At 33.9% G+C, this 72089-nt stretch overlaps 4 protein-coding genes, 2 long non-coding RNA genes and 1 other non-coding gene across 11 annotated transcripts; 3 read left to right on the top strand and 4 right to left on the bottom strand.

Annotated features, from left to right (window-relative positions):
- Positions 1–8725: 8725 nt before the first annotated feature.
- Positions 8726–9575, top strand: LOC132043146 (uncharacterized). Its single transcript, XR_009411682.1, has 2 exons — positions 8726–8860; positions 9157–9575. It is a non-coding gene; the product is annotated as an uncharacterized LOC132043146 (long non-coding RNA).
- Positions 9576–11594: 2019 nt separating this feature from the next.
- Positions 11595–18725, bottom strand: LOC132043141 (protein cornichon homolog 4). Its single transcript, XM_059433626.1, has 4 exons — positions 18408–18725; positions 17345–17526; positions 12207–12329; positions 11595–12126 (listed from the first exon to the last, which is right to left on the bottom strand). The coding sequence occupies exons 1-4, from the start codon at positions 18477–18479 to the stop codon at positions 12084–12086; spliced, it is 420 nt and encodes a 139-aa protein (XP_059289609.1). The 5' UTR covers positions 18480–18725; the 3' UTR covers positions 11595–12083.
- A 2196-nt stretch (positions 18726–20921) lies between these two features.
- LOC132043136 (uncharacterized protein At4g22758-like) lies at positions 20922–22430 on the bottom strand. 4 transcript variants are annotated; one of them, XM_059433622.1, is made up of 3 exons: positions 21883–22430; positions 21742–21782; positions 20922–21308 (listed from the first exon to the last, which is right to left on the bottom strand). In XM_059433622.1, the coding sequence occupies exons 1-3, from the start codon at positions 22253–22255 to the stop codon at positions 21303–21305; spliced, it is 420 nt and encodes a 139-aa protein (XP_059289605.1). In that variant the 5' UTR covers positions 22256–22430; the 3' UTR covers positions 20922–21302. The 4 variants fall into 4 exon arrangements, with proteins under 4 accessions (XP_059289605.1, XP_059289602.1, XP_059289606.1 ...); XM_059433619.1 differs by having other exon boundaries at positions 21687–21782; positions 21883–22429; XM_059433623.1 differs by having other exon boundaries at positions 21748–21782; positions 21883–22429.
- A 6901-nt stretch (positions 22431–29331) lies between these two features.
- On the top strand, positions 29332–34200 carry LOC132043145 (dihydrofolate reductase-like). Its single transcript, XM_059433630.1, has 6 exons — positions 29332–29617; positions 29751–29843; positions 30351–30449; positions 32120–32161; positions 32354–32585; positions 33829–34200. The coding sequence occupies exons 1-6, from the start codon at positions 29495–29497 to the stop codon at positions 33984–33986; spliced, it is 747 nt and encodes a 248-aa protein (XP_059289613.1). The 5' UTR covers positions 29332–29494; the 3' UTR covers positions 33987–34200.
- Positions 34201–52417: 18217 nt separating this feature from the next.
- Positions 52418–53133, bottom strand: LOC132043154 (uncharacterized). The gene is made up of 4 exons (XR_009411685.1): positions 53062–53133; positions 52846–52916; positions 52681–52773; positions 52418–52576 (listed from the first exon to the last, which is right to left on the bottom strand). It is a non-coding gene; the product is annotated as an uncharacterized LOC132043154 (long non-coding RNA).
- Positions 53134–53200: 67 nt separating this feature from the next.
- Positions 53201–58570, bottom strand: LOC132043152 (bidirectional sugar transporter SWEET1-like). Of its 2 annotated transcripts, XM_059433644.1 has the most exons (9): positions 58117–58570; positions 57955–57991; positions 57491–57586; positions 56438–56717; positions 55279–55398; positions 54008–55151; positions 53820–53908; positions 53636–53726; positions 53205–53451 (listed from the first exon to the last, which is right to left on the bottom strand). In XM_059433644.1, exons 1-6 carry the CDS (start codon positions 58160–58162, stop codon positions 54951–54953), a joined length of 780 nt encoding a protein of 259 aa, XP_059289627.1. In that variant the 5' UTR covers positions 58163–58570; the 3' UTR covers positions 53205–53451; positions 53636–53726; positions 53820–53908; positions 54008–54950. The 2 variants fall into 2 exon arrangements, with proteins under 2 accessions (XP_059289626.1, XP_059289627.1); XM_059433643.1 differs by having other exon boundaries at positions 53201–53451; positions 53820–55151.
- Positions 54517–54589, top strand: TRNAK-CUU (transfer RNA lysine (anticodon CUU)). Its single transcript has one exon. It is a non-coding gene; the product is annotated as a tRNA-Lys (tRNA).
- Positions 58571–72089: the final 13519 nt, after the last annotated feature.

The following is a 72089-nucleotide window of genomic DNA, read 5'->3' as shown; positions in this document are numbered from 1 at the left end:
ATAATAAATTCATAATTGGATTTTAATCCAAACTTGCTTTGAGGGCTATCCATATCTTCAAATGGAATGATATACACTAAATAAAATAAATATATATAAAATGTTAGTACTGTCAGAAAATACAAAATAAAAATTAAGTATATAACAAACTACGTCATATATTTAAAATCGATAAATTCTGACAAATCCTATTAGGATATAACAACTCACTCTGTCCATCTTGAGATAATTTTTGACCCATCTTGATAAGTCCCATTAGGATACAACACAAGAGTATTGGTCTAATTACACTACCTTTTATTTTTCTTAAATGTCTTATGTATTTAAATCACTACTAATTGTAGCAATATACGAAATCTGAAACCAAAAAAAATAGCAATAAACGTTTCTTGCTGAAAACAAAACTAACAGTACAACATACACGTGATCAGATTTTCTTGGGTGATATATACTCGATTTTTAAAGTGTCAGCCTAGACATGATAATCACAAAATAAAAAGAAGGTTTACACATAATAATTCAAAGGGTCCTTTTGGCCAAAAATAATTCCTCTGTCCTTAGAAAAGATCTCATCATTTTAATTAGTATAACTCTTCTCAATTCTCATACGGAATATATTTGATACTAGTGCATATGTTGGTTTTACGCTTAAAACGTGAGCATCTTTACCACTTTGAGAGTAAGGTTCAAAGTTTTACTACTTCACAAGTAAATTTTAAAATTCTACTATTTCAGGAGTAAATCTAAAAAATCTACTACTTCAGGAGTAATTTTAAAATTTTACCACTTGCGGAGTAAATTCAATGTTCTACAACTTCGGAAGTAAAGTTCGAAATTCTACTAATTTGCGAGTAAATTTCAGAGTCTTACTACTTCGGAGTAAATGTCAGAGTCTTACTGCTTCGAGAATAAAGTAAAGAACATTCAGAATATTTTCTCCCAATTATTCTACCTCTTCTGGAGGTAAGGCATGATATTTTCACAACCAAGAGCACGTTGGCATTTAAAATCTCTACAAAATATTATCACATTCACTTCAGGGAATGGATTCGTATTTGTAACATTTATCAAAAGTTATCATCCTTCTGCGAATGAGACATAATCATCTGACCATGCCTCAATTACATCAAATTATGATAGCTTAAAACATCTTTTTAGATGTTGCTACTTCAGGAGCAAATCGAGTCATGCATGTAATATAGAGAATATTTCTCTAACTATCTTTAATTGTAGTCGTGGCAAGTCTCTGAAAATATTATCACTTTTGGTGATTATAGGCATAAACAAATCTAATCATGACAAGACTTAGAATATATTTCCACTACAGGTACCATATATTTCTTGCAAACTCCGAATCAGACAGACCTAAGATTATTATCTAGTTTATAATCCTTTCATTAAGTTGATTATTATGGCAGTGAGTACCAAGATAACTGTTGTATACTTAGACATATAAATAGCACGTAATTAACCAAATAATGAAAAGAAATATTGAATCAAAAGTAAGCAGAAGACTCAAATTACTTACCTGTATTGGCCACCTTATCTTTTGCCATGTAATATAACTTACTAGAGCTACAGATCCATGAAAAATTGAAAACATACGAGTAACTTATTTTTCGTCTTGATTTCTAACAAGGTACGGGTGGCACCATAAATCTCTCAATATAATATTTATCACAAGTTATTTATCTCATTCACTTCACATAATGGACCTTAATTTTTCATAGCCATAAATTCAAGCTTTGATAAATTCGACATAGTAAAAAAAAATATTATCGTAGTAAATAGTTGAATTAGAAATAATAGAAACTATTATCTCGGGGTACTGATATCCTATATCTCAAAACAAAGAGCTATAGTAGTGTTACTAAATTATGTCTGACCATAAATTATAGGATAATCATTTCATGATAATCTAATTCAATTTCCAGAGAGGAAACAAGCTTAAGTAATATATTACTAACATACTTTTATTCTACACAGAAGATGTCCAAATAATTATAGAACGTGATGATAAATTCTTTGAAGCCAACAACGACCAGTAATGAAGCAAGGGTAGAGTTGGCCGATTTTTACAACATATAATCAAGTCAGCATAAATGTTCGGGTAAATAAAATCCAGTAGGACCGGATGATGTACGACTATGCTGGATCAAACACAAAGAACTAATGCAAATAAATCATTGATATGCTTTGCAAAACAATAATAGCTCGTACGTGGAATTAAATGAGATGATAATATCCGGTTGATATCTCAATTGGTTAGAGATTCGTGCTGATAACGTGTTATAAAATAATAAATTAAAGCAAGAATATTTGTAGAACAAGAGAGAAGAGAGTTCTTATTTCTTATGAGGGATGAAGTGCAATGAAGAGAACCTCTCTATTTATAGGAGAGAATTGATTTGGTGCCAAAGTCATAAACCCTAAAATTCTTCCTAAAGATAGACATCACAATATTATAATAATATTTATAGCAATATACAATATTTTTGGGATGAATAATGCTGAGTCCGGAACCAAAATGACCCCAAAAAAGACCATTTGAACCAAGATACCACAACAACAAAAAAAGGTGACAAAACTACCTTTAACGCAGTAATTTACTGCGTTAAAGAATTTAACTGTAACGGCGCGGTTAATTCCTTTAGCGCAGTAAATTACTGCGTTAAAGGGTTCCCCCCCCCCCCCTTTTTTCTTTTGATTAACTCCTCTTTCTTTACACTTTTTAACATACTTTAGCCATAGATTGATCATGCTTCGGGACTCCGAAACTTCAATATTTTATATAGAACCCTACTTCGGATTGCCGTTTTAGTGGTTGAAAAGTGCTTGAACTTCATTTTTGCTTGAAGACTTAGTGTCATTAGCTTTAAGTTCTTAACAATATGAAAATACTTAACAAACTGAAAGTAGTAAAAATACAATCATCAAAGAAAGAAAAAACTTAAAATACGTTCATCAATTCATGCCCTTGAGTTGATGCAAAACTAAACATGCTAATATTCTTCAAATTAACAACATCATCATAAATTAAACATAAAACTAAAATCACAATATTCTCAATCATCATCATAATAGAAGTCCTCAATATCGTCCTCAGAACAATATTTTGGGTTTCTTAAGACATATCTTTTTTCTGTAGATGTTAATTCCCTACCGGTTGATGATGCTTGTTCTTCAGCTAACTTTAGCATGTAAAATCTACAAAGTCTTTCTAGCATTCTATTGTTTTCTTTTCTAATCCTTTGCACGGCAGCCTCGCAAGTTTCTGGACCTACTCAAGGCATGGTTATTGAGTACCTTGTTGGGATTTGAGCGTTGAGATTTTCCAAGTCACAAACAAGACATTGTGATTCGGCGTACCAATATGCCCATTCGCGACGTAAACCACAATAATATTCACGTGGATCTGTATATTTCAGCTCACGAAAATCGTCATTACGCTCTATTAAAAGGTGGGGCTTGAAATCGTCTAGCACGAATTCACTGTTATCGGTTGAGGAATCACCGGAATAGTTGCTTTGATTTAAGTTGTCATCACCACTGCTATTCAAATCCTATGGAAAAAATACCAACCAATATATATTTCTGCTATTTGACATTGAATTTTAAGTAGATACTAAGTAGCAAAAGGTATTGAATTTTAAGTAGATAATAAGTAGCAAAAGGCTCTTTATAAAGGTATCAAACTCAATAGTTTGTGGGATCATGTCTATGACCCACCAACATTATTTAATGTAGTACAACTATTAATAATATCATGGGGAATCATCTTCATCGGACATCTCACAGTATGAATTCCACTTGGATCTGAATCTGACGTAACTATTTTGACCATATTCTACCCTGAAGCAACGTATTTTCATCTGATTGTTCTCTTCACGAAAACGGTTAAGAGTAAAATTCAACTCTTGTGGAGTTCCACGAGGCATTGACATAGCACGTCTTTTTGGGCGTTTAAGCCCTAGTGACCTCAAGTTTTGTTCCAGTGCTGCAGCCTCCCTAACACGCCAATTCCACTCGTCTGTCATCATATTGTTGTAACGTTGGTTGTATCTCTCGTTCGGGTTGTTCGAGTATTCAAAATCTTCACCCAATTCTCATGTCCAACCTATTGCGCTGAATATGTCTCCTGGAGAGAACGATATAATTCGACTAATATCTCCAAATTGGTTAAAAAATGACGTAGTAACTCAATTTTGTGTGGTTGGTAGTTATTCGTCAAATTACGTTATATAACACTTGCTAAGCATGAAACACAAATTTAGGATTCGAATTATGACGTTTTTCTGTATGACACTGAGGGTGACAACACAGCAGAGTCATGTAGCACAGTAGTAATTTACTGCATTATACATATATAACGCAGTAAATTACTGCGTTATTCTTACATAACGCAGTAATTTACTGCGTTATTCTTACATAACGCAGTAATTTACTGCGTTATTATGACATAAATTGAAATAACGCAGTTAATTCATGCGTTATGCAACATTCCGTACTTAATTTGACTTGATGTAACACTGCAAGACACACTAATTGCACGCATGCGTTGATTGAATATTCAAACCTTATTAACACAGATTTTGTATGAAAGAAAAAACACAATTTCTAAGTTTCATCTAATTTTTTACACAAATTCTAAGTTTCATCAAACTTTTACATTTTGTACTCCTAAATTAGTCAAAAAATGGAAGATGTTCCAAAAATTAGAGTTTCTTTATTCTGGGACAGAGAAATTATATTCGAGGAAAATAGTTTGCGTTATGATTCTCCTCCAAAATACCATGTTAAGTTTTCACTTAACTTAAAATTCTCAAAACTACTCCAAGCCTTGTATAATAGACTACAAGTTAGTAGAAGTGATTTTGATTTAAATATAATTGGAAGATATCCAATATCATTTACGCCGCAGGGTGTAACTAGTTATGGACAGTGGTACATTCAAGAGGATTCTTTGACGGATTATTTGAAGGCGCCTTATGATTATAGGGAATGCATTACTTTAAACGTCCTTGAAATATACGTAGAGAAGTTTCCCATTAATCGACTTGAAGTCATGACTACAGCTCTTAGGGAAGCCCGAAATAGACCTCACTGGGAAGCTCCGTCTAGAATTCAGGCTAAAGTCACTAAAGCGGAACCTACTTATGAACACAATTACCCTGACATGAGAACTTATGAGGCATTTTGAGGCCTCTGGAAAGTTTAAGTCAGCAATTTGATGGGCAGTGATAAATATTCATTATTATTATGTGTAGTAGCATATGTTTATTTGAATGCTACTAATGAAGTTGACTATATTTTTTAGGGGTTATACACCTGATAAGGATTATATCGGACAGTCCTCTCAATCGGGATGGATGAATCAGGTTGGAACATCCTCAGCCTATCCAACTACTCAAAACGATGGTCCTTCCTCAAGTTTCAGTGCAGTTGATTACTATTAGTACGTCTATTTTTTTAACATCAATAGTATTATTTGATGTGTAATAGCTAAAATACTCTACTTTCTTATATAGGGAGAATGTGATGGTTGCACCAAATTATAGGCAAATACCTGCTATGGATGGTCCGGATTATCCGAATTATATAGAGACATCATCGAGTGATAGTGAGGTAATACCTAATGCGGAGGAAGGTGAAGATGAAGAAAGTGAGGATGAGGTTGAGGTTGGAACTAATCCTCAATATCAAGTAGAACTGTTGCAAGACATGATGAACAGTCCGACACACCAGGAAGAACTAAATTCACAGCACCCATTTGAACAGCAAGAGTCGACCCCGGTTCAGCCGCAAAGCCAATTTCAACAGCAAGAGTCCACCCCGGTTCAGTGGCATTCTGATGAGATCCCCTATCTTGATCATCTTCAAGATCTCCCGGATACCTTTGTCTTTACTAGGGATGATGATCATATTCGGCGAAGTTTGTGGAAAGAGCCAGTGGATCTTGTAAAACAGATGGTTCATATTGAAAAAGGCATGATTTTCAACTCAAAAAAAATCATTGCAAAGGCCTGTCAAGATTTATTACAGCCAGGGGATGAGGTAGTTCAAAGTTGACGATTCCACTCGAAAATTTTGGCGATTGGTCTGCAAGCGAAAATATCAAGGTTGCCAATGGATGCTCCGTGGTAAGGAGACTGCTCAAAAGATGTGGATTATTTCAAAGTTCTACACAAAGCACACTTGTGATATGGGTGACCTCCCAGATGATCATTGCAATCTAGGTACCAATATGATTGCTCGTGTGTTAGTTGGCGATATTGAAAAAATCCCAAGGTATCCCCTTCGCCTAAGTTTATTTTAATTTTGATGTTAAAATGATGTTCCTCGTTGCTATATGCTGATATTTCAACTTATTCGATACCCTATTAAAGATTGTATTACAGCCGTCCTGAAAGTATATAGCAAAACCGTTAGTAGGCGGAAGGCATATCTTGGGAGTAAGCGTGCACATGAGATAGTCTACGACAATTGGGAGGGCTCTTTCAAGAAGTTGCCGAGATATATGGCGGCTCTACAACACTTCAATCCTGGAACTGTTGTTGAATGGAAGCTCAAATTGAAGTTTGGTGTGCCCGGTAATATTTTTGAGTTTGTGTTTTAGGCATTCAAACCATGCATTGATGGTTTTGCTCATTGTCGGCCAGCAATATCAATAGATGGAACACATGTGTGTGTGTGTGTATACGACATAAAGTCGTTAACTCTAGCTTGGAATGGATGCAAATGGAGCTATATTCCCTCTAGCTTTTGCAATTGCAGCTAATGAGAGCATTAGTACGTGGGGTCTGTTTTTGAACTACTTGAAGCAGCAGGTTATTAAGGATCGCACGGGCATATGTGTTATATCAAACAGAAATGCTACCATATTGCACAATATGTTTAATTTGCATGGGTGGCAGCCGCCTTTTGCCTACCACCGTTATGGTTAAAGGCACTTGAAGGCAAACTTCTAAAAGGCATATCGAAGCCCATCACTTTGCAACTGGATGTGGGCGGCTGCAACAGAGCATCAGGAGAAGAAGTTTCACTTCTAGATGGAGATTATTAGGCAGGCGGATGAGGAAGCCTTCCACTGGTTGAATATAATTGATAAAGACAAATGGACATTACACCAGGATGAAGGTAGGCGATGGGGGATGCTGACAACAAACAGCTCTGAGTCATTCAATGGCTTGTTGAAATCTGCACGGGGACTACCCGTCACCGCAATGGTAAGAATGACTTTTAAGCATGTTATAGACCGGTTCGTCAATAGATGTATCAAAAGAGGCCAAAGCAATTGCGGCAGACGGACTAAGATGGATGCCAAAACCGTCAAAAGTGTTCGAGTATCATAAATTTAAGGCTTAACAACATGACCGGATGGAGTACAACTATGCAGAGCGCATATTTGAACTCACAACAAATGTGCACCAAGGTAGAGGAGGTAACGTCCACACAATTTTTGAGATTCCAAGAACATGCACATGTGGCAAGTGGCAATCATATCACATGCCATGTTCTCATGCCTTCAATTGTTTTATCACAATGGGAAAGAACGCCTCCACGTACATGGTTGAGGAATATACAGTTGAAAATTATGCAAAAACGTGCTGGAAGGTTCTGCACACTTGGTAGTGATAGTTATTGGCCACCGGATCCACTTTCCATGGTTGCAAATAAAGCATTTATCCGTAAATTAAAAAAGAAAGCATACTTTTGTATTCCTAATGAAATGGATGTTCCACCAGGGAGGTACACTCGAAAATGCTCATTTAGCAATTATGTTGGTCATGATAAGCACAAGTGTCCCTTACATCATGGTGGTCAAACTACATCTCGCGGTGGAAGTACCTCTCGTGGCGGAGGAAACTTTCGTGGTGGTGGCACATCTTGCGGTGGTGGAAGGTCAACTTAAGGGCATGAATTGATAAATGTTTTTTAAGTCTTTTTCTTTCTTTGATGATTGTATTTTAACAAGTTTGGGTTTGTTATTAATGAACAAGTTTAAGTATTTTCATATTGTTATGAATGATGCAATTTAATTATTTTGAGATTGGTATGAATGCTGCAATTTTGACTAAAAAATAGCACGCTGAAATCTAAACCCTAAAACATAAAGAACTTAAAGCTAATGACACCAAGTCTTCAAACAAAAATGGAGTTCGAGCACTTTTCAACCACTAAAACGGCAATCCGAAGTTTTGCTTATCCAAGATGTATTGAGCCTACCTTATTAATCGCACAAAAATAAGTAGGGTTCTATATAAAATATTGAAGTTTTGAAGTCCCGAAAACTACGCTAAAAAGTGTAAAGAAAGAGGAGTTAAAAAAAAAAAAGGGGGGGGACCCCTTTAACGTAGTAATTTACTGCGTTAAAGGACTTAACCGCGCCGTTACGGTTAAGTCCTTTAACACAGTAAATTACCATGTTAAAGGTACTTTTATCACCTTTTTTTTGTTGGGATATTTTGGTTCAAATGGTCTTTTTTGGGGTCATTTTGGTTCCGGATTCAATAATGCTAGAAACTACATTTTAACTTGCACTTTTTATACTATTCTGGTTACTTAATAATTCTCAGCCACGATTATTGAAGATTACGCTTTGAAATTATGCATTTGTTTACAATATATAGACGTTGCTTTGATTCATGCACGAGAGACACGATTTCATGGTAGACAATTCATATTTTAAAGTAAAAGAGCTCACAAAATTGGCATTAGACCTTGACGAAGTGCTATAAATATGCCCCTAATTAATTAAAAATAAACACACTTCCCCACTTAAGGCTTCAAGACAAAGTATTGTCAATGGCTGGAAATAAGTTTGCTTTCTTTTTGGTTGTTCTCCTCATGGCGATTATTAGTTAGTAGCTGCATTCTCCTCTTCCTATAGCTCGCTCTCTATAAAATATAGTCTCTCTGTCTCAATTTATGTGACACAAAAGAATAACATCTTTCTATATTAAAGAATTTCCATTTTAACATTAATGAGAAGATTTATAGCTGTACAAGTGTTTATATCTTATTCTAAACTACAAGTTTCAAAAGTCTTTATTTCATTACTTTGTGTCAAGCCACGTAAAATGGAACGGAAGCAGTGTTGTATATACATCATTTTATGTTAATGTTTAACTCAATTTTGATTGATTTAATATGCAGTTAATCCCTCGCCGAAGATGAAAGTACAAGCATTACGAAACTTAGCCTTGGATATGGATATGGTTGAAAGAAATCTAATGTTAGATGATGGTTGGTTAACTTGTAAGAGACCTTGCAGTACGCAAAGTGATTGTTCTGACGGTTGGATGTGCAATTCATGTGGGACTCCTATCTTAGGGAAGAAATATAAACAATGTCTCCTTCCTCCCTCTCAAAGTTAAGTTGATGGTTCCAACTGCATTCACTACTAAAGACACACGTTTCTCCGAGGGAAAAATCTGACAGATATTAGAGATTTTCCTACATCTACGTCTATGTTGCTTTTCATTTACCTACTTTGAGTCTCTTGTAAGCAACAGAATAAGTGTCTTCCTACTATATTAATCTTGATCAATGTACTATGTTATGCAGTTTGTGTATCTCCTTTTCTTTCTTTTGCTTCTGTTACGTTCTTCTTTCTTTTGCTTCATCTTTAAAAGTCTCGTTCGTTTTTTATTAAGATTAAGACGTCTGAATCTAAATGCACATTTGAATAATTAAGATGATGTCTCTATATATAAACACTGAGTGATAAACATTATTTGTCTTTCAACATCTGAATGTCCATAATTTATTTATTTGTAAACATAAAAAATATACAGTTCAAATAAATAAAAACTAAATATTATAAAGTTATAAATTTTCTAAAATAAAATCATGATTAAAAAAAACATTTATGTTGGCTAGTGATGGTGGAGATGGTTTGTAGTTGTGATGGTGGTAATGATTGGTGTTGGTGGCTAATAACAGTGGTGGTGTTAGTTGTGATAGTGAAGGCGGTTGATGTTGTAATGACCGGTGTGATGATGACAGTTGATAGTGATGGTGGTGGTGGTTGTGACGGTAAAATTGGTTGATATTATTAGTAGGAGGTGTTAATGTTGGTGGCTGAAGAATGTGTGGTGTTTGACTATGTGTTAGTGGTACTTGGCGACAGTGCTAATTGTGATGGTGGAGGTGGTTGGTTTAGGGATTGGTGATAGTGGTGGTAGTGGCTAATAATAGTAGTGGAGGTAGCGGTGGCGGCAGTGGATATAGTTATAACGAGGGAGGTTGTAGGTGTGGTAGCGACTGACATTCATTGTTGGCTGCAAACAGCAGTGGTAGTTGTTATGGCAGAGGTGATTGGTGGGGGTGACTGGTGGTTAGCGACGACGACGAGTATTGACATATGATGATGGTGGTTGTGATGACAAAGGTAATGACTAGTGATTGTGGATAAAGCGGTGATAAGAATTATCCACACCAAAATACATCTTAATGATATTGCGACTTTGTTTAAGATCTTAATGATTAAGACCTATTCAGACCATATAAGTGCTTAAATCTTAATGTAGACGAATGCACTTAATGACTTAATATTTAAATCATTCAGATTCAGACAACCATTAAGTGCAAACAAATGAGTCCTAAATGTAAGGAAGAGGCATCCGCAATTCTTTAAACGGAAAAGGGCCAAATATACCCCTGCACTATAAGAAAAGGTTTAAATATAACCCTCGTTATACTTTCGGTCCAAATATACCCTTGCCGTTATACTATCGGTTCAAATATACCCCTGTACTATGAGAAAAGGTTCAAATATACCCTTCCTCAGTGAAGATTATCCAAGGTGGACATCCAATCCTACGTGTCACTGACATTTGATGAAGTGGATACCACGTGGCATGTCACCTCAGCGCCGCTAACCCATTTTACCCATCTCCCCTATTTCCTTCCCCTCCACCACTAAATTAACTATCATCAATGCATTAAAACAGAACTTTTGTCCTCAATTTAATGGTGGAATTGGACAAGAAGGACAAATCTCTACACTCACATACATTGGAGATTCGGCCTTAATCAATTAAACAACCATCTTTCTAAAATGTCATGCTCTGGATTAGTTAGGTACTAAATTAATTTAACACTCTTTTGAAAAACCACTTGGAGTACACATATGTGACTTTCAGATGTTACTGGAGAAAATTTGGATCTTCTCAAAAAGAATCTTTTTTGTTGATTAATAATTGCTCTGTTAGTTTCATTTTATGCATCGAGTTTAGCTAAGCACTAACACTTAAGAAAGTAAAGTCACCATTAATGGTGATGGAGGAGAAGGAAATTTTAGTGGCGGAGGGGAAGGAAATGGAGGAGATGGGTAAAATGGGTTAGCGGTGCTGAGGTGGCATGTCACGTGGTATCCATCTCATCAAATGTCAGTGCCACGTAGGATTGGATGTCCACCTTGAATAATCTTAACGGAGGAAGGGTATATTTGAACCTTTTCTTATAATACAAGGACATATTTGAACCAATAAAAGATAACTACAAGAAAGATATTTGGACCGAAAATATAACGAGGGGTATATTTAAACTTTTTCTCATAGTACAGGGGTATATTTGGCCCTTTTCCGTTCTTTAAGGTATTTCCATACTTGATTGGACACGCAATTCAATGTAGGGGGGAGATTTGTACATTTCCTGAAGTCCATTGTCCGTAAAATATGTTTAACATCGCAAGAAAAAGTATAACAGGGATAAAGAAAAAGATCTTGCATCCTAACAACAGCACCTTCAATTAGCAATGTCACGTAAATGGCGAGCAAAAATAAAAGGACAACATAAGCTTACAGAAGACCATGTTCAACGCAGCATAGTGGGATTTCAGTTTGGTGAAGATACTATGTCACTCAAAATCACACCGTGCAATACATATATAGAACCTGAAAACCTGCAATTGCTCGAAAACTGAATAGGGAGGGGGACGGGAGTGCTTCCAATCACATAAGATCGGAATCTGCTATCTCTAAACCCTACACTTTCAAGAATAATGAATTAAGACAAGCCAACATAAATGAGCAAATGCAGCAGCTCCGAGTATGAGTAAGTTGGCTCAAATGAAGAACCTATAGAGACTCTTCATCGTCTTCCAAGGCACTGTAAATCAACCTGTAGAAAGAACATACACTCGGTCAAGAAGTGCCTTGTTTATAAGAACTTCTGTAACAAAGTGCTGTTTAATTACTTACCAAAATAATGATATGAAGAGGAGAAGGACGATATAGCCTAGTTTGAAAAGCCTCTGTTTCTTTTCCCAATTAAGCAGATTAAAAATCTCTGTAACATCAACAAGGTGCTGCCTTCTCGTGTACCTAGAGCATGAAGCAAACATTAGAAATTGTGTTTGATGAAACACATCAGCAATATTAGAGAGGTTTCATATCTAATTAAACCTCAATCACTGAATCAAGCACTAACAAGTTCCCTAGAAAAAATTCAAAGAATACAATGATATGAGACATTATGATTTTTGAATGCATTTGAAGAGAAGGTAATGAAGAGGCTGTTTCAGTTTCAGCTAGGATGGAATGAGATCCTTAAATCACGTATTGGTTATACCTACATCATTTAGCAATATGTACCAGCTCTCCAGTGGACTTCCATTGTTTTACTAAACACTGATTCAAGCCAGATAAGAATACCTTTTCTTGTTCACCCTAACAAAACTTTAAGTCTGTCCTCTAGTTTCATATAACAGAATGCCCCAGGGACTTCCTTCCATCATTAAATTGTAAGCAATAATACAAGATACTGGCAATATGTTCAGCAATCTTACCATTTCTTTGGTCAATTTGTAAAAGGCTCAACAGAAACCCTCTTTTTTTTTTTTCCCCCCTCCAAAGGGATAAATAAGCAAAAGAATTATTAACAAAACCAGCCAAGCACAGAAAACTTACTAGTTTCATCTCCGGATTAATCTATTAGATGGTATCAGTAAAATCCCTCCATTTTCAAACAACTACAGCTTACACCTCAATGCCGAACAAATTTGGGTCGGCTATATGACTTGCCGACTTCTCTATATCCATTTCCCTGCTTGGGCCCATTTCATTCCAATACTCGATAGTCTTGTGACAAAATAGGGCTTTCTAGAACTAGAGGTTGTCTAAGTCATGCACTTATCCCTGCATTGATAAACAAAATTTTAACCAAACTAAAAAGACTTCTAACAAACGCCAGACCTAATGTAAGTATGCCAATAATGGCTAAACCATAATCTCAGCTAATTGATACCACCTATTTTGATAAGGTAAGTTGATATCACCTATATAAATCCTTCGTTAACATCATATCTTGTTCCTAGATAAGCATACGAATTTCAAGAGATTGTAGGTCTTCAAGACATCCTCATTCTATGTGATTTTAGAACTATGCATCCTATTTACCACCTTCAATCATCATAACGCCGCACCTACGGAATCGTGGATTTGGGGGTCTATGTAGAATATAGCCAAACCATTTCAAGCGACCTTTTATTTTTACCTCTGTGTGTGCTACTTGTCCCTCAGTCGAATGTTCTAATCTTGTCAATCTAGCATAGCAACACATCCATCTGAATATTCATATTTTATTAACACTCATCTTATAGATATGTTGGACATTACAATTACTAGTTTTTTAAAAAAAAAAAAAAAGATATGTTGGACATTATAGGAAACTTTCACTCCCATAATATATTCCATCTTACTTTTACTTATCCTAAAACTCTAGTTCTCTAGAGTGTTTTTCCGCATTCAAAATTTTGTTATTTCCTTGTTAGCTTCGCAAATTAACATAATATCATATGTTAATAACATGGAACCCGTCCTATCTACTATAGGTTAGCTCATCGGCAACTAGGGCAAACAAATACCAGCTCAAAACAGATCTAGTGTAAACTCACCACTTTCCATGGGGGGCATATTTCGGTTATCAATGGAAAACTGATCTAACCTCAAATTCCCTTTTTTTGGTTCTTCGGTCAGTTTTGATATATTCAGTTCAGTTGCAGTTTTATAAAAAAGTATTTTGGTTAACCGAAAAAATGGATTAATAGATAAATTTTTCCCCGTTGTGCGAATAGGACTACTAATAGACCCATTACCCATTCTTCTTAGGCCTTAGTCCATTCCTTCAGTCAAACAATCCAAGAGCTCCAGCCTAAAGTTTTTGATGGTTTCTGCCTTTCTGGCTTCTCAGCTCTTCATCGCCGTTTCCTGAAGTCTCCTGATAAGGAAGTTGTGGCTGGTATACAGGCTACAAGTTTCCAACTCACCCCCACCTCCCCCACCCAAGCCCTTTCTGTCGTAGCCTTTCTTCATTCTAATGCAGAAATTTCCCAGACATTTTTCTTTTCATCAACTGATAATACAAACTTCATTCGATCTATACTAGCGCTTCCATTTCTCAATTGGAACCCCACCCTCCAATGCAAGAACAACAACAAACACTGCCACCACCCTCCAGCCCCTTTCACCACCACCACGGGCACCTGCTCCAAGTGCAGCAGCCCCACATCCTTCCCTTCAAGCCCACCTTCCAGTTCCACCACCCCATCTTTTTCCAGAAGAATCTCAAATTGAAAAGGCTCAATATAATCCTCAAAATCGAACCGATTAAATGGAAATAAATCGAAAAATATTTGGTTTGGTTTTGGTTTAAAATTTTCCAAACCAGAATTGAACCAAAATTTTAAAACCTCGCCAACCAAACGCCCACCCCTACCACTTTATATGAAAGACCAAAAACTGATCCTTGCCACAAATAGTAAAGAATTGCAATTTTTCACCAAGTAGGCAAGAAATTGGAAGGGAAAATAGGAAGACTGAAATAGATATGATTTTTTCAGGGACAATAAATGGATGTAGAAAAGATCCCTTAACATATTACCTGCTTAAATACCAGATTAACAAGTAAAGATGAGATTAGGCAAAAAAAGCGAAAGAAAGGGACACTGATAGAAGTGCAATGGGCACGGAGGAAAAGATGCTGTAAATAGAACCCAGGTATACGTAGATTCCAAGAAAAGAGAAAAACGAAGTTGTCTTGAATACTAAAATTGAAGCATTCACCAATAGTCAGTTTTTGCTTATTCCTTACCTAATATTTCACATATGACCCATGAAGGGGTCTGCAAAATTCAGTGGAAAATCCAGATATGAACAATGCCTCTCAAGTGTCTGGAGGGTTTTATATGCAATCTTGAGTGGTATTGGTAGAGCAAGCATTCTTTTTTTCCCACCTTATATTGGTTTTTTCAAAATCATCCAAGACGGCTAGGATGTCAATTATCTAAGAAACAAGCAAGCAGTGGTAACCCACCACTTCATTCAAACTGGAAGGGAAGCTAGAGTTGTAGGAAGTAATATCACTTTTGCCAAGGAAGAAACATGAGTCTTTCTATGCAGGAGGTAGAAAGTAAGAAAATAAAAAGATGAAGAGAGTATGAAAAGCAGACAGGCAGAGACCAAGATGAAAAATGGACGGTCAACAGGAAAACCTTTGGGAAAGAGAGGATAAGTTCCTTCTACGTAGAACATAGTTGGAGGAATTGGGGTCTAAACTGTGAAGGTCTGATGACCAGTGAAGCATCTTGTCTTCTCCTTCAATCTTAACAAAGAAAATTTGCTTCTTCTCCACATCTAAGATCACTTCCCTATCTTCAGAGCCAAGGTCTCCAATTGATCCAAGCAGCTTCTAAACCCTAAAATAATCCATGATATTTGCTCATTTGAGCCAAGATGGACTGGTTTTTAAGCACTATTAAGTCTCAAATCAGATCACAAGCTTAATCTAAATTAGCCACAGCTACATATATTTAGTTCTAATTTACAAGTAGCTGCATATATATATATATATATATATATATATATATATATATATTTTTTTTTTTTTTTTTTTTTTTTTTTGAGAATGGTAACAGACAAATAGCTGTATATTTACCAGGTAATGTACAAAATTTCTGATCGCTCATTCCTTAAATCTAATATCGTAGCTCAAGCCACCTATCAGCAGGCCAATTGTGAGCATTTGCTCATCGTGAATTCACAATACTACCAAGAATATTTGCTTAAACTACTCACTATGGAACCTAAATTGTCATGTTGGAGCCTGAGATTGCTCAAAACTTCCCATTCTGCCTCAATGAACATACAGATAGTATGTCAGCCAAAAGTTCAAGCAACTGGCGCATTCAGGGACCTTAGTACATGAGGCAAACTTAAGCTTTGGGAGTAAATTTCAATGGTTCATTAAGATTGAATGTGGTAGGTAGGTTTAAGAATTGAGCAATGTGCAACTAGACCAAAAAGAACCAACTAACAAGCATGCTAATATGAGCCTGCTCAAATCACGCACGTGACAAAACTTGAAAACTAACAAAATTGTTGAACACCTTAGATTTGCTGATACCCTTGAGACTAGAAAATAACTCCACATACAGAAAATAGACACACTACACCTAGACAGGAAAAAAAACGTTGTTGAATTGTACGTACCACCTCATCTACAAAGGATAAATAACTACATGTATTAGTGGGGGTAGCAGGCACCCCATAGAATTAGTCGAGGTGCGCGCAAGTTGGCTTGGACACCACGGTTATTTAACAAAAAGGCATAAATAACTAAACAGGGAATAACTTTAATTATTTATTTAAGTTAGCAACACGCACGTGAAAGATTTCTATTGATAGGTGGTGGTGAGACTGGAGTTCAAGAACTCTACCAGCTTTGGTACCATATTAAATTTAATATGTGTGATACAACATCTAAAAAGCTTAAGCAGCTAGAGAGACGACAGTTTTGTTTATATATTTGGGTTTGCCACAATTATAAATAATAAAAGACAAGTAAATTGCTACGCATGAAAAACATAAGAATAGAAAAACAGGAGTCTCTTCTGGACAAAATTTAATACTGCTCACGAAGTCTATAAACCAAGCCCGAAACCAAGCCCAAAACCAAGTTTCACAATCATAAAGAAACATATCACCAGATTTCTATTTAAAAGTTTATTGACAAATAAAAATCCCAAGAAAACCATCAATTTTAAGGAAAGAAGATGTACGGGTGCTTAGTCTATGGAAAGGGAATCGGAAGTAAATGCTGCAGAGAATCACAGCAGATGTGCATAATGGAGGAACAAAAACCAAATTTTATCTCTACACATATTTGAGATCTCATCAACATGCTATAGAATAGAACTAAGCTATAGAATAGAACTAACATATGCTGCCTCAGCAGTGTTTATATGAATGCAGTAATCCACAGATTAGCTAATCTGAATTTGATCAAATCTTAATTTCATTAGCAGTTCAGCCATGAAGCAAAAAGATGAGCGGAAACTTACAATCTGTAATTGTAGTACATATATGGAACACATAGAAGTGACATAAACCAATGCCCTGTTATCAGATAGAGCAAGCACAGAACTCCTTGTGTGATGAACTCAGGTACAACAACTCCATTTATACGAGATGCAGAGTCGTATGGGTTGATATAATCAAACTCTAGATCTGATAAGCACATCAGCTGTAACACATTTCAAATGTCAGACTTCATCTTAGAAAAAAAAAAGGCACAAGTTCACTGCAGTTATCTGCATGCTATACTCAATAGAAGGTACAGTTTCGCATGCCATACTCAATAGAAGCGACCTAACAAGTATGTGGTGTTGCTGAGTAGTTATAGATCACGGTTCTTATCCAAATTATTATATAAATATTTGTATGCATATATGTGTGAGCTCTGTACTGCTTTCCTTATTAGTTGTCATGTTTTCTTTACTCCTGTATTTCCTCTTTCATAACTACTTTGCTTTGCTGCACTCGAGCCTAGGGTCTTCCAGAAACAGCCTCCCTACCTCCACGAGGTAGGGGTAAGGTCTGCGTACACTCTACCCTCCCCGGACCACACTTGTGGGATTAATCTGGGTATGTTGTTGTATATATGTATGTGTATGTGTGTGTGTGTAGGATATCTTTATTTTTTAAAAAAGAGGATGTAAAGTTTTTCCCTAAAACCCCAAGTAATATTTCCAAATAGGCAACACATATTTGTACATGGGATAAGCCCCTATATGCTTGTAATTTAACAAGGAAACAGTTAAAGTCAGTATAATCCCTATGATGAAAGCTTACAACTAATTTGAAGTCAATGTTCAACGAATCACTTATCTCAGAAGCTTACATCCTTTAGGTGCTTAATACAGCTAAAACCAACATCAAAATTCAAAAATCTAAAAGAATTTTAATCAACAATTGCCTAGAAAATATCATCTAGAGTAGATTGAGAAATCACCTCAACTAACAGAAACAAGAATCTCACATTTGCATAATCAAATACTAAGTACTTAGTAGTTCTCTAAAAAGGGTTTGGGGTCGGGGGGGGAGTGAAAAGAGTAGGGTGTAGACCTGAAAAACAAGCATGACGACGAGGGAAATGAGAATGAAGAAGAAGAGAAGCCATGCCCATACATCTGCCATTTTCTCTCTCTTCTTACTAATCTATTTTTGGGATGCGCACCCTCCTGCTTTCTTTTATAGTATTTGATTTGATGAAATTGTAATAGACAGCAAGCAACGAATCGAAGCAAAAGGCAGAGACTCTACGCTATTCCAATTTTCAACCAAAAGGAAACGATCGGAGCAGTTGGGTGTCGTCTTGCTCCGAACTTTAGCCGGTGTGAACGAGGCTTTGCTGTAGATAGAAAACAAAAACCCTTTTTGGGTAAAGAAAAATCAGAAAAAAGGAAAAAAAAATTAATTTTTTTTTATTACATAAGGGTAAGTGAAGGGGAAATGGGGATGAGATTACAAGACGTGGGATTGAACGCTTCACCAATAATTGAAAGTTGATAGGTATTTAACCAACCAAGCCTACTAGATCCCTACAGAAAAAAAGAAGGGAAAAGGGTTAAATATACCCCTCTACTTTAGTTTATTAGTTAAATATATCCTCCGTTAGTCAAAGTAGATAAATATACCCTTTTCGTTAGTCAAAGTAGATAAATATACCCCTTTCGTTAAGAAAGTACACAAATATACCCCTCAGTTGACAGAATTCCCAATTCCACCATTAATTATCCGATTTAACTTAAAAATCATGCCCGACCTGCCCCGACCTACAAATTAAATACTTTCCGCCCAAATATACCCAGAACCACTACAACCGACCCAACACAACCACCACCACCACCACCAGAACCAGTAAATTCTTTATAACTATCCTTAACCATCTCCTCGGACATCACTGCACAAAACAAAAAAGATCATTCGATCTCAGTAAATACATTAAATCCTTAATACAGTATTGAATATCATATGCAAAATACCAGAGAAAGCATGATTGTCATCAGTCAAGCATGATTATTATAATATTTCACACTTTATAAAATACTTATGTATCCAACAGAGAGCTTTGGCTTGGAGTAAACTGAGATAAATTTTTTCAAGTATCACTGTATCACATGTCCAGATAGCTAGCAACATTAAAATCAATAAAAATGAAAGCTTTAGGCTCAAAAGGCTAGAAAATCCCTGCCACAAGCCTCCTTTCTAAACAACGGTCCTCCAATCTAAAATTAAAAACTAAAAATCAACAATCTCTTGAAGGATGGTGGATATATTTGGTGGGAAAGAATTTAATTTGCCGGTCAGGACGAGTCGGGCATGGATTTTTTTTAAGTTAAATCGGCTAATTAATGGTGGAATTGGGGATTCTATCAACTGAGGGGTATATTTGTGTACTTTCTTAACGTAAGGGGTATATTTATCTACTTTGACTAACGGAAGGGGTATATTTATCTACTTTAACTAACGGAGGGTATATTTAACTATTAAATTAAAGTAGAGCGGTATATTAGACCCTTTTCCCAAAAAAGAATTCATTACATACTTTTGATTTATTTATTTTTTAATAGAAAAGGGCAAAAAATATTTGTAGATTATTGAAAATAGAATAATTATGTGTTCTTTTTGGCATAACAAATAAAGCAATTATGCTCTCATTTTGTTTTTTTGGTAAAATTAATGCTGTAACTTTATTAATGGCTTTATGGATACTAACTTACTACATAAGATAATGCATTGTATCACCTGATTAAGTATATTGTTAGGAGATGTAATGATAACGTCACCTAATGAAGAGATGTAATAGGAACTAATTGGTTTTATTTAACGAAAGAAATGGAGTAGTTTGACAGAGGGCCCTTTTGATAAAAAGTTTATGTCCCCGTGGTACTAATATTTGACGTTGTTCCCTCTAATTGACTCCAACAAATGAAGTAACAAACTTGAATAACCACTTTAGTCTATTTTCAGCATTTTTACTGCTAATAATTTCAATTCATTCTCGGTTTTGAGCAATAAAATTGATTTAAAAAACCTTTTGGAAATATGCAAAACGAATCATCAAAAGAATTTTTAGAACGACAGAACTTATTCCCACTGTTGGTTATAATTAACAATTCAATTTGCATCCAATGAAATTGAGTGATTTGATTATCAAAAGCCTATTTAATAAGTGTTTTCCTTTGCTTCTCATCTGGTATTAGGTACTCCATATTGAAACTCAATAAAATTCATATTCTCGCTGAAAAATTTCACATTAGGGGAATAACGTTTGTATTTAAGGTTCAAACTCGAAACATTTGGTTAAGGATGAGAGAGTATTTACCACACCGCTATAATACTAATTATTTGTTAAGTGTTAAATTGCTTGATCAAGCTCTCACTCCTTATATTAACTATCACTCTACTAAAAAGAATAGACCTTTGAAGCAAAATCTCAATAAAACATCTCCAAGATGATATTTCGTTGTGGAGCAAAGTTGGGCTTAAATTAAAATGTAACATGTTTAAATCTTTGTCATACATGAGTGCATCTTCAACAGATTTAACTAATGGAGAGACCAAATTAAAGCACCATCGAGAATCCATAGCCATTTCGTGCAACTTTATAGAACTTGTAAGTTGTAATCACACAAAATTAAAAGTACAAGAATCAATTACACTTAAAAGAGATAAAGAGATAAAGAGAACAATATATATAGTGTCAAATGCACATGATGTGGAAAATATTATTGGTTGCGATCATGGTTTGTTCAAATAATGCTTAAAGCCAGTGAGGGTGACATTTTGGCCAAAAACTACTTAGGTTTATGACAATTTGTATGAAGAGATCCATGAACTTTGCCAAAATGACTGGAAGCTTTGCAGTGGCCTTTGCTTTGTCCATGAAAGATGAATTTGGTTTTGGACATAGAAAGAAACTTCGAGACTCCAAATTCAGCAACTTCTCTTCTGGCTTCAAGCCTGTGTATTCCCACCGTGAAAAATAGTTACAAATAGAATAGGCATATTAATTCCATATACAAGATACTCCCATTTGAACGTTAAAAAAATTACAACTACGTACAACTTATAGCACTTTTTGAAAATAAAATTTTCAGTTAAAATTAAAATTAATTTAGTTTCAACACATAATCAAATGAGTACTCTTGCAAAACAGAATGCGTCGAACGAGTTAGGCCAAAAAGGAGTATTCAGAACTCTATGCTATTCAATGGAAAATGAAGACACAACCATACACTTCTTCTTTTTCCAAGAAAGTATGTAAGAATTTAGATTCGTGTTCACATGCATATGGGATCGAATTGAATCAAATCACATAATTAAACAACAACAACATACCCAGTGAATCCCACAACTTGGGGTCTGGGGAGGGTAGAGTGTACGCAGACCTTACCCCTACCTTAGGTAGGGAGGCTGTTTCCGGACGACCCTCGGCTGAAGAAAAAGCATAGAAAAGGTCACATACGGGCAAACAAATCAAAGAAATGACATAATTAAACACTCCACAAAATTGGGAGCAAAACAGAGAACTTACTGTCCAAACTAAACTGGGAATAATGAAGCTCGTAACACCGAGCATCACTACTAGGTAACAATGGCCGCCGTTTCTCCTTCAAGTAAATCTCAATCACAGCCTTTATCAAGTCCCCGACAGTGTTCTCCGACGACATCACGACATGTAACGGCCCCAAACTGTTCTGTATATTCACATTCATCAACAACTTCTTCAGCTTCTGTTGCTTCTCTTGACTAAATATCGTCACATTTCCAGCCTGAACATCTATGCTGGCTCCGCACTTTTGCACTGAATGCTCTAATTTTCTTTGTATCGTTTCAATTTTATCTGATGTTTTTGAAAGGACCTTCGAATTTGTATGTGCTTCGGCTAGTCTTGGTGGAAATCTCATTTCTAAAAGAATCTCAATTCAAGATTCTAGCCCCAGGTTTAAGAAAATCTCAATTTTTGTATGATGATTGATATATATTGAGAATTGAGATACATATGTATGTTTAGCTAGATATATTACGTAACAATATGGAGAGAGTTTCTTGATAATGATAGTATATTTGGGTGACATGCTGAATGAAATCATTTCAGTTGGTAGTTTGTACTCTCAGGATATCGCGGGAAGCTTCTTGGAAATTGCAGGTTTCATTATCTTTCTCTGTCCCCCAAATGTTTTGCTAAATAACCACATACTCCTTAACGTTGTGAATTTTTCTTCTTCTTTTTTTTTTTTTTTTGTTTGGTCTTAGTTTTTGGCTTAAACAATTTCTCAAGATAAATTTGATTCGCCCAAAAAATTTCAATCCAATTTTATTGATAAAACAGGTATTGTAGGTTTAGGGATTAATTGGGTGTCGTTATGTGCAATAATCATTGAGGAGCTACAATTTTCTCTCCTTAAATTGTATGACATAGACTAGTGAGTGAAAAAACCACCAAAAATATAGTTAATTTATTGATTGTGACATTAGGAAATCCTAATATGTAATCTAATACATAGGGTAAGAAGTTTGGATTGAATTATGTAGGAAATGGTTGAAAGAGATGTAATTGCAAATTTGTTACTACTACTATTTTTTGTGCTGGTAATTAAGAATTGGAGACTGAAGTGTTTGTCTAGATCGTAATTGAAGAGTGGGCAAAAACACACTACTGGTGGAAGCTTTGCCACTCGAATCTTCCTTGAGTTGACGACATTGGGACACTATTGAAAGGAATCAATACCTTTTCCTTCTCTAATTTTTGAAATTTTAGTTTTGTAGTCAGACATGTACATAGTCCTGGAAATTGAAGGTTTTGTAGTAGCCACATATGATGAAATCAAAATCATTGGAGATAGTCGTGAAACGCATTCAAGCCATTCTTGAAACTTTCTATGGTGAAAGGATCGCTAGAAGTTTACGTCATACTAGCAAACTATGCCCGTGCAATGCACGGGGCCCAACATGATTAATTTGGTTACTCAATTACATTTTGCAAAGGATACCGCGATTCTCCTTAGTGAGTCTCCATATTTTTTTTCTTTTCATCTTATTTTTCCCCTTAATTTCTCAATTGTTGTTAAAATTTATCTTATTTTAGTTATGTCCGCCTCTTATTATATTTAGTAGATAATTCAAATATCCTACATGTCAAGTTTATATCACAAGATTCTAAGAATATTTTATTATATTATACACATTTTTAATTTAAAACCACAAGATAGACTATCTTTATTTTTTAAACTCCGTGTCTAGTCAAACATAGACACTTAAATTGAGACAGAGGGATTATATGCCAAATGAATGAAATGAAAGGACAATTCAGACACTGCGGACGCGTGGAAAATTAAAAAGTAAATACATAACATAAGAGGTAGTATTAATGTTAAACTTCTGAAATGTACACATGTTAGTCTTGGCTTAGAGTACAATTTCAGTTGCTTTTTGTACAACTTATTGTTGCTGTGTTCGTCCACTTGGGCGTTTGTTGTTAAAAAAAATTATCTTATTTTGGTTATGTCCGCCTCTTTTTATATTTAGTAAATTGACAATTCAAATATCCTACATGTCAAGTTTATAATCACAAGATTCAAAGGATATTATATTATATTATTCACATTTTTAATTTAGAACCACAAGTTTTGAAAGTTTATCTTTATTTCTTAAATTCCATGTCTAGTCAAACGTAGAAACTTAAATTGAGACAGAAGGAGTACATGTCAAATGAAGGAAATGAAAGGACAATTAAAACTCTGCGGACATGTGGGGACTTAAAAGGTAAACACACAAGAGGTAGAATTAATGTTCAACTTCTGAAATGTACACATGTTAGTCCCTACTTAGAGTACAATTTCAATTGCTTTTTGTACAACTTATTGTTGTTGTGTTCGTCCACCATGGTCGTTTATATATAAGAAAGAAGAAAAAAAATATAGAATAGAAAAATAGACATATATTTTTAGTAATGTGGCCAAGTAATATGGGACGAAGGGAGTACTTCATTTTTATTAATTCTTAAAGAACATGAAAAGTCAAGTATAGTAATGTAGCTAAGTAATATGGGACGAAGGTAGTACTTCATTTATTAATTCTTAAAGAACGTGAAAAGTCAAGTAATGTGGCAAAGTAATATAGGATGGAGGGAGTACTTCGTTTATTAATTCTTAAATAATGTGAAAGTCAAAAGTAAACAAATAAAAGTGCACGGAGGAAATAAATATGTATCAGAGAATTAAAATTGAAGTCTATATATGTATACATGAGAAGAGAATAAATATTTAGCAAGAACGTGAAAAGTCAAAAGTGAACAACTAAAAGTGCACGAGGAAATAAATATGTATCGCAGAATTAAAATTGAAGTGCATGCGTGTATACATGAGAAGAGAATAAATATTCAGTACTATGACATATATCCACGTGGGATTTATTAATTCTTAAAGAACGTGAAAAGTCAAAAGTGAACAAGTAAAAGTGTACGGAGGAAATAAATTTGTGTAGGAGAATTAAAATTGACTGTATACGTCTATATATGAGAAGAGAATAAATATTCAGCAAGAACGTGAAAAGTCAAAAGTGAACAAATAAAAGTGCATGGAAGAAATAAATGTGCTGGAGAATTAAAATTGAAGTGCATACGTGTATACATGAGAAGAGAATAAATATTCAGTATTATGACATATGTCTCCGTGGGATAAAGAAGTAGTTGATTAAAGTGTAAAATTTATATAACTTTTGGTACAAGTATTCATTGTTGTGTTAAAGTGTACAATTTGTAAAGCTTCTGGTACAACTATTCAATGTGGGGTTAGTCCACTTAAGACACTTATATATAATAGAAATTTGTTCAAGTGCCAGTAAAGAATCACCTTTAATTAATTTAGCATCGATGTGTAACCCTAAGTGGTCGTTTGGTGCATGACCAAAATTATCCCGGGATTATAATCCCGGGACTAATTTATTCCATATCTTGGGACTATTTTATACCATCTAGGAGATGGTATAGAATAGTCCCAGGATAAGTGGTATAAGAAGGTATATCCCAGCTTATATCATGAGATGCATTTTATACTTTGTTTGGTACAAGGTATAAATTTATTCCAGGATAAATTTATACCTTCTACCAAACATGGTACAAAAAATTAGTGCTGGGATATCCCAGCTTATACCATGCACCAAACGACCCCTAAAAGAATTGTAAGAACCCTAGAATATTCTAGCTTATACCTGTCATAGGATGTCAGAATAATAATTCATAAGCGTGTATTATATGGTTATGCTAGAAATTCTTAAGTAAAAACTTAAGAATACGATGTTCCACCACTCCTAATAAAACTAGATGGCCTATGCCCGTGCTGCGCACGGGCCCAACACTTCGGATTATAGTGTATCTATGTATATGTAGTTGTGTTTAGATAATGATAATATATATATATATATATATATATATATGTTCAAAATACGATTAATTTAACATTGTAGTTTGTGCTTAATTGTATCTAAAACTTTATTTTATTCGTGTTTGCTACGAAAATTTATTAATACCTTTTAAAAGAGAAGACTTGTTTAAAAAGAAACTATTTTCCTCTCTTTCGTATAAAACAATAGCAATATTTTGAATATTAGTTGATACTTTCAATTTTAATTCGATTAATTTAACGGTGTAAAATACTTATTATTTTTTATCAAATTTTGATTTAGATAATTCTAATTCAAATTATTAAATTAATTTTACATGTTTAAAATGAAACAAAGTAGAAATTAATTTTTTCCTTATTCTAAAGAGTCCATTATTGTTGATTTAATTGTTTGATTTTCTAAGCATTTGTTTTTTAACATTGTTTGTTTTATTAATATGGGATTACATTTTTTTTTTAATATTGCTTGATTCTCGTTAATATGGGGTCCACTTTTTTTTTTTCCCGTGAGTTTGGATGTGGTCAGTTCCACTTTTTTTTCTTTCTTTTTTTTTTAAAGGGACAACGGACGATGAAACATGGGTATAAACCCATGCCTTATATAGTTTCTTCTTTTTTTATTTTTATCTTTTTTATTGCTTGGTGTCGTTTAGTATGGGGCCCACCCTTTTGGACATTATTAGTTTGTATTATATTTATGTATATAATATATATATATATATATATATATATATATACACACACACACACACTATGTTCAAAACACGATTGATATAACATTGTAATTTGTCTCCGTATCTAAAACTTTATTATATTAGTGTTTGCTAAGAATACAAAGTCTGCACTTTTTTTTTGACATTGTTTATTTTTTTAATATGGGATTCACTTTTTTTATTATATATATTGCTTGATTTTGTCAATATGGGATACTATGTTCAAAACACGATTAATATAACATTGTAGTTTGTGCTCCGTATTTAAAACTTTATTATATTATTGTTTGCTACAAATACGCATGGTGTTTAATATGGGGCCCACAATTATTTTCACATTTATTAGAGTAAGGAAAAAATGAAAAAGTAATTAAATTCTATCTTATTTTAATATATAAGTATTTTAAGTATGTTACTGTACAATAATTTCATTTGCTCCCACTAATGGATTGATACGCACACGGTAATGAATCCATTATTAATGACTTAATGAGATATTTTGGAAATTACATGAATATTGTTTGATTTTTTAATATGGGGTGCATTTTTTTTTTACATTATTAATTTGCTTTATTTTTAATATATATATATATATATATATATACTATGTTCAAAACACGATTAATATAACATTGTAGTTTGTCTTCGTATCTAAAACTTTATTATATTAGTGTTTACTATGAATACAAAGTCTTTTTTGACATTATTTTTTTTGAATATGGGGTTCAATATTTTTTTTTTTGATAATGCTTGATTTTGTTAATATGGGGTCTACTTTTTTTACCGTGAGTTTGGAGATGGTGGGTTCCACTTTTTTTTTTTTTTTATATATTGCTTGATGCTGTTTAGTATGGGGTCAATATATATGAGGCCCACAATTTTTTTTATGGGCCTGTTTAATATGAGGCCCAATTTTTTTTTTTATATACTATGTTCAAAACATGATTGATATAACATTGTAATTTGTGCTCCGTATCTAAAACTTTATTATATTAGTGTTTGTTAAGAATACAAAGTCTGCACTATTTTTTTTGACATTATTTATTTTTTTAATATGGGATTCATTTTTTTATATATTGCTTGATTTTATCAATATGGGATACTATGTTTAAAACACGATTAATATAACATTGTAGTTTGTCTCGTATTTAAAACTTTATTATATTAGTGTTTGCTATGAATACGCATCGTGTTTAATATGGGGCCCATATTTTTTTTTAACATTGTTTGTTTTTTAAATATGGGATTCACTTTTTTTTTTCAATATTGCTAGATTTTGTTAATATAAGGTCCACTTTTTTTCCCCGTGAGTTTGAATGTGGTGGTTCCACTTTTTTTTTTTAATACTGGATGTTGTTTAATATGGGGCCCATAATTTTTTTTTACAATTTTTTTTAATACTGGATGTTGTTGAATATGGGGCCCACAATTTTTTTTTTTTTTTTTACAATTTTTACTATGTTCAAAACATGATTGATATAACATTGTAATTTGTGCTCCGTATATAAAATTTTATTATATTAGTGTTTGCTAAGAATACAAAGTCTGCACTTTTTTTTTGTTGACATTGTTTATTTTTTTAATATGGGATTCATTTTTTTATATATTGCTTGATTTTGTCAATATGGGATACTATGTTCACAAACACGATTAATATAACATTGTAGTTTGTCTCCGTATTTAAAACTTTATTATATTAGTGTTTACTATGAATACGCATCGTGTTTAATATGGGGCCCGCATTTTTTTAACATTGTTTGTTTTTTAAATATTCTTGATTTTGTTAATATGGGTCCACTTTTTTTTTAACATGAGTTTGGATGTGGTGGGTTCCACTTTTTTTTTTTAATACTGGATGTTGTTTAATATGGGGCCCACAATTTTTTTTAATACTGAATGTTGTTGAATATGGGGCCCATAATTTTTTTTTTTCAATTTTTTTTTTTTAGGGCCTGTTTAATATGGGGGCCAAATTTTATTTTTTTTATGTTGGTGTTGGGGGGGGGGGGGGGGTCCACAGACGGACGACGAAAGAAGCACCAACCGGTGCTTCTAATATAGTAGAAATGATTTTTTCCATCAAAAAAGCTACTGAATATATTTGCATGATTTAGATATTATATCTAATTAATTACTTACTTGAGAGACAAGGTAAATAATTAATATGCGACACATTAATTGTGTGTAATAAAAACTGATGATATTTTTAACATTCTCCCATTGAGTCCATATATTATAATCAGATAATTCTTTATGAGTGGCAATTATAGTTATATTATCATAAACTTTACTCGTTTTTAATTACTTACTAGAGAGACAAGGTAAATAATTAATATGCGACACATTAAGTGTGTCTAATAAAAACTGATGATATTTTTAACATTCTCCCACTGGGTCCATATATTATAATCAGATAATTCTTTATGAGTGACAATCATAGTTATATTATCATAAATTTTACTCACTCAACTGAACAATTATACAAGCATCACTTACTAGAATATTTTTTTAAAAATAAATAAATAGAAGATATCCGTCACGTGTAATCAACATGAAGGAAAACAATTTCTCCAAGGGATGCTGAAGAGGCCCGGCCCAGCCTTTGATAATTGCAAAGGCCCAATGGCTGTTGAGAGTCACGTGTTCACCTGCCAGCCAATCTTATTACCTAACTCCCACAACAGTAGACACCTAATTTACATTTATTATATATTTTATTCATAGAGGCGAATTCAGAATTTAAACAGTATGAATTTAATTTTTAAGATTTTTAGTACTAAATTTTTTTATTTTTTATTAAATATGGATTTATATCTACTATTTATTATAATTATTATAGTATTTTTCCACATAAATTTATACTCCATGTCGAAAGATGAACCCGATACCTTAAAGATGCATTCGCACCTACTTTTATCTTCAAGAGAGTAGTTAGATTCTTGAGTATTATGTATAAAAACATGTACTTTTTCTACTTCACCACATAATTTTGCCCTTCTTTGTGAGCCAATTGTGTCTTTGTTGATCCGAGATGGGAGAGATAGGAGAACAAAAGATGAAGATTCTTTGTTTGCATGGATTCAGAACTAGTGGGAATTTCTTAAGGAAACAAATAAGCAAATGGGATCCTTCTATTTTTGCTCATTTTGAAATGGTATGATGTTTCATCTTTAATTCATGTTTTCTTTGTACATTATGTAACAAAAAGTGGTGGCTGTAAAGTGTACCTAATAAGTATAAATAATATGAATTTGAACTTTTGAGCTTAATAGTATGAATATTGGCAGGATTTCCCAGATGGAATATTTCCAGCAGGGGGGAAATCAGACATTGAGGGCATATTTCCACCACCATATTTTGAGTGGTTCCAGTACAATGAGGTAAATAATAACGCTGATTTTCAGTTCCTAACTAATCTTCTATGATCCGTTACAATTTCAATGGAAGAAAGTAATCTTATAAAATTTCTCTATTTTATGTTCCTATTGCTCTATGTTATTTTTTACTAATCTCCCGTAAAAAGGGTCATATAATTCAAAAAGAAACTGATCTCGATCTCTTCTTATTTTCCATATCTTTCATAAAATTTTAAATGTACTATAATGAAATATCTGAATTATTAAATACTTTTTCATTTTACTTGTACTTCTTGGTAACCAGAAGTAATCATGAAATTAAAGGATCAATTCTCTGTAACTAGAATTACCATGGCATGTAACTTTCAAAATTTGTCGATTTTTACAATTTTTAAAAAAAGAAATGAAGTTACTTAAGCTATTTTTTTCATTCAATGAAAATGTTACCAGAACTTAGATTTTGGAATATTTTTGTTAATTATTGTATCAGTCAGTTGTTACTAACAATGATTTACTATTTTTCCCTCTCAGGATTTTACAGAATATCAGAACTTAGAACAATGCATTTCACACTTGTGTGAGTACATAACCAGCAAAGGGCCTTTCGATGGTCTTCTCGGATTCTCGCAGGTAGGGGTGTACATGGATCGGGTTGGTTCGAATTTTTTAAACACCAAACCAAACTAATTGCGTCGGGTTTTTAAATTTATACACCAAACCAAACCAATAACATTCGGGTTTTTCAACCTCGGGTTTTCTCGAGTTTTTTTTTGGAATAGTTTTGATACAAAACATATAATTTTTACTTCAAATATTTCTTTAGTCCTACTGAGATACAACTATACAAGTAAGGCGTTTCATAAGAAAATAACACAAAATGTGAGAAAAGTGATAACATTGTATTAAAATATTCAACAAAAGATAATAAAATGGGTTAAAACGAATATTGCTAATTAATAAGCCATAAAAAAATGACCATAATCTAAAAATACTAAGTCATGCTAAAATAAGTACAGCTAATAAGTATTAATTACATGACGAGAAAAAAAAATTTAAGTTATGTATTTTCACTCTCTAAACCAATTATGCAAAACTAAATAATAGATATACAACATTATTGTCATTCCTAGTAGTAAATTGAATTTATTTTGTTAGTATTAGTGTTCAGTTGATTTTGGTTTGAACTTTATATGAGTTACTAATATTCATAGGATATAAAACTTATTGACATTCAAAATTCTAAGTTCAAGCTTGAATAATATGATAATAGATAAAAAATTACGAAAAAATTTAAGAAATATTTATAAATTACATTACAAATAAATATTTTTATGTATAAAATATTTTAAAAATTTAATACATGTAATGTCGGGTTGGTTTAGTTCGGTTTGACTCTTTTTAGCTAAAGTCAAACCAAACCAATTATGGTCGGGTTTTTTTTTCAACACCAAACCAAATCAAACCCAACCACTAGTTGGATTTTTTTCTCGGTTTATCGATTTGGTGCGGTTTATCGGTTTACTTTGTACGCCCCTACTCGCAGGCATGTTCAGCTTCTCATTGCTTGAAATAATTAAGGATAGTTGGCTCATATCCTGGTCAAGGTTTACATTTATAATGAAAATAAAAAATAAAAATAACCAGTGCCGAACCTTGCTAGTCCCTATAATTGAAAAACAATTACTGTCATGAAGTTACACCTGCAAAATTTGAAACTCCATGCAAGGCCGGCCAGAGGGCCAAGCCATTAAAGCGGGGGCTTTAGGCCCCAACATTTTGAGGGCCCCATTTTTTTTCATCCGGTGTTCGTTGAATTTTTCGATTAATTCGATTTCGAGACCCGCAAGGCAATTTAAAGAGGGAAGCACTCCCTAGCAAGATTGTTTTGTTTTAAGGCTCGAACCCAAGATTTCTAGTTAAAGGAGGATAAAGCCTAATTTTTTCCTACAATAGATTTATAGGTTAATTTTTCTTTTAAAAAACATTGAGCAGAAAAACTAAGGCCTCCCATTAAAGTTGGCGCTTTAGGCCACTGATTTTATTGAGCCGCCCCTGATTCCATGACAGTGCACGTGATTGTTTTTCAATTACAAAGTTGAAAAGTGATTATAACCCGCGCTACTACTATATATCCTAAAGCAGCCTCAATATCATGAGGATTTTCCCGAAATCCTCTACTCATTTTTATTATGATCTTATGTTTTCTCTCGTTAATCATATATATTCGTTTGTAATGTTAAATTTATTTATTTTTTAATCAAATTAACACGTGATTTTCTTTTCTCAATCCCTTGGTGTAGGGAGCGACTTTATCAGCCCTTCTGCTAGGGTACATGGAGCAGGTAATTAGCAATCAATTCATTACACATCTATCGTTTGCTAAACTTTTCTAAAGGAGTTATTTGAATATTATATTCATAATTTTCAATATAACTTGGTAAAATTAAAATCTCATGAAATTAGGGTTCAAAATGCATATGTAATATTCTTTTTCCCTTTTCATCAGTAGATTTTTTTTTTTTTTTTTGATACAGGGGAAGATTCTGAAAGAGCACCCTCCAATGAAACTATTTGTATCAATATCAGGTGCCAAGTTTAGGGACCCAAGTATTTCTAACGTTGCATACAAAGATATCATTAAGGCTAAATCAGTCCATTTCATTGGAGAGAAAGATTGGCTCAAACTTCCTTCTCAAGAGCTTACAACAACTTTTGAGAAACCTCTCATTATAAGGCATCCCCAAGGTCACACCGTGCCAAGACTAGGTAAGTGAAATGACAAATACAAATTTCCCTTGTCTTTTCCTTCACTACTCCCCTAATTTATGTGACACTTTTTTAGTTGGTCTAAAAAATGACATATTTCTATATTTTATCACAATATGACTTTAAACATTCTCAGTTAACCCTTAATGAAATGATTTATAGTCATACATATATTTATGGCTTGTTTAGACCACATGTTTCCAAAAAATTCATTTCATTCTTAAACTTCGTCCCAGTCAAATACCATCACATAAATTGGGACAGAGGGAGTAAAACTTTTTAAAGTTAATATGAAAGTTGGTGCTTCTTGAAGATCTGACAATTTCGTTACTTATCAGGAAAATGAAAATTACTCTTTTGAAAAGAAACCGTACAGATTCACATTTTTCCACAAGTTGGGAGACAAAAATTAGAGGGAATAGTTTATTTGAAACTAAGAGTTAAAGGTATTCAAGTGTTTTGCCTACACTAATTGACAGGGACCAGTTACATGTTATGTTTTGAATTTGAGCGGGTCAAAACAGCTAAGTTAATAAATGGGCGGGTTATTGACCAGCCCGAAAGTTACTTGAATGTAAATGTGTTGGGCTGAAATAGAATAAAAAGCGGGTCATAACCCAACCTGTACAATTCTTAATAAGTTTTAATTTCTTTGTTTAATTTTTTTTTTATAATTTTTAATACATAATAAAACTATTTTTTCTTTATTATGACTCAACTCGGGTCATATATTAGCTTAACTTTTTGATGGCTGAAATGGGTCAGTCTGAAATAGGCTGAGCTAATAAATGAACGAGTCAACGATTAGCTCAAATTTGAGTGAATTGGACATGTCATATTTTCACGAGTTAATTTTGTTACCCCTAATTACATTATGCATAAAAGAGAAATGGCTTTCAGATTTCACCAAAGCAAATAAAGGAAGTATGTATGAGGGACTAGCATTTATAATTGTATGAGGGACTAAAGTTTGTAAACTTCTTTTTATCTTTTCAAGAAATGAGCTTCAATGTTTGCTACACTATTTTGGCCACAATGGCTCAAATGGGGTAAATTCATATAACTAGTTAGGTCAAATTTAATAATTTATGCTTACTTAATGTCATTTCTATCTTTTCTTCTCAAAGTTTATCTTAATTTAAAATTATACAATAGAGGTTATGGTGGTTTTTACATAAATGTGGCTAAATTAAATCAAATTGATGTGGCAATTTAGCAACTCTCATAATTTTATACAAAACAGATGAAGCAGCTGTGGAAACATTAAAAACATGGACAAGGGGAATTGCCCTCTCTTACTCACAGAGCAGTCTTGGTGAAGGACCAATTGAAGCCTGCGAGCGTGTTAACATTGAGAATCTCGAAGAAGGCAAAAAGCTTAAGAAGCCCAAAAATCTTTAGGAGGGTTGTCGTGCCATGTTGAAATCCAAAAGGTTCAAGAATAAGAGTTTATAAATTGTCAAGATAACTTTCTCTAGTACTTCGATTATCATAAGAGTTGGTGGTAGTTCGTTATTGTTTCATTTTCAGACTGTTTTATCATGCTTTATTTAGTATCTTGCATTGCTTCATTACTTTTATTATTTCTTTTATCGAACTGATTTGGTTTGCCTTCTTTTCTTTCTTTCTTTCTTGAGCCGAGGATCTATCGGAAACAGCTTCTCTACCTTGGTAGGGATAAGGTCTGCGTACACTCCACCCTCCCAGATCCCACTTTGTGAGATTATATTGGGTATGTTGTTGTTGCTGTATTTCGTAACCAACTTCTCATTACAAATTGCTAAGTACTCCTCTCAAAGTTATATTGAGGTTTAAATCATGAATTTGTGATTACTTTAATCTACCCCATTTTAATCTACATTTTGTATCAATTGCTTTTGTTGGTAACCACCACTAGAAACAGAGGTTTTTCCCACCGACATTCAGTGAGAAATTTGTGCTATAAACGTGATTTTTCCATCTTATTCCCACTGAACCAGCTCACTAAAAAAATACATGGTTGGAAATAGTTTCTCATTGAAATGCTGAGAAACTTTTTAATTTTTCCGTGTGAAAATACTACTATTTAGATTTTTTCCACCAACATTCAGCAGGAAATAGTCACTAGTCACTGAATATTTTTCAGTGGAAAAACAGAGATTTTTTAGTAGTGAACTAAGATTGGGGACAATAGAATTTCTCTGGGTCGTCGAAATGAACAGACAACTGATGATCTTTAACCGAAAGGAGCAAGGTGGTATTACAAGAACAGATTGCTAATTCAAGGATTGAATTCCTTTTTCTTTTCTGATTTTTGAAACTTTAATTTTGTTGACAAGACGCGTGGTACTAAAAAGGGAAAAGACATGTTTTAATCCCTGAACTTGGCACGAAAACTCACTTTAGCAACTAAACTTAACTTCTATTTTTTTACCCCCCTTAACAACTTACGTTTCAATTATTTTCCACCCCAAATGCTGACGTGGCAAAAAAAATAAAAAAATAAAAAATTAAGAGAGTGAAAAATAAAAAAAAAGTGGACTTGGCACTGTAGCTAAAATTTCCATGGTCACTCGGTTGGTTTCTTTTCATCATTGATGTGTTAATGTGATTGAAGAAGAAAGGGAGAGAGGTGGATTTCTCATGGCTTGGTTGGTTTATGTTTCTTCTTCTTAACTTCACAGCCCCCCTCCCCTCCCCCGCCACGGCCCTTCTTCTTCCCCCCCCCCCGCCCACACCGTTTTCTTCTTCTTTTTCTTCACATGACCCCCGCCCCACCCCACCCGCCACGCCTCGCCCCACCCCACCGCCACACCCCCCCCTCTCTCCAGGCCCCCCATCCTTCTTCTTTCTTCTTCACAAATCCCTTTTTCTCTCTATATTCTCATCATTTTTTTCTTTTCATTTTCACCATTTTTTTGTTTCTTGATTTAGATTTTGTTTTCTTTCAAAAATAAAGTTATGGAAGAAATGGGTTTGTTAATAATAATACTAATAATGGCCAACAATAACAACCAAAACAACTAATTTGAACGAATTTAAGTGTAAGTGGGACTAATGGTGGTGGAAGAAATGGGTTTTGCTAGAAATGGTGGTGGTTGTGGATGTGGGTATTTTGATTCTCTTTCAAAAATAAAGTTATGGAAGAAATGGGTTTGCTAATAATGGTGGAAGAAATGGGTTTGCTAATAATGGTGGTGGAAGAAATGGGTTTGCTAGAAATGGTCTTGGTTGTGGATGTGGGTTAAAGATGGTGGTGGTGATTTTTTTTTTTCTTTTAAGGAATTTGATGAAATTTGGTGGGGAGATGATGGTGGTGGTGGTGGGTGTGGGTTAAAGATGATGGTGATGATTTTTTTTTTAAAGGCGATTCGTCAATTTTTTGCGGCGGCGGCGGAGGGCGGCGGCAGGGGTGGCGATAAGATGGTGGTTGATAAAAATAGGGTGAGGATGAGGAGAAAGAAGAAGAAAGAAAAAAAAAAATAATAACGAGAAAAATAAAAAATGATATGTTGGTAATTTTGACATGGCAATGACATGGCAACGACGTGGCAACGATGGCAATGATGTGGCATTGAAGTGGCAATGACATGGCGCGAGTGTAATACACCTCCCATTGTGAGTGGTATTATTTTTTTAGGGTGGAAAACAATTAAAACGTAAGTTGTTAAGGGGGGTAAAAAAATAGAAGTTAAGTTTAGTTGCTAAAGTGAGTTTTAAATGATAAGTTCGAAAAAACATTCTTTCTCTACTAAAAATTGAAGGTTCAATAGTAGCCACATAAGATGAGATCATTGCAGAGCATGGCGAAACGTGGTATCTAATCCACTCGTGAAACTAACTATGGTGAAAGTAGGGGTGAGCATGGTACGGTATATATTGAAATCGAATTTTTTAATACTGTGATTTTGATATTACGGAATTTGGTACGGTATTTGGTATGCAATTTAATATTATTTGGTATTCAGTACGGTATTCGGTATTTATAAAAAAGAATATCGAGATACCGTATACCGTACCGAAGTTTATACTACATATACAATCCATATATATTATACTTAATACTATTATATATATAGACTAGTTTTTGTACAATTAAATACATCTCATTCAAATTAGATTTTGGATGTCACTAAATGAAATTTTTGGTGTAAAATTGTACGGGACTAAGGATTATGCTTAATTTTGGTTAATGTTGTTTAGACTTTGTAACTTCGACTACTCTATCGTGATTCAAATGTCATTTTTTGTAATTGAATAACTAAGAAAATTGCATGTACTTTCTTTTGAATATGTCTACATGTGTAATTTGTTAATTTAATATAATTGAGACATTCCTTGAAAAGTCAAAGTCATAGTATATATGTAAGTTGAAGTCAAACAAACTATGATTACCGAATTACCGTACTGAAAAATACCAAAACCGAACTTAGAAATACCGAACCATACCGAATTATTTTGGTATGATAATGGTATAGTATTTTTAGAAATCGAAAACCGAAGTTATCGAACCGAAATTTCAAATACTGTACCATACCGTACCATGCCCACCCCTAGGTGAAAGGAACGTCATTAGGACTTAGGAGTTTATAGACTTTAGAACTGTACATCCAAAATTTTGCCATTTTTTTTAATTAATATGTGGGAATATTGTGTACATTTGAAAGCATGTCTTAATAACTATGACTTCATTTTCTACTTACTACTCAGGTAAAAAAATGCTGAAAATCTTATGGAAAATACTTAAATAATCTCATAGTTTGAGGCATGTCAATCAAGACACTGTCTTTAAGGATATTTCATCCGGTATAGGTGTATTATCCCGGATTCAACAAGATCTTCTAATATAAAACTAGGAGCTAAAATCTAACAAAGATTAAAGAAAAAATCCAACACACTCTAATATTGGAGGAAGGGTATGTGTAAAGTAAAGTACAGCTAATAATCTATTTGATAGCCTTTTTGATAACTGATAACGGTACAACGAATAAGTATTCAAGGGTCTAACCATTATGAGAATTAACACCCATTTGAATGAATAAAGAGCTTCTCACGGTTACAATAGTTAATGGGTAATAAAGAAAATTAATGGCCTTATCATGAAGGAAAAGGCCTGTTACTATATTGTAAGTCAACTTTATTCAAACAATTAATTTGGACACTTGTTTTTGAGATATAAGAATTTTTTTTTCAACAAAAAATGGGGTGGAGGGGTCAGGGATGTTGCAGAGGACACAAACAACATAGAAACCAGTTTCGATCAAAAAACTTTTACTACACGCTTTCTGATGGACTATGATAAAAGTTCACTATAAGAGAAAATGACCAAAATGGTCCGAAATGCATAGAGGTTGGATTATTTTGGTCCTTGATATATATTCCTGAACAGAAATGGTCCTTAATGTATAGAAAAAGTAGACCGTTTTCATTCTATACTCTAAAACTAATGGTAAAGCACAAAAAAAAAAAAAACTAATAAAATTTAACGAGGCCATTCTTCTGTGTCTTTTAGTACACATTTGAACCTTTGCTGACTTTTTTCCAACCCAATCTCTAATATTTGATGTCTTCTTCAAGTATCGAATTTGTTGATCCAAACAAAATAAATATCGCTGAGTTAGGAAGGTATTTGTCAAGTGAATCCATGCAAAAATGATTGAGGATGGTGGAAATTTCCACAGGATGGATGTGGAGAGGATTCAGATATGGAGAAGACAAGACATTGAAGAGAAAGATTAAGAGAGGTGAGAGTTAGAGAGAGAATTATCTCATATGTGTATGGATGAAAAATGAACTGTACAGAGTATATATAAAAATATCTTCTAAATACTCTAACTAACTGATTTTGTATAGCTGTAATTAACTAACATTTTACATCCCACTCCTCTAACTTTAAGTTATTTCCTTACTAGTCCCACGATCTTCACTCTCCACTCAAGCTGATGGATGAAAACAGGTTCTTCATTCCCAGCTTGCATACCAAATATTAATGTTGTGGTTTGCATGGAGCTTTAGTGAGCAGGTCTGCTAGTTGTTCTTTGGTTCCAAGGTGTTGAGTCTGGATCAATCCTTCTTGAATTTTCTCCCTTACAAAATGATAATCCATGTCAATATGTTTAGTCCTCTCATGAAAGATGGGATGAGCTGCAATTTGTATAGCAGCTTTGCTATCACAAAATAGAGCTATTGGTAACACCAAATTTCTGCCCAGTTTCTTGAACAAACCATTTAACCAAGTTATTTCAGCCACAATAGAGGCCATGCTCCTGAATTCAGCCTCTGCTGAGCTCTTGGACACTGTCAGTTGCTTCTTAGATTTCCAGGATATCAAAGCATCTCCAAATTTCATCACGAATTTCACCACATACCCTATAACTGACTTCCTTATTTCAACACCGAGCCCACGATCGGAGTCACGATATCGGTGACTTAACCCCATCACCTAGTCTGCGGGCAAAATAACCAAGGCCAATAGTTCCTTTGATGTATCTAACCACCCTTTTAGCAGCTTCCATGTGAGATGACTTAGGTGCATGCATATGCTGACTAAGAACTTGCACCACAAGTACAAGATCAGGTCTGGTCATGGTCAAATATAATAGTCTACCAACAATCCTCTGATAACTACTTTTATCAAAAAATATTGTATCATATTCAGCTACTTCAGGTTGAAACAGAGTATCATAATCAAGTGGATTAATCTTGTGATTGAATTCAAGTGGTGTACCAGATGGCTTGCAATCATTCAACCCCATTTCTAGTTCAAGAGCATATTTCCTTCGACACAGATGAATTTCCTTTTCAGACCTGGCAAGTTCAATGCCTAGAAAGTATTTCAATTCACCCAAATCTTTCATTTTGAACTTAGTTTGAAGATATTTTCTCACTTGTTCAATTAGTTTAAGATTGCTTCCGTCCTGCGAGATCATGTACGTAAACCGAGCAATCAAAATACTACATCACTCCTTGATGAATAAGGAATAATCATAATGAGACTGCACAAATCCCATATCTATTAGAGCTTCAGTTAGATTCCATTGTCTAGGAGCCTATTTGAGACCATATAATGATTTGTGAAGTTTGCACACTTTCCTCTGTGACTCCCTCGGCTTGCAAAGCCATCAGGAATGTGCATATACATATCCTCCACCAAGTCACCTTTAAGAAAGGCATTGTAGACATCCATCTGGAACACATACCATGAAGAAGAAGCAGCTAAAGCAACAATAAACCTGACAGTCACTATCTTAGATACATGTGAGAAGGTCTCAGAATAGTCTAACCCCTCTTGTTGGCTATAGCCCTTGGATACTGGCCTTGTATCTTTCCACCTCTCCTGAGGACTTATACTTTACTTTGAACACCAATTTACAACTAATGGGTTGTTTATCAGACGGTAAGTCAACTAGCGACCATGTATGATTATCTTCTAGAGCAGCAAGTTCAGCTTCCATGGCTTTGGTCCATAGTGGATCCTTAGTAGCCTTAGCAAAAGATCTTGGTTCAATAATAGCAGAGAAAGCAGTCAAAGATGCGTTGTGCTAAGGGGATATGTGATGTCGACACAAAATTGACCAGAGAATGAGCAGAAGTAATGGCTTTAGAGGGAATGACATAGTCAGCCATCCAGGCAGGAGTTTTGGTGGATCTAGAAGATTTTCTCACATCAACAAGAGGAATAACCAAAGAGAACAGAAGGTACTGCTCTTGGACTAAACTTGTCTATCTTTTTGAACTTAGAGGCATAACACAAACTGCCAAACACTCTTAAGTGATCTAGAGATGGAGGAGTATGAAACAGTCTTCCATAAGGGGACTAGCCACCTAAAACTGAACTTGGTAACATATTGAGCAAGTAAATAGCAGTAGAAACATAATAACCCTAAAATTTCAAGGGCACATGAGCTTGGAATCTCAAGGCTCTTGCCATATCTAAGATAGTTTTTTGCCTTCTTTCCACCACCCCATTCTGCTGGGGTGTGTAAACTAAGAGATCTGATGGAGCGTACCGTGATCCTTTAGTAAAAAACTAACCTGTTCATTGAGAAACTCAGTCTCATTGTCAGTTCTCAAGCACTTAACCCCACAGTCAAACTGAGTTCTTATCATAAGAAGAAAGTCTCTACGAAGAACAATAATGTCTGCTTTAGTAGTCATTAAAAAGATCCAAATGAATTTACAGTAGTCATCAACCAGAGTAAAAAATTATCTCTTACCATTATAAGTTGGTACGCTGTAAGGACCCCACACATTAGCATGTACCAAATCAAAAACACATTTAGATTGAGTTATACTAGTAGAAAATGACAATCTTGATTGCTTTGCAATAGGACAAACAGTACAGTGATGATCCTTAGGTGTCATACTATGTAACAAAGTAATCTGAGCTAATACCTTGAGTGGAGCACGATCTAGTCTCCTATGCCATATAGAAATATCACACATTTTATTCTCAGTAATCATGCTACTAATATTGACATTATTAGAAGTAAAATGATCAGATAGTTATACAGAAGTGGAAGATGCATTATTATACTGCACTTGATTCTCCTTAGGCAGACCACCTTTATTTGCTTGTAGGATGTAGAGGCTATCATCCTCTCTACCAATCCCTAGCACCTTCGCACTTGAGATGTCCCAAAAGACACATAAATCAAGGAAAAATGCCACAAGACGGCCTAGTGACCTGGATTTTTGATACTGAGAGCAAATTATATTTGAATTCTAGTATATACAGAACATTCTGAATTGTTTTATCCTGCAGAATAGAAGCATCACCATTATGACTTATGTCTACTTGCTTTCCATTTGGTAAGCTTACTTTATTCTTATTCTTCATATCCAACACCTTAAGCCTTTTGAGTAGATTTATATTGTGCACCATATGATTAGATGCACCAAAAGATCAACTATCCAAATTAGACTCACTAACTTAGACGGAGAAAGAGCAAAATAGGTCTCTTTTTCTTTGTAATAGATGTGCACAGGTGTGTTGCACTCGATGAACTATCTTGGAATTCAACTTGCATGACGAGTTCGGTCCTTTACTTTGAAAGCATACAGGATTTGAGAATATTGCTCCTGGGTGAAAAAAGACATAGGTGTATTTGGCACTGAAGAACTTGAGCTAGAGCCATGAGTAAAAGCAGGTGCATTGGAGTAGTTTGAATGATACTGATCTTTAAAATTCATTGCATTATTAGCATAAGAGTTTGAGGGTGCTCCCTTCTTCTTGAATTTGAAATGAGCTGGATATCCATGCAGCTTGAAGCAAGTGTCCTTTACATGACCCTTAGACTTACAAAACTCACAATAAAGGTGAGACTTATCAGAGCTATTGGTTCTAGCCCTGAAACTATTGTTATAGCCACCTTGACCACCTCTGTTGGACATACAAATAGTAGGATCAACATGTTGAACTCTGTTAGTCATAAGAGCATTAGTATCACCTACATCATTAGTCAGTCCTGAACCATGGTTGTGTCCAATCCTTCTTTGACTCTCCACATTAACAATCATAGCATAGGCTTGGTTTATAGTGGAAAAAGGATATGCCATCAGTACTTGGCTCATAGCATGATTATAAGTTTCATTTAGGCCCATCAGAAACTGCCATAACCTCTATAACTGGAAATGTTCGATGTATTTCTTGACTCAGGACAAGGGCAACAGGGAGGAGGAATTAGTGCTTGCAATTCATCCCATAGCTCCTTAAGTCTAGAAATGTATACAGACACAGATGCAGTTCCTTGTGTCAATGTAGCAATCTCCTTATGGAGACAAAATGCCCTAGAAGCATCTACTTTATCAAACCTCTCTCTAAGATCTTCCCACAACCTTATGAGTATCAACACCATTAATCACTTTACTATACAAGTTCTTAGCCACAGTGTTCATAATCTATCCCAAAACTATAGCATTACATCTGTCCCATGTTTCATATAAGCTGGGGTCATACATCTCCTTTTTACAGGTGCCTAGAACAAAGCCTAATTTGTTTTTGCCTTGTAATACTGGTGTAATAGATTTGCTCCATAGGGAATAATTCTCAGCACCTTGAAGTAAAATTGAAATTAGAACCGAACCTTGAGTATCTGAAGAATGAATATACAACGGATGATTATGATGAACTTGCTCAGATTATTGATCATTCTGAGTGTTCTGATTCTGAATATGGACTCCAGTAGCATTCGTATTGGTATTTCCTTCATCAATCGCCATAACTGTGATTGAATATTGCAGAATTCACCAGGTTTCGAACAAAAGTTGCTAGAAATGTTGTCACAGTGTACGAACAACCAAATCTCACTAGAATCCGTAATTTCGAACGAATTTAGGTTCGAAAGAAGTTACGATCTTAATTTTCAATTGAATTTAGGTTGAAATACAATTTCCAATTTCTAGGTTAAAAAACGAACACATGAACACATACAGTTCTTCAAATCGCACTCTCAATTCTTCAATCTCCTTCTTCCAACATTGAGCTAGCTACAATAAACCGTATGCTCTGATACTATGTTGAGAGAATTCAAATATGGAGAAGACAAGACATTTAAGAGAAAGATTGAGAGAGATGAGAGTTAGAGAGAGAATTATCTCATGTGTATTGATGAAAAATGAACTGTACAGAGTATATATAAAAATATCTTCTAACTACTCTAACTAACTGATTTTGTACAGCTGTAACTAACTAACATTTTACATCCCACTCCTCTAACTTCAAGTTATTTCCTCACTAGTCCCACAGTCTTCTTCAATGGAACAAGCCCAATGTTTGAAATCCTTACCACGCTTCTTTCAATAAGATCAAGTTACAATTCTTTAATGACTCTAGGTGTACTTAAATTATTGCCAACACCGTAAATCCTTGCCTGTAGTTGCTTATGAGAAAATACTTCCAAATCTGAAAGACCCAACAAGAAAAAAAATAATAGACTAATATTCAATGACTTGTTATATATTATTTTCTTTAAGTTAAGCTTTATTAGCTCAAGCTGAGCAAGAAACTAGAGCTTTTTTGAATTATAACATCTCATGTTAGGAACAAAGAATATTATATAAATGAAAGGACAGAGGATTTGTAAACAAATAGATCTTGGGCCTAAGTCAACACCAAAAGTTATCTCATCAAGGGAGGATTGCCCAAGTCCATATAAGGAGACCCTGTACCCGTTAACCCACCGATGTAGGACTTTTAACACCCCACATCATGCCCAGAGTTGGACATTTGGTGCGTGAGAAATTTTAATATAGGGCCCAACATCGGAAATAATGAATTAGGCGGGCCTTGCTCTGATACCATGTCAAAATCAAAGATACAAGTGAAGGAGCAATGAAAATATCACAAGAAAACCCTAGATCCTCGATTCACTTGTATCTTTGATTTTGATAGAATTATAAATGCTTGCACATAGTAAGGGTGAAAGACCACGAGAATGTGCCCCCCTCAGAAGATTATCCAATTAGCAAAGAGAGGAAGCTTTTTGATTTGGCTAGCGGAGGTCAATGGTATCTTTTTTCTTTTTATATTTTTTCTCATTTAATTTATTTTAAAAGTTATCTCCAAAACTCACACATCTTCATCTTCATAACTTTTACTCGTACTTGATATTAGTAATATCCATAACTTCCAATCTTTCATGTTCATAACCACCCAATTAGTTGAGGTGTAAGTTTACGACGTCTTAAAATCACATTAAAAGTGGGGTTTCTATCCAAATAAATTTGTTTTGAGCTTGATTATCCTCTATTTGTAGTTGACACGATAAAGAGCATTTGGTTTGGGTTCTTGCATGAATAGAAGAATTCTTTAACAGATGATTTCAATTTTTCTCTTTCTTTTTCCTTTTATTTTTAAAGAATGTGATTATTTATGTTTACAATATAGTTCCTCTTCAATCCACAATTATAGTATTCTCTAAAATTTTCATTTACTTAGTTGGCTTCCTTTTTTTGTTTCTTTTCTTTATTGGCAAGGTTAATTATTTGTGTCCACAGGGTATCGGTGTTTCGAGAGTAAAAGTAAGGGAAGAAAGCTAACGTATGCGTGCATGCTGCTTAAGAAAGTATGTATGTATGTTTATACATATATATATATATATATACATACATATATATATATATATATATATATGTATGTATAATCATGTTGGTCAACTTTTAACAAGTCTATCAAAAAAATATGAGAATGTAAAATTAGTTTGTGATTTTCAAATTATCGTATAATTCACTATAGTGTGATAATATTACTAGTAATCCTAACGATAACCCCAATATATTAGAAGTGTAGAATATTGGTAATTATTAGCAATAAAGATAAAAGTAATAATTAGTGAGGAGATATTAATAATAATAATAATAATACCCCTATGATGCTATCTTTGTTCTCTTTCACTTGGAAGGGCAAGACACCTTTTAGATTCTTCAATGTTTGTGCAGAGCATGTTTCCTTTATGCCACTTCTTATTGGCACTTGGAAGCAGCCTGGTACTAAGGGTACACGCAAACTGTCTGGAACAATTAAAAGCCTTGCAACCCCAGCTCAAGCAACTAAACAAAGTGGAGTTCAGAGGTGAGGTATTAGCGAAAGGATAGAGATGGCCAGGGTAGAGCTTGCTGCAGTCCAGTGAAACCTTGCTTCTTTCTACTCTGATTCAATGCTTGAGATAGAGAAAATTCTGCTGCAGAATTTAGAACATTGGTCCCTTATTGAGGATAGTGTCTTCCAACAGAAGTCCAGGGTTCATTTTAGGGGACTCTAATACTAAGTATTTCTCTGCTATCTTGAAGGAAAGGACTCACAAAAAAACAAATTCTGAACTTACAGCTCTGAATGGCATTGTCCTTACTGATGCTGGGAAGATTAAGGTGAAGATTATGAATTTCTATAAATCCCCTATGGGATCCTCTGCTGGTGTTTTGCCTGCTATTAATAAGAGATACATGCCGAATTGATCGAAAATGCATGCTCGACTTGAAAAGATTGCCCGTACCATATGGGAGGGTTATACTCCATCCATCCATTTTTATTCGTCACGTATTGACTTGACACGCCTACTAAGGAGCCAAAAATAGAATAGCCATTTTACTATACTACCCGTAGTTATTGCTAAGTAACCTAATGATTGAAATCAATAAAACATACTTTAAAGTTGTGCAGCCACTAAGAATTTCTTGAACTTAGCTTGTCAAATCAGTAATTAATAATAAGGGTAAAGTAGGTGTGAAATGGTAAATTATCTCCTGATTTTTCAAACTGGGCAAGTAAAAATGGACAACTATTTTTAGTATACAAGACAAGTAAAAATGGACGGAGTGAGTGTTAAAGAATAGTAACACTACAACTCATATTCAGTTTTCCTTTTTATTGATTTAAAGTTTTATCACTAGATGTTGTATTTTTTAGAAAGACCTTTTGGGAGTGTATTCACTTTGTTATGAAATATGGTTAGCTCATTTGGTAAGATTGTATAAGAATTGAGGAAGTTTTGATAGTTTTCCCAACTTGTAGGTTTTCAGGTTTATGAAAAAAACATACAACATAAGAAATCCAAATTGCATGTCCAAATAAAGTTTCAACTTCCAATCAACCTGATTTCATATCATGATTTCAAATCATATCTAAGAAGCCGTTTGGACGTGATTTGAAACCATGAGATGAAATAATGTTTGGACATGCAATTTGGATTTCTTAAGTTATATTTTTTCTTATAGATATAAAAACCTCACAAGTTGTGAAAACTATCAAATCTTTCCCAATTCTTATACAATCTTAGCAAATGAGCAAGTCATAGTTCATAATAAAATTAATACGCTACTAGAAGGCCTTTTTAAAAAATACAACATCAATTGATCAAACTTTATTTCAATAAAAAGGAAAATTTAATATGAATAGTAATGTAACTACTCTTTAATATAATCCTCCCACGTGGTAAATCTCTTCACGCCGAGCATGCATTTCCCGATCAGATGACCGAGAAGACGAACCAACATTGTTAATGTGTTTGGAAACAGATAGAATATAAATAAAGATTGGTAGAAGTTAGAACATAAATAAAGGTTGGTAGAAGTTAATGAGGTTGGTAAATGGTTGGTGGGAGTAATTGTTAAAAATATCTACCAATTTATGGGTCTTTTTTTACAAATATAAACTTATGGGCCAAGTTTTACATTTAAAAATTTTGAAATCATGATTTGAAATCCCAAATCATGCCTTTTTGGATGATTTGGGATTTCATCTCATGAGATGAAATCACATGTTCAAACGCTGATTTCATCACATGATTTCAAATCATGACATAAAATCGCATGTCCAAATAACGCCTACTAAATGGGTCCTAACAAAATTGTAACTTTTCCAAATCACCTAAATATACACCAAGTGTCAAGAATACCCTTAATGGGCCCACTGAATAGTAAAGAGAAACATTTTTTTGCGCGGATTGCCCTTATTTTGGGGTGGTCTTTAATTTTTTCCCCTCATATTTGTGGTCTTTAAATTTTGTCCTTCATATTTGTGGTCTTTAAGTTTTGCCCTTCACTTGAAAAGGTGGGCGAATACCTGAGGTTCTGGGTTCAAACCCCCGCTCAGGCATAAAAGAAAAAAATAATTTCGCAAGGCAAGGCTGGGAGCATGTATGCCGGATCCGGCATAGATGCATTAAGGAAAAACTAAAGTTATGCCGGACATAACTAAAAGTCTGCCCCATAAGGCACATAGTTTAGTTATGCCTTATGGGGCAGACTTTTAGTTATGTCTTATGGGGCACACTTTTAGTTAAGGCATAACTAAAAGTATGCCCTATAAGGCGGAACTTTTCCTTAAGGCATAACTAAAAGTTCACCTTGAAAAGTAAAATAAAATAAAATATATGCCTCAAGGAAAAAGCTGCCCTCTCCGGTAGAATTTTAGTTAAGCATAACTAAAAATCTACCGGAGGGAGCAGAGCGAAATTCAAACTTTGCCTTGCGAATTTTTTTTAAATTTTTAACTGAACAGAAATTCGAACCTGTAACCCATGAATTTTAGGCAAAGGGTAAAAACTAAAGACCACCGACTTAAGGAGCAAAAGTTAAAGACCACCCAAAAGAAGGGCAATATAGAAATAGAGAATAGTTATGATAAACATGAAAGGGATCTGACACATTGTACACAACTTCTAAACATTCTTCATTACCTAATAAAATATCACAGATTGTTTACTTTAAAACTAGTGGGCTCTATGTCAGCTTTCAAAAGTAATAATGGCGAGGGTAATATTGAAATTCTAAAATTAAAGAGTTTTTCTTATATTTAATTAGTTCATTCGTTTTATGACTGATTAAAAAGAAAATAGATTCGCATAAATTAAAATGAAAAGGTGATCAGAGATAGATCGCTTACAACCTAGCTACTGTACTAGAGAGATCTGCTATCACTTAGTTTTGAACCCACAACATCGAGAGCAGCGTCTCCCAAAATGATTGTCCTGCGATCAGTGGCGGAACTAAAACTTTTATCAAGGGTGTCAAACTATGAAAAAGTAAACATACGAAGAAATTAAAGGGATTCAACATATTATATGTAGATAAAAATATTACCTATCTACACAATGTAATTTTCCAATGATGGAGTTTCATATATTATTTTTCTCTATTTATTGGCCCGCCCTACTTAGACTCGACTTATCTTGCTTTCATTTTTTTTCTACAAATTATTTGGTTTATGATAATTTGTAAAGAAGCAATACATTTAAGTAACAATTCAAAAAAAAAAAAAAAATTGCATAATACAAATCAAAAAAATGACTTTTACATGCATTAATATTTAAGAGAGTGCAGACTGCAAATAACTCTTTGTAATAAAAATTGTGCAAATGCAATATAAAGGATGGAAGAGACATACCATTCTATGTGTCACACCCCAACTTGATAGGGCATGATGGGCACCCGACCCTTACTTAAGACCGAGCGAACCCGCTGGTTCTCGTGATACTCTTAGTCTTACTGGACTTTTAAATCATGAAATGAGTGCATAATGTAAGCTTTTAAAAAAAAACATGCTTTTCGTCTTTCTCAAATCAAGTAAAATCTGTAATCATATGAAATTTGTAACATAATGCATAATGATACATCGGCTTACAGAGCCGCTTACAAGATTGACATGTTATATACGTGACTCTGTCTGCAAAGTCTCTAACATAAATCAAGATACCATAACATAGATACTCTGGCTCGGCAGCACTCCGGAAGGAAATGGAGCTCGCCAATCCAGCTGGAACATCTTCTACTAACATCCCCTACTCATCTGTATACACCTGCGTGGCATGAAACGCAGCGTCCACAAGAAGGGACGTCAGTACGAATAATGTACTGAGTATGTAAGGCATGAATAACAACATAATATAGATATGGAAGGTAACATGGAATAAGAGAGATAACCTGTACATCTGGATGCCTCATAAGGCGGATGTCATGCATGCTTAGTCTTTAAAAAAAATATTTCTATACATATACATAGTACCATGCCCGGCCATTAAGGCTCGGTGTCATATATATAGTATCATGCCCGGCCATTAAGGCTCGGTATTATCATCATTAGCCCGCGTCCGGGCCTCCCGCGTCCGGGGCAATATCATAACATGCCCACGCATGGTGTGCACATCTACGTATGCCCGCCGACTATAGCGCGGCACGGTGTGAGAAAATACATATATATATATATAAAGCATGCATGAGAGCCCAATCAAAAGCCACAACTATATCGGAGTGACGTAAGGTCGGTAGCCTCCGATTATATTATGGATCAATCATCATCATTTATCCCACCTTGAAGGAACAATTATTATAACGTGAGATCAACAACAATGAATAAAATTGAGAAAATCATGAAATAATCTCAATAATCTCATAATAGTATTAAAATCATGAGCTTTGAAATTTCTAGAATTAAAATCATCATCATCATAATCATCATAGAAACATTCTCATCTTTAACATCGTCATTCATATTGTGAAAACATGTCCGTTGTTGTTGTCATAAAAGCTTATAGAATCATAAATCTTTAACTCGGAAAATAGGGACATTTTGGAAAATATTTATGGATTATCAAGAAAGAAGTCATGCCTTTGAATCATGAACTCTATGAATCATGAATTTCTAGCTTTTGAGAATAAGAATATTCTTGAAAAACAGTTATGGATTCACATAAAGGGATCATGGGACATTTGGAAAACATCTGTTGGATTCATAAGAAAGGAATCATGCCTTCAGAAGAAAGGGACTAGCCTTAACATACCTGTTCAACCTCCAGTTATCCACACTTATTCATCCGAATTCGCGAGTCTACATTTAAGAGGATTCACACTAACGTTAGCCTCTTTATCACACACTTGTACCAAGTTTCAAACTACACTATTTTATATTCTGTCGAAAATCGGGCAGCATTTCCCCTGTTTATATGCCTAGCCCGAATTCTCAATTCAACAACCAACAATAACAATAACGATACCAACAACAAAAACATCATTTCCCATATCAACGTATTCCATAGAACAACCCATATGGTGTTCGTCCCATATTTCCACCACACAGCCAGTTTATAATGATTTTACAGCCCCTTCTCCGTAAATAAATCGATATTAACACAAATAGAAAGAGATTCATACCTTTCCCTTGATAATAATGCTATATCTTCACTCCTTCACCTTGAACTTAAGCCACAACGCCTCAATACACAATTTTGTAGTCGTAACTATACGCTGTCTGGACCGGGATTTGGGAATTATACCTGGTTTAGGCTAAAAAGTGGGTGGTGGAAGGTTGGGGAATTTTCTGGAATATTTGGGATGTTTTTTTGGGTGATCCTTGGCTGAAAATGAGGGGTCTCCCCCTTTTATATAGCTGCTCCGAAGTCACTGTAGCAGTACTGTTCACCGACTTACTGTAGCAGTTACTGTTCATCCGCGGAAATTATTTCGAGACCTAAAACTTTTATACATCGATCTCTTTATTTGCATACTTGGATATGTCCAAAACTCCATACAGTCTGTATAACTTATTCAACATCCCAAACTCAGCGAAACTTATTTTATTTTTTTCCCGATTCGTTTAACCTCCAACCTTCGCGGCACTTACTTATCACTTGTTGAACATAACATAAACGCTTATAACTTCAAACATAACCCTATCCTTTGAGCTTATGTGACTAACCTATGATGCAATTCAACGCACGAGAATGCGGGATGTAACACTATGTTTCCAAGATAATAGTTTTAACAGAAGACATTAAAAAACAGTTTTTACAGTAGTACTTCCTCTGTCCCAAAAATATTGTCCTCCTTTCCTTTTTAGTCTGTTCCAAAAATATTATCTTCTTTCTATATTTATAAACAATTTAACTTTATGAGATGATTTACAGCCACTATCTAAGGCTTGTTTGGACTACACATTTCAAAAATCTTCCTTTATTTCTTAAACTTTGTGCCAAGTCAAAAGAGTACAATCTTTTTGGGACGAGGGAGTAATTAGTTAAGTGCATGGGAACAGAGGTCAGAAGCAACAGAAATTTTGGTCTTCGTTAGCACCAAAATCTCGGACAAACCATTATTTATTTTAAATCTGTTAAACTGAAGACTGGACTTTTGAATGCACGCAATAGTAGCTCAGTAACAGTTGAGCAACAATCTTGGGCCTATCACAACTATTTGCTTAACTTAATAGATTTAAAGTCGGGCAATTAGGATCCATTTGGCTTAGCTTAAAAAAACAGTTTATAAGCCAAAGACTTATTTTAAGCACAAAATGGCTTATAAGCTGGCCAGCCAAACACTTAAAAAAGTTGAAAACAGCTTATAAGCTATTTTCAACAACTTATAAGCTAAGCCAAACGGGCTCTTAATCAGGGCGAAGTGCACAAATAGTCAATTTGTGGCCGCAATTTATGTGTATGCGGAATTTTGATTTTTTGCAAATATACCACTTCAGAAGCAGATGATTGAAGTTGCAAAGACTTGTCTCTCAAGTTTGTTAAACTTCGGACTTTTGCCGGAAGTGTGGCCTTGTGAAGTCAAAACTTCGGACAACTTTGCCTGAAGTTTGGTACGGGTTGACAAGGCCAACTTCAGACATTGTTGACTGAAATTATGGATTTGACAAGGACAAACTTCAGACATTTTTGACTGAAGTCGTGGCTTGACAAGACCAAACTTCTTTTATAAGATCCGTACTTCAATAGGTTGCATATATACTACTGATGATGTTTGTTCGGTATGCTGTTCGGTATGCTACAAATAAACGGAAACTTTTAGAAGATATTGTCGTTGCCTAGATCTGAAAGTTCGCCGTAGACAACACAACATGACTTAAAGGGCAACTTGGTGTTATGAAGCATTTCGTGTTTACATAGGAAGGGCCGTATCGAGGAGTCAGATATGATGTAGGTAGCTTAACCAGATACAAATATTAGTGATTGATTCCATGGCTCAAATCCGTGATCATCAAAAATAACTTTATCGTTGCTCAAAAGGCTCCCATTCACAACACGGCTGTGTTGAAGCGTTAAAACAAAAGAGTGTTTAGCATTATATAGTACTAATCCTATTTGTTTTTCTCATCTCTACAAAAACGCAATTAAAGAAAAAAAGAAGATAACAAATTGTTTTTGTGTGTGTGTATTCAGTAATGGGAAATGACAGAACATCTGAAACGTCTGATCCCAAGTACACTGACCATCACAATCACTCAGGGAAGAAGGGCCTTCTTTTCAAATTTCAGCACTACCCGCTTCTACCCATAGGTAATATATGAAAATCCAAGAAAAGGAATTACAAAAAATGAAAACAAAATTCTTGCACTTGCAAGAGAAATATTGGTAGAATGATAAAGAGATTGCTTCAACTTATTTATAAAATTGTAGAAACATAATGTAATGTTTCTTATCTATACTATCCCTCCTGCTCCCCTGCCCCTCCTTCTCATTTTATATTTCTTGGTTTTCCGTCGTTTGTGCAAGAAATTCCAAGAATTCTTTAGCCTGCATATGATTTCACATCACGAAGGACCATTTTACTTTACATTTTTATCATAGAGAAATTTGACATGAACAACAAAATTTTGGCTAGATGTCATATTCCCAACCTCTGAAGTATCCCTGAGAGAGAAGATAGCATTACTCTCTTTTGGGCTAGTCGAAACAAGAATTCCGTAACCTTGATATCTCTCCCTCAAGACCTGGATTTAAAATATACTCTTTAATTTCAGAAGAAATGGTAGTGACATGAGATTCTGTTGTGTATTAATTACCTTGAATGCATCTTCATCTGTTCTGTCATCTCCAATATAATTAGGGAGCACATCATGGATATTTCGAAAACCTGCATAAATATGCATATATTTGAAAAGAATGGATAGAACTATTCATTCTAAAAGTTCTTGACTTCACCAGTTATAAAAATATTTTCTACTTTATACCTAGTGAGGAGAAGGAGATCAAATCAAAATAAATCACCAGTAACATACCCAGTGATTCAAGCAAAAACTCAACTGCTTTTCCTTTGTCCCAGTCTATTACAGGACGGACCTCTAAAACCTATTTACAAGCAAAAAAGGAGCATGAACCGCGCACAAACATCAGGAAGAGAGACGCTCATATCAACGTTCACTCTGTCTAGGCAGATAGAGAAGTGTGAAAAATTTGGGAAAACAATGAAAATATCTAACATACCATCCAAGAAGAGTAAATAACTTTAGCATCATCAATATAATCCTCGATGTCTGCTTCCTTTTGAACCTTCTTACTAGGAGGTGAAGAAGACTTCATTGCATCAAGCCAACTGTTAGAACGAACGTCGTCCAGCCTCCCTGGCTTTTTTCTCGGAATCATTAGATCACTAGTGGAGATTGAAGGCCCTGAGTGAGAATAAGGCAATAAACTAGAATGAATCCGAAATCTAGACTTGTTTATCAGTGAAGGATTCCTTAGAACAGAAGAAGCTTTCGCAGAATTCAAGTTCATTTTGATCTCTAAGAATTTGACTGATTTTTACTTCACAATGTAATTGAACTCTGAATATTACTAGTTGAATTGGAGTACCTAATCTTTTTATTTTTGTCAATGAAAAACCACCTCTTTAGCTTTCTCTTGTCACTGCTCCTGAGTTTGCAGCCCACCAAGCGCCAGCCTCCTGAAATTTGGTGAATCAAAAACTTTCAAATGGCATGATTGTCAAATCAGTGGTGTAATTTATCCAATTATGTGAATCTATCAGCACAAGTACCTCATACTCGGAGCCACGTTGCAGTTTAAAGAACACAACATTTTTGGCTTAGAATATTGATATTAGTTATAAGCCTCTGTGCTTCCTACCTGGAGAGAAGAAAACAACTAATATATGTCATGGTGTTACTTATAGCTAAATACCATTTGAAGCAAAAGTTTTGACAAAACAATATCATCGTAACACACGTGGAGCATATGGTGAGAATGGGATCTTGTGATATTAACAGTGGGAAGAAAATGTATTCCAATCCTAATGTCAATATAGAAACAAGATCAATTTCGGTGCTCTATATTGAAAGGCGTTTTTTTGGTTGGCTTCACGACCATTTCCCAACTGCAGAAATAGAGACCAGAAAAAAATAAACATAGTCAAAGCTAAATAAAGTCATTGTTCAATATTGAATTTGTTGAGCTGATTTTTCTTTTCCCATTTAGTATCAACCTTAAAATATAACAAGAATAATAGATAATGTTACAGTTGAAGAATAGAGAAAAGATAAAATTGAGTGATGAGTAAAGATTGATATTTTAATTAAAATGTTTAATAATAAATATTTAGTCATATTTTGATTTTTCTTTAATGTCACTATATGCTCATCAATCTGCTATTTTATTTGATTTCAATGAGTGTTGAAGCTACCAATAGTTTTACCTAACCGACTTCCCGTGGAAAGGCTCGTATATCGTCACAAGCAGCCCGTCTAGCTCAGTTGGTAGAGCGCAAGGCTCTTAACCTTGTGGTCGTGGGTTCGAGCCCCACGGTGGGCGTTAGTCTTTCACTCTTTTCACCATTTCACCATTTTTCCGCTGATGATTGAAAGTGAAGACATAAAAGAAAGAAAAAAGAAAAGAAAACACCAAGACGCACTAGGACGCGGTACTCAAGCTTCGTGCCATATTGTGAACATCAATTAATCTGCTTATATTTAATCATATACTTATTTCTTTAAACATTTGGAGATATTCCACCATTCCCGACATGCTTATATGATTATACATATATTCCACCATTCCCGACATGCTTATATGATTATACATATCAGAATGATTTTAGAATCTAAAGAAACAGATTCTGAACAAAAATATATCACGAGTTTTGAGCTGCCACGAACTTGATCCTGTAACTCGTCTAAACTAGCTCATGGTTCAATTGGTTATGATAATTTGATTGCTTCTCATAATCCTGGCAACACCTAACATTATTGCTATGGCCGTTGCCCATCTCAAGGGGCACATCAGCAGAAGTCTTGTTTAAAACTTTCTTGTCACAGTAAATGAAATATAAGATCAGCTGCACTATTCCTAAGCCCAAGCCAACACCTGTTGAAGTCTGCAATCGTACAAACGTATTAATTTCATTAATACTAATTCATAAGTGCCCCACATATTAATGCTTGGTAGATCTATTTCAGTATTTGAACAGATGACTATATAGGAGAGATGGTAGCGGTACTTACGCCAATAAATGGGTCCATTCCTAGCATGGCATAGATAAACCAGCAGGAGCAAGATATGACAACGGCAAATGACAGGAAGAATGGCATGAACTCCACGCTCTTTGTCCTGATTACTAGTCTCTGCACAAATAAACTTGCCTTGAGTATCCAATGGTATCAATTGAACCCAATAATTTTTTTCACAAAGCATAACTATTGTGTGCGTGTGTATATATCTATCATGTAGTGATATATCTAAGTTTCTATTGATCTTCCTTTTTTTCTTTTTTTAATCTGGACTCTGTCCAGTCAGAATCCTTGTTACACTGTTCATCTCCTTCTCTTAACCTTTGTTCTTAACAACTCTCTTCTTTAACCACACCCCGGACATGGCTAAACTTTCATCCTTTATCATATATATATCATGTAATAAATCACTAAAATTTCGAGAATATTAAGTTGTGAACTCGTAATTGCAAAGATGTAATGTAATATTATAATTCAAGTAGCGAGAGCATAAATATTAAATCTGCCAAATATAAATCTTGAATACACCTTGCAATGAGTAGGTAGGATATGTTATTATTGAAAGTTGTGAACTATTCCTACTCCCTTCCTAAATTTCATTTTAGACGTCTTAATTTAATTGGAGACATAGTTTAAAAAACATACTGAAAACTTTTGAAATTTTATGATCTTAAACTAAAAAGGTGAATAACAAAGAATTAACCTAAGAAGCCACTGGCCCACCCAACCGCTTAAACTAGATATAGTCCGTAGATGTATAATATATACATAACCCACATATAATATGTGTATAACCATGTATATTCAGTTTATAATTTATGTATAGCAGCTAGGAAAAGAAAATATTTAATCCGGCCGGCTATTTGTATAAAGATCCCTAAAAAAATAAAAGGAAACTTTATTATTGTGATATATATACCAAAAGTATCTGTCGAAAATTTTTGTGGTTGAAACAGTTTATGTGGAGTGTCATTAAGGGTAAAATAAGAATATTAAAATTAAGAACTTACTCAATATAGAAATGTGATATAAACACATAAATTGAAACAGAAGAAACCATAGACTTACGTCTTTTTGCTTTTCTAAAAGCATATAGTATAACCACTAATTATAAAAATTGAAAAAGCGATGATAAGAAGTTTGAAGAGCTCACAATGATAGACATGGGAGATGCATACATAACAATGGAGAAGATGGTGGCAACAGTACCACAGAATAACTTCCTGTTTTTCCCATGAAAAGCAAGCACAGATACAAGTGCTGCACCAGCAAAAGCCAAGAGGACTAAAAAGAACATTGCTAAGATTTTTCCCTTTTGTTTATTGGGCGCATATAAGAAAAATATGAGCACGTAAACCAACTCAATTGACGCTCCAGCCCCATTTATTGTTGCTACTAGAATATTGCCCGATGTTATAAAAGGCAGACCGTACCTATGAATTAAATCAATAAGTTTGTCAGTCTATTATGACCAAACAATTCGAGACAATTATGATCAGATGCGATTTAATTCAAGATTTGTATAAATGAAGATGTCATGAAGAGTACACTAACAGCTTGTTTGGATGAGTTGTTACCTATTGTATCGTACTGTGTTGTTAGTTTAAATTTGTTTTGATTGTTACTTAAATTTTAATGTATTGTATCGTTAGATCCATCGTTACGTAACGATGAAAAGTCCCATTTTATTTAACGACCAATTTGGTGTTATAGCGTCGTTACCCTATCTTTTTTTTCCTTCTCATTTGTATTATCTAATAATTCTATTTTATACCCTACCTTTTTATGGTAACTCTATCCGGCACCCTACTCTTTTTTTATAGGCTTATCCTTTAAATCGCCGATGTGTGAGATTATGTAACGATCAGAAACGATACAATCTATCTAAATGTTGTGTTAATCAAAACAATACTACAATAAGATACAATACAACACATTATACACTACGGTACGATACATTATGAAACAATATATAACAGCCATCCAAACAAAGTGTAAGAATACTAATTAAAAATATATTTGTAGTTAGTCCTTAGAGGTTTAACCAATTAAGTCCATATCATGTGAATCTGCGTGGATGAGCATTTTCACCCTAAAATGCGCCAAATATTTAGTATCATTACAACATAAGTTTGGTAAAGAGGCACTTCAATAACTCAATGGAAAAACACGTTTTAATTATTTTTATTTGGGTATAGATAGTTACCATGCAGAAAGCAAGCAGTTGAGAAATGTCATGACGTAAGGTATGCCAGAGAACTGTTCAGTCGATTTGTTCTTGATGATCCTCTTGAATGTGAACCTAATATATTCAATTAAACGAAAACACATTGAAATAAAAATTATTATGATGTCACTACATATACCTTAAAGTCTGAATATAAATTATCATTTGAACGAACTGAGCAAAAGCAGAGGGGAGCAAAGGAGGTCAATAGTTGAAAAATTATACTATGTAAATAGGGAAAAATGATTTTTTTTTCCTTTATATTAGAATCCCCTTGGCATAAGAATTTTTTTTTGAATCCCCTTATTAGAATTTTTAACTCCGAGTCACTAAACGAGCATGACTCTCTTTACAAGAAGACGCCCCCCCCCCCCCGTTTTTTTTTTTTTTTTTTCACAAAAAAGTAGAATAATCTGAGAATAGTTCTTGAGAATTATGCTTACGTTGGTACCAAGAAGAGGAAGAGAGTGGCGGCATTTCCTGTTAATTAGCAGAAAAAAAGAAGCAATAAGAAGGAAAACTCAACCAGAAATTTATTTAAAGAAAGAAAATATAAAAGGAAATAAAATGTGGAAATGAATTAAGAGCCAAATTTATTAACCCACCTAAAATCCCAAAAACAAATTGTATAATGTGCACAAGACCACCCATGTTGTGTTCTACTAGAGCTAGCTCTTCAGTGCAAGACTTCTCTGCAGGAATATCCGACTATCTCTAGAATTCTATAAATAGAGGACTCGATGTGCTTTGAATATTATTTTAATCAAAATTAATAATTAAACAATCCAAGAATTTGGAGTACTCAAAAGGGTAACCTGACCAATAATTATTCAAAAGTAGAGGACCTTGCATGGGCTTATAAAGATGTCATCGCGATCATACCACTGTAAAAGTAGACAACGAAAAAAAGAAAACGAGTAGAGCACTAAACTCGAAATAATTACTAAAAGTGAAGAATAGTAATAGAGTTGAAGAAAAGTGAAGATGAAAGTATTCTCATGCAATTACGTTATAACGTATTTATAGAGAGAGAGAGATGGAGAAGCATAAGCAAGGTCAGTTAAGTGGATCTAACAGACAAACGTGGGGAATAAAACTCAGCAAATTTTCCGGATCTAAACGTAACTAAAGAAGCTGCTTAACTGAATTCTCTACGAATTTGATAGACTGTTTGACTAAACTTTTGAACGGCCTAACATGTTTTTATTTTTACTTTTAAAAAACACTTATTTTAGGTGTCTGATCAAGTTTTTAATGGAGAAATGAGTGCTTTTTGAGTAGGAATAGACTTATGTTTTTAATGGAGACATGAGTGCTATTTGAGTAGGGATCGACTTATTTAAGCAGAGGGTGAAAAACGTAGCATCTCTAAAAGATAAGTGATTTTAGATTTTTAATAGAACAAGATATTTCCCCAATGCTTATTGGACAAGATTGCCCATATAAGAAATCATTCTTACCGAATTAGTTAGTAGTAGTAATTTTCTTTTTCGTAATTAGGCATTTCAAAGTACTTTTTTAAAAATATTGGTAAAACATAAACATGTAACAAAATTGCTTTACAAATTATTTTGCCAAATACATACCAATCTACCAAAGCACTTTTAATAAAAAAATACTTTAGATAAATTTTGGCCGCTTGACTAGACATAGCTTTAATTTTCCTATTCAATAGTTAATTAGTTATTCATTTCTGACAAAAAGTTTATGAGGTGTTTTAAGAAAATAAAATGTTTCAACTTTTACAAAGAATTTCTTCATGAATAAAGAGATGTGGATGTTAACGTTGTAAATGAAGATGGATGTGAGGTCATATAATTTTTTGGTGTAAACACCAGGGTGTGGTGTAAACATTGGTTTATTTAACTAAAACCAATTTTGGTGCAAGTTATTTATTGCATTGATTTGGTGTAAACACCAGATGTGAGTAAGTATTTACTAATTCTGATTGTCTATGTTGCTTTATTTAATTGAAACTTTTTATTTTGTTTGTATGTTGATTCTGTTTGGTTGATATAGTGAAACCTCTCTATAATTGCCATTCGTTATAGCACCATTTCACTATAATGACTTGATTTTTTCCGGAACCGATTTTTCATGTTATATTTTACTTCTCTATAACAACATTTTACATATAATAGCAGTGACATTCATTATAGCGGTACACTCTTTGTAAAATTACCTCTCTATAACAGTCAACTCAAATATTATGTAATATTTTGGGGTGAGATAGAAGAGTCCACTGTTAAACTCTTAGACAACCTTCAAGTGAAAGCTATTAAATTACCTTTTGCTACTAATGTGGACAAAATTCTTCGTCAATTCAAGCGTTTATCACTAAGAGACTGAAATTTACAAAACAATACAATTGTAGAATTCTTGTGTCAAACTTGAATTATTTAAATTCTCAATTAATTTTCAATGCATACGTTCCTTAAATTTTAATTCTTTATCGGTAGGGTACAACTAGTTATGAATTTATTAGAAATTTATTAATCTTTTCAATTTCTAATTAATGAGGTATCGAAATCAATTGAGATTTTAAAATTAACAAGTATATTGTTTTCGTTTATAACATAAAAAATACAGAGAAATAATTATTTGCATATTTTTGTAACAACTAAATGAGATCTAAACATCAAATGTCAGTATACATACATAACAACACCTCACTATAGCAGCCATGAATTTTCGGACAAAAGATGCCATTATTTTGACTATATATAAACCAATGGGCCAAACATATAGGAACCCTTACTTTTGTGCATATGTAAACCGATCAGCGTAAACAATTGTAAGTTTTAAGTAAATCGAAATGAACTCAAACTTCATGCACAGAGTATTATATTATCCTAACCATTAATTAAGGGTATAAAATTTATAATTACAGACCTTAAAATTTCTAATTCACATAAATGACATAAGTTTCACAAAAATGTCATGACATTTTCGCAAAGGCTAAATTAATTCCAAAAGCAAACTCATGAAAAAGTAGTTTCCGGTTCAAAGTTTCTCTTTTTAAATAAAATTTTCTTTTAAATTAATATATAAAAATGACTCAGGACAATTTAGTAAACAGGAAATTAGATTAAATAAGATCAATCAATTAGTGAAATACGAAGAAGTAAATGATCTAAAGGGCAATGGAATTAAGAACAAGAGCTACCTAGAATTTTCATGTTGATGTTTAACTTATCATTTGGCCCTTTTTTATTTGCTACACGCCATGTGAAATATATGGTACTTGGAATTTGTATAATAAGAGACAGAGGAATATAAAAGAGGAACTGAGATTTAGGAAGGATGATTAAAGGAATTGGAAAAAAATAATAGAGGGAAAGAGAAGAGGACAAGAAGAAAAAAAAGGTGAGGCAAAATAAATACTATAAAATTCGAAAAGAGATTTTGGAATGGACGGAATAAAGAGAAGGGGAAAATATAGATAAAGGAGAAGCGAAAAAGGAAAAAAAAAATGGTAGGGAAAATATAAAATATTAGACGGAAAGAGAAGAGGACAAGAAGAAAAAAAAAGGTGAGGCAAAATAAATACTATAAAATTCGAAAAGAGATTTTGGAATGGACGGAATAAAGAGAAGGGGAAAGAATAGATAAAGGAGAAGCAAAAGAGGAAAAAAAAAATGGTAGGGAAAATATAAAATAATTGAAAAAAGGGAGGATAAAATAATGTGGCGAGTTGCAACATACATAAATCATTTCATATACTGTAGTATTAAAAATGAAATATTGATTCTTCAGATATGTTTTGATTGTAGAATAACCATCACTCAGATTTTCCGTAAAGTTAAAGAGTCTTTTTTTCTTTTTTCTTTTTATATATTTTACTTCTTTTTTTTTTTCTTTTTTTTTTTTGTTACTTGTTAGACCTATCTTTGACATTATTGTTTTTTGAACATTTATTAAGTTGATTCGCATACATTTTGTTTTTGTATACTTTTCTTTGATTAAATACAACAGGTAAAGGGCATGTTCATATCTTAGGTCACTCGACATATTTTGCAGTTATAAAAAATATATTAACCTTTATGAAAAAATAGCAAAAATTATAGAGATATATAGCTGGAAATAAGGATTGATTCAATCACCAATTTAAGAAATGTAAGATCTAAGCCAAACTCTAGAAATTTAATTGAAAGGGAAAAAAGAAAGAAATATGTTATGAGGGAAAATGGTCTAAATGGAAAATTAACACTTGTGTTAAGAAATGATCATCTCATCTGAAAGTTTAAGTTATTAAAAGGCCAAATACATAGATAGCCCCTTAAACTTGACTAAATTTTTCATTGTGGCACCTCAACTATAACCAGTTCCTATTAAACACTTCAACACCATAGGTAATGTGTCTATTGAACACCTCAGTTTCCATCTTTGGCCAAAGTGCAGCGCGTGATTATCAAGCACGCTGATATGAAAGATGGGCCAATTAATATCTGAAAACTGTAAATTAACAAACAAACAAAATGAAATAGGAAAAGGAAAAGGACTTTTAAGACGAAAGAAAAAAACTTTTTGTAATCCGTTTCGCCTCCCCTTTGTTCGTCTTCTCCATTCTTTTTTTTTTTTTTTTTCTTCTACCTTCTCGGAAGTAGTTGCTTTTGAGTAAGAGTAACCTTTCTAAAAATGTCATTCATATTATCACCCTTTTTACTGAAGAAGAATTTAAGAAAAAAATAAAGAAAATTGAGAAGTTTAACATGGGTTGTTGAAAAAACTCTGCTTAAAATTATAATTACATTTGTATCTTAGATCATCTCTTTAGGTTTATAATGCTATATATAGAAGGGTGAGAAAAAACATCATTACACGGATATGTCTTTTGGACAGATTGAACAAAAAGATTGTATCTTTAACAAAAGATACCCAGAAGTAATTCAGAAATATTTCATGTAATCTAAAATCAAGGACCGGGAATTCTTGATAGCTAAGAACTACCCAGTTAAGTATAAAGTAAAGAATTGAAAAATTAATCTAGGATGTTGCTGTCTTCGCCAGAGAATTTTCTGGTAAGTACTCATTTTAACTGCCTGTTAAAAGTTTCCAGGTGATGCCTTTTCCGTTTTTCAATATCCTTTTATAGGATTCTTTTGGGTTTGAATTTAAAGAGTTTTGATCTGATGAATGCTCAACAGTAAAATAGTGGCGGTAGCGACGATATTGCCGCTGGTGGTGTTGGTCGTGGTTCCAACAAAATGTCGAAACTTATGGCATGGTAGGGAAAGGTGAAATATTTGTGCTTCCACAAAAGAAGATAACAGAAGATAAAAAAGAAAATCTCTGGAGATAAATGAGCAAACTGGAAGAAGATATTGATAATGGTGGGAGTTATGTGATAGAGAAACAAAATAAGAGAGGAAAAAAAATATGCTTCTCAGGCGCCAACTCTAGGTGAGAGCCACTTCTTTTGCCACATCAAATAAGGTGTTCAATAGACACATTATTTATGGTGTTGAGGTGTTCCATAGGAACTAGTTATAGTTGAGGTGACAAAATGAATAATGTAATCAAGTCTAAGGGTTATCTATGTATTTGTCCTTATTAAAAAGATTGCATCTTCTTATGTGTGAACCTGATTCATTTTTATGAATCAAGCCACATGAAAAAAGTTTGTTTATTACTTGACGACAGAGCTCCCATCATGTCATCAGTTGCCTAGTTCTGTTAAAGGCCTCTTTCAATTGGATAACTGCCAGTTAGCTTTAGAAATAGGTATGATAAAAAAAAAAAAAAAAAAAAAAAAAAAAAAAATTGTAGTTGAGTGTATAGATAGAGGAGGGAAATGTAATATTTTGGTTTGATTTTCTTGGCAATCGATGTTATAAATTTAGGTAATGCCTATAAAGTCCTCCTTATTGTGCTACTTAGAATTGGTAAAATGGTTTAAAAAATGAGTAATTATCCAATCCGATCCATTAAATATGAGTTGAATCATTGATTTTTTTAAATTATCCACATTATTCACAAAAAAAATGGATATTCATATTATCAATACTCATATTGGTCCTTGTTATTTTTCATGAGTTGTTGTTTTCTGGAGTCTAATTAGCTTATAATTTGTGTTCTCACCTGACTATTCCAGAAGACATGGATAATTATATGAATATTCATGTTATCTGTCTGTTAACCCTTTTTTATCTGTGTTAAATATAGGCGGATCAGGTATTTTATCCGTTTTTATTTAACCCATTTCAGTCCGTACATATCTGATTTGACACACCCGTTTGCCACTCCTAGTGCTACTTATCTATACAACACAATCCAGATATCTATTAGGCAAACTTACTATAAAAATAAAAAATAAAAATAAAAACTGCTTGATGACGGTGAGATTTGAATTCAAGACCTTTCATCTGCTTTGAAACCTTATTAAAAATTAATGATAATCATCTAAAAGTTTAAGTTATTAGAAAACATACACTATTATTTTTATAATTATATTTTCAATAACTTGTAGCTAAAGTACATCTGTGTAGATAGAAAGATTTTAGAAAATCTAAACCCTTGTGTATTTAATTTTTATTATAATACATATGTTGTGATGTATGCACAGGAACTTCTCGAAAGAACTGCATTCCTTTGAATATGTCAGAAGTTCATTAATGAGAAGGAATTGAGGAAAGCTTGAACCCAATTTCTGTGGTGATACATATAAGCGCAGTTGAAATTTCTGGGCATCAGAGTTAAACATTTGTGTATCGACATGGACGGGAGTTGCAATATTAAGTATGAGTTTGAACGAACTCAATAGCTTTTATTTAGATCGTGTATGGCATTAAGAAATTCATGAAGTATGGATAAATATTTAATTGTGAACTCAATAACTAAAACGAGTTATGAATTGTGTGACAAGTTTAGAACGCGTAAACTTCAAATCATAGTTCCACCTATGTGTGTTGATAAGATCGTGTATTATTTCGTGAAGCTCAATCATTCCCCCGAATGAACCATATAGTCAAGAAAAACTATGTGCCAAATAGCAACACCTGCCCACGAATAAATAAACATTTTATAGTAACATCATTAGACGTTCATCTTTCTTGATGTACAATATATTATATAATGTCACAGCCTCACATGTAAATTGCAGCTTTAGAGAACTCATCATAAAATTCGACTACTTGCTTATGACACTGATGAGAGGGAGTAAAGGCCGGACAGCTCTTTGCATAATTAACTTGGGTTCCAGTACTTTAAATGCAGTTTATTTAGAACAAAGTACAATCATTACTCCAGTGGCTTCACTAAATTTCATATCTATTGGCCATCGTTATAATGATTAATACCCATAATCTTCATCTCCTTTTGTTCTTGTTGCTAATTTTACGTACCACACGTTTTAAATCAAAAATGTAGTTGGCATTAGTTATTACGTATTTCTTTGACTCAACAGCTTTGCTGGGTGGTCCAAACTTTTGTGCCATTGTCTCCAACTTTTGAAAATATTACTGATACTATACTACTACTATAGTTTCCACACCGTACTAGTATTATTTGATTATGCAAATATATGAGGATTAGTTCACGTTTGCTTACTTGTGGAGTAAATATAAAATTAGTAGTATATGGATGATCCATCATTTGTTTAATTCCTTTTTTTCTTCTTTATGGTACTCATTCATAGTTCTATCATATCTATGCATCTCTCATACATGCAATGTTTTTTTTCTTAAAAAAATAATAATTTATTTACAGCTTATTCTTCAATATTTTTTTTGAAACACTCGTGCATCAAAATCCACCCTCCCGCAAAATTATTTTTTAATTTTTTATTCGGGGTTTGATATCCGATTTGGGCCCGATTAATACGTATTTACATTGGGAAGTCCCACTTGAGAGTATATAAAGCACTTCTTATCAAAGACGATTTCATTCTCATGATTTGAACTCGATCGAGACTTTTAATTAAGAGCGGAAAAATACCTATTACCAAAGACAACTCTTCATCCGTCTCTCAAATTTGTTGGTTACAACTCCGAGTTATACACGCAAACATGTGAGCTTTATCTCACAAGCTATGATAGACCGGATTGAAGACCCAATATATTTTTTTGGAAAATTTACCTGTCATGGCTAACTCTAAGAGTTATTTATAGATAATAATTACCTTTTAATTTAATTACTTTTCATAGCTACAGTGAATTTTTAATTTACCAATCATAGCTGTACCAAATACATAGAGTTATTCCACTATATCAGTCTTCTCCCTCACCCATCTCTCTCTCTCTCTCTCTCTCTCTCTCTCTCTCCCCCCCCCCCCCCCCCCCCCCCCCCCCACCTTTTCCCCTCACTATGGCTATAGCCGCCTCTCTCCCTACTTTTATCCATCTCCGGCAAAATCCAAACCACCGCCCAGCCACCATCGCAAACCCCCGCTCCACGACCTCACTACTTCCCTCCCTCTCTCTCTCTCTCTCTCTCTCTCTCTCTCTCTCTTTCACAACAGAACAGATCCGCACCAATGAATTCGTCATCGCCGATCTCTGAGCATTTAATCGGTTATGCGTCTACAAAATCGAAGAAGTATTATTCTTCATATTCTTATGCATACTACACCTAAACGAACCAGGATGCCTGGTAGGAGAACATAAGCACATCTCTTTGAGATCTGCTTTTGCACCACCTAATCACTTTGAGACACCACCATCGAACGGCGAGGAGATGCAGATCCGTCGATAGTGAATCTAATGCTCAGCGACGGTGCGTGGAGATTCATGCTCATCTGAGAAACTGGAATCCATGACTTCTTCTTCATCTTTTGTATCTCAGATCGTCTTTTGGATCTGATTATCGGAAGCACGATCTGATCTGATATGGGTATTCCAGTGAATACACATCTGTATGAATATAGTGTATTCTCCGGAGTTGTTGCAGATCTGTATGAATACAATGTATTTTAATTTTTTTAAGTAAATACGGTGTATTTTTTTTAAAGGATTTGAATGTATTTTTCATTTTTTTTTAGTGTAAATACAGTGTTACTTTGTATTACGCCAGAGATTTGACCGGTTTTGATTGTATTCTTCATTTTTTAAATGCAATGTATTTTGTATTTTCGCCGGAGATTTTGACTGAACTTGATTGTGTTCTTCATTTTGTCATTTTTTTAAAGTGTAAATACATTCGAATACGGTCGAATACATTTGTCACGCCCCGAACCATGGCCTGGGCATAACACGACACTCGGTGCCTTGCTGCATGTGACCGAGCGAACCACATGACTTGCTGAGTCTACATGCGACATGGACTGATGCGGAATATAAAGTAAACATGCATGAATTGTGAAAACATGGAATTCAATAATCATAAGTCTGAAAATATTATTATTATTATTATATCATGAATGCAGAATTATGGTAATGTAGCCATTAAGGCCAACTCAACTGAACATGACAACTGACTAGTCTATGAAACCTCTGACACGAATCTGTCTACTAAACTGTTCACCGGGACAAGGCCCTCGGCATACCTTAAATGCATAACTGACATAAATAGAAGTAAAGACACAACCCCGAATGAGATGGGGCTCACCAAAAGCTGATACGAGCAATGTCCTAACAAGCAAATATGTTGTCCTGTCAATCAATACTTGCATCGTGAAATGCAGGCCCCCGGGTAATAGAAAGGGGACGTCAACACATTGAATGTATTGGTATGTAAAGCAACTGAAAGAAATAACATGATAAGAACTGAAACTGAAAACCTGGACATGAACATGAGCATGAGCATGAGCATGAGCATGAGCATGGATATATATATATATATATATATAACATAAGTAAAACATGATAAGTAGGGAGAGCATTTCATAAACCGACCATGTGATATCACCACGTGGGTACGTGGAGTTCGATACCTCGCCGGACGAGAGCCCCATACCTTGCCGGGTATAAGATGGTAACGTGCTCCGATGGATCCATTCGGTGTAAATTAAGGAATCGTCCTAATGGGCGGAGCGATCCTTGTCCTATGGTAGGCTACGTAGTTTCAGGCTATCTGAGCCTTCTCGGTAATTCGTCCAACTCCCAAAAATATGAACATAATATAGTTGGCTAAGAAGCCTATGATTTTCGTGAAATAACTTGTAATCATGATTTCACGAAGTAACTTGTAACATAGCTTGTATCATGGTTTCATGAGATAACTTGTAGCATGGTTTCATGAAATAACTTGTATTTAGCATGTGTATTTCTTGTATCATGGCATGAAAGTAATTATATGATTTAATTGCATGAAAACTTGTAGACATATAGGATATTCATGAAATAATCATTCTTAGTCAAAAACATGCATGCAAGAACCCATGGAATACAAAATATGGGTTTTCATGGATTACGGATAGATTCTCAATAATCATAATGAGTATCAAGAACACAATGATAGAATAATAGCAATTCAAACATAATATAGTCATAGACATGGACCTAGGGTTATCATGAGCATAGTATAGAATAGAAACCCTAGTTTTGTAAAGTTCCATACTTTATGGATTAGGAGGCGTGAGGAAGAACAATGATGTTCCCACACGTAGATAGTAACTCTACATACCTTAATCGCTCCAAAACTTGAAGAAAAGTCTGAACCTTTGAAGAAGAATTCCAAAAGCTTTGAATTTGGAAACCTTGAGAGGATTTTCACTAATTTTCGTAGCTACTGTTCGTGGCTCAAAGGGTACTGCTCCGGACCTCCAAATCCAATCTTCACCATTCATATTTTAGACTTATGTGTTATGAACACTCCGTTAAAATTTGGGCTTTATCCAACGGTTAGATTATCGGAAAACACCAAATTAATATGGCTGTTCGGAATGAAACTCAACAGAAAAATACTAGAGTTTTCTCCAACTTTTTACAACTCTTGATTTTTATACGATAACGGGATGGATGGATTTATTCTAGTCTTTATAAATGATAAATCTTGTAGAATACAAAGGTTCTTGATTAAAATATTTACCTTGGAGGAAACCTTAGGAAACTAGATTGCCAAACCAAATTCTTGAAGGTTTCTTGATTTTTTCTTGATTGCAAGAATGAGTTTCTTGCAAGATTGAAGTGTCTAGGTTCTTTAGGGATGGAGGTAGAGAGAACAGAATAGTCCTTTAGGGTTTAGAATAGTGTTAGGGCCGTTTTTACTTCATACAATAATAAAATAAGGAGTCCCAATTCGAGTAGGAAAAGGCTAAAAACGTAACCCAAAATCTGAAGATTCTGCTCCGACCAGTGATAGTAAAACAGGCATAACTCTTAGCACAGAGGTCCGTTTGAGCTTCATAAGATGCCGTTGGAAATCTATTCCAAAGGGCTACAACTTTCATGCTTTAAGTTTTCTCAAATTATCAACTAATCAATGAGTTACGGGTGCCCGAAGTAGGTCGGTCAACCACTTTCGTAATACGTACAAGCTTTCAAATTTTTCTCTAAAACTCTAACGTTACGAGCCTAACATGAGTTCTAAGATACGAGGTGTTACAACATTCAACTTTGCGACGTCCGGCGGCAACCTTGCTGATCGGAGCTCGAATACATTTAAATATAGCCAAAACAAAAGGATAGATCAATATATAAATACACTAAAATACACTACTCTGTTGTGTATTTAAATGCACAGAAATACAATCATTTTGAATACACATATATTTAGAGAAATTAAGGTTGCATGTATTCAAATACAGTCAAATACGTGCGACATCAGATAAGATTGAATACAACTGAACAGTGTATTCAAATATAGCGAATTCCCATAAACTAGCTACGAATTATAAATCGATAAAACTAATCAGCCCTTAAATGGTAGTATTCCTATATATAAGTTGCCCTATTTTTATCGGCATAATTGTTCACAAACGGGATAAAAGTGAGATGATGCATCAGAATATGGGATGACTCGTCCTTGCACCAAATATCAAGGATAAGATGTACCTCAAGTCCTCAACTGTATGACTATTATATTCATCAACTCAAAATCTTCTTATGTGATACTGTACGCAATTTGCTGCATTATTAGAGACTAGTGCTAATCATATGGCAGAAAATGGGATAAGATTTTTTTTCCCGTAAACCATGCCTTTAATAAAAAGCTAATGACATCACTCAATCTTTTGATGAAGTCCACCTAGAACGCAACTTTTCCTTCCACCTAGAACGCAACTTTTCCTTTTCCCCGACCAATTTTCTTTAAGAACAGAAGCCAAATATTAAAAAGCTTAATTGATACACACGACAGTGTAAAGATATTGTACACTCAGTTTGTCTTTATCCGTGAACAAATAATCTACCTTATTTTTAAAATTACATTACTTGTAAACTATCTTTTGAATAATCTGACAGTGTAAAAATCGTTTTGTGCTATCTATGTATATAAGTGAAACTCAATACATATTAAATAGTATGATTAGGCAGACCCCTTACACGTATGTCGTATACTAGTAGTAGTACCTAATACTTCCTCCATTCTAGTTTATGTGACATTATGAGAAACTTTTTTGGCAACACTAAATGTTATAGCATGTTTAAGATCATAAATTTTAAAAGTTTTTTAGTTACACAAATGTTATAGTATGCTTAAAACACAATTCTTTTTTGAATTTAACATTTTAAATTTTCATGTTAATTCAAAATATGTCATATAAATTGAAATAAGAAGAAATAAGAAGAGGACTCCGAATTAAAACATGAAGGGACGAGACATATGACCTTATTTATCTCCATAAAATCGTGATAGTGAGTGAAAAAAGTCCATTACTTTACAAAGAAAATAGATGATGTTACAGTTATCCGTGCCATGGATCAATAATGTTCAAGATATTTGAACATAAAGGAAAATAAATTTGCATTTTATCTAGTTTATGTAAAAGAAAACCTCCTGAGTGGATTGGGAAGGTTACGTAGGTTTTTGGAAGACTTAAAAAGATAAAGCACAGGTAGGTCTGTGCATGATTGGTCATTTTTGGTATGCTCCTATAATTTATTCACTTACCTCAATAATGTTGTACTTGTCCACGAGTTTAGTCGAGCAAAATTAGTACATTATGTTTTTTATATTAGGAATTTTACATTGTATGCTAATTATGGCAAAATATTTACCCGTTTTAGCCCATCTTTTTTTAATTACCCGCCATAGTCATTTTTTTCCTCTTCAATTTTTACTAGACTTATATGTTATTATACACTTTTATACAAGGTTTATACATTGTCTACAGTAGATGTATAAAATTATATATTATTGTATAATATTGTATACTAGTCTTATATATATATATATATATATATATATATATTAGTATACACTTTTATACAAGGATATATATATATTAGTATACACTTTTATACAAGGTGTATACATTGCATGCAGTAGGTGTATAAAGTTGTATATTGTAGTATAAAGGTGAATATTCAAGTTGGGCCATGAAATGTTGGGCTGTAGGTTTGTAATTTAAAATATGGGCTATGAATATGTAATTTTTACCCATAAATTGTCTATAAGTGAAATTTCCCCTTTTATAGTCTCACCTTTTAGTTGCTATGATATTAGAGAATACTCCCTCTTAATTTATACGAATTTATTTCATTAGATATGAAATTTAATAAGTAGGCGTTTGTTCATGCGATTTAAAATCACAATTTCATATTTTGATTTCAACTCAGCGTTTTTTTTATACTTCATATCATGATTTAAATCACAAATTCTCCAACTTATGATTTCAATTTTTTTTAAATGTAAAACTTGACCCATAAGTTTATATTTTATAAAAAAAATCATAAGTTGGTAGATATATCTTTTAAATGTAAAACTTGACTCAAAGTAATAATGTTGATTCGTCTTCTCGGTCATCTGATCGAAAATGCATACTCGACTTGAAAAGATTGCCTGTACCATATGGGAGGGTTAATTGTACTCCATCCGTCCATTTTTACTTGTCACGTATTGACTTGACATGCCTACTAAGGAGCTAAAAATAGAATGACAATTTTACTATACTACCCCTAGTTATTGTTAAATAACCTAATGATTGAAATCAATAAAACATACTTTAAAAGTTGTGTAGCCACTAAGAATTCCTTGAACTTGCCAACTCAATAATTAATAATAAGGGTAAAGTAGGTGTGAAATGGTAAATTATCTCCTGATTTTCCAAACTGGACAAGTAAAAGTGGACAACTATTTTTAGTATACAAGACAAGTAAAAATGGACGGAGTGAGTATTAAAGAATAGTAACACTACAACTCATGTTCAGTTTTCCTTTTTATTGATTTAAAGTTCGATCAATAGATATTGTATTTTTTAGAAAGGCCTTTTGGCAGTGTATTCACTTTGTTATGAACTATGGTTTGCTCATTTGGTAAGATTGTATAAGAGTTGAGGAAGTTTTGAAAGTTTTCCCAACTTGTAGGTTTTCAGGTTTATGAAAACAAACATACAACACAAGAAATCCAAATTTTATGTCCAAATAAAGTTTCAACTTCAAATCAACCTGATTTCATATCATGAATTTCAAATCATATCTAAGGAGCCGTTTGGACATGATTTGAAACCATGAGATGAAATCATGTTTGGACATGCAATTTG

Source organism: Lycium ferocissimum, unplaced genomic scaffold, assembly GCF_029784015.1.
Source record: "Lycium ferocissimum isolate CSIRO_LF1 unplaced genomic scaffold, AGI_CSIRO_Lferr_CH_V1 ctg215, whole genome shotgun sequence".
Classification (NCBI taxonomy): Eukaryota; Viridiplantae; Streptophyta; class Magnoliopsida; order Solanales; family Solanaceae; genus Lycium; species Lycium ferocissimum.
The sequence above is the reverse complement of the archived record's forward strand: the minus strand, read 5'-3'. Positions and strand labels throughout refer to the sequence as shown.

Bases quoted from the DNA above. Each gene is read 5' to 3' on its own strand.
- LOC132043141 (XM_059433626.1), bottom strand. From the start codon at position 18,479: ATGGCAGATGTATGGGCATGGCTTCTCTTCTTCTTCATTCTCATTTCC. The intron at 17,527-18,407 runs GTCTACACCCTA...AATGTGTTACAG, and splicing joins TCGTCATGCTTGTTTTTCAG to CTGATGTGCTTATCAGATCT. The intron at 12,330-17,344 runs GTAAGTTTCCGC...TTCATGCTCTAG, and splicing joins ATGTACTACAATTACAGATT to GTACACGAGAAGGCAGCACC.
- LOC132043136 (XM_059433619.1), bottom strand. From the start codon at position 22,255: ATGAGATTTCCACCAAGACTAGCCGAAGCACATACAAATTCGAAGGTC. The intron at 21,783-21,882 runs GTAAGTTCTCTG...CTTTTTCTTCAG, and splicing joins TTCCCAGTTTAGTTTGGACA to CCGAGGGTCGTCCGGAAACA. The intron at 21,309-21,686 runs GTATGTTGTTGT...GGGAATACACAG, and splicing joins CAAGTTGTGGGATTCACTGG to GCTTGAAGCCAGAAGAGAAG.
- LOC132043145 (XM_059433630.1), top strand. From the start codon at position 29,495: ATGGGAGAGATAGGAGAACAAAAGATGAAGATTCTTTGTTTGCATGGA. The intron at 29,844-30,350 runs GTAAATAATAAC...TTTCCCTCTCAG, and splicing joins AGTGGTTCCAGTACAATGAG to GATTTTACAGAATATCAGAA. The intron at 32,162-32,353 runs GTAATTAGCAAT...TTTTTGATACAG, and splicing joins TGCTAGGGTACATGGAGCAG to GGGAAGATTCTGAAAGAGCA.
- LOC132043152 (XM_059433643.1), bottom strand. From the start codon at position 58,162: ATGGGTGGTCTTGTGCACATTATACAATTTGTTTTTGGGATTTTAG. The intron at 55,399-56,437 runs GTGAGCTCTTCA...TTATTTGTGCAG, and splicing joins CATCTCCCATGTCTATCATT to AGACTAGTAATCAGGACAAA. The intron at 55,152-55,278 runs GTAAGTACCGCT...GTACGATTGCAG, and splicing joins GAATGGACCCATTTATTGGC to ACTTCAACAGGTGTTGGCTT.